Source organism: Cervus canadensis, chromosome 18, assembly GCF_019320065.1.
Source record: "Cervus canadensis isolate Bull #8, Minnesota chromosome 18, ASM1932006v1, whole genome shotgun sequence".
Taxonomy (NCBI): Eukaryota; Metazoa; Chordata; class Mammalia; order Artiodactyla; family Cervidae; genus Cervus; species Cervus canadensis.
Window position 1 is genome coordinate 17,398,243 of NC_057403.1, and position 60,948 is coordinate 17,459,190.

At 52.7% G+C, this 60,948-nt stretch overlaps 3 protein-coding genes across 3 annotated transcripts in view; all 3 read left to right on the forward strand.

Moving 5' to 3' along the window:
• Positions 1 to 16,614, forward strand: part of CEACAM16 (CEA cell adhesion molecule 16, tectorial membrane component) — a 22,241-nt gene extending 5,627 nt beyond the window's left edge. Inside the window, exons 2-8 of the mRNA XM_043437121.1 lie at positions 2,134 to 2,212; positions 4,268 to 4,405; positions 5,664 to 6,008; positions 6,326 to 6,601; positions 7,728 to 8,006; positions 10,133 to 10,459; positions 12,092 to 16,614. Of these exons, the coding sequence (XP_043293056.1) occupies positions 2,134 to 2,212; positions 4,268 to 4,405; positions 5,664 to 6,008; positions 6,326 to 6,601; positions 7,728 to 8,006; positions 10,133 to 10,459; positions 12,092 to 12,102 (1,455 nt within the window). The 3' untranslated portion in view covers positions 12,103 to 16,614. The remainder of the gene's footprint in view (positions 1 to 2,133; positions 2,213 to 4,267; positions 4,406 to 5,663; positions 6,009 to 6,325; positions 6,602 to 7,727; positions 8,007 to 10,132; positions 10,460 to 12,091) is intronic.
• Positions 16,615 to 35,240: 18,626 nt separating this feature from the next.
• On the forward strand, positions 35,241 to 42,456 carry LOC122421250. Its single transcript, XM_043437122.1, has 5 exons — positions 35,241 to 35,366; positions 35,447 to 35,689; positions 36,396 to 36,560; positions 39,359 to 39,450; positions 41,211 to 42,456. Exons 1-5 carry the CDS (start codon positions 35,241 to 35,243, stop codon positions 41,230 to 41,232), a joined length of 648 nt encoding a protein of 215 aa, XP_043293057.1. The 3' UTR covers positions 41,233 to 42,456.
• A 217-nt stretch (positions 42,457 to 42,673) lies between these two features.
• Positions 42,674 to 52,081, forward strand: BCL3 (BCL3 transcription coactivator). Its single transcript, XM_043436734.1, has 9 exons — positions 42,674 to 43,109; positions 44,760 to 44,913; positions 49,152 to 49,260; positions 49,439 to 49,643; positions 49,752 to 49,840; positions 50,001 to 50,078; positions 50,661 to 50,828; positions 51,214 to 51,331; positions 51,447 to 52,081. Exons 1-9 carry the CDS (start codon positions 42,854 to 42,856, stop codon positions 51,632 to 51,634), a joined length of 1,365 nt encoding a protein of 454 aa, XP_043292669.1. The 5' UTR covers positions 42,674 to 42,853; the 3' UTR covers positions 51,635 to 52,081.
• Positions 52,082 to 60,948: the final 8,867 nt, after the last annotated feature.

Here is a 60,948-nt window from a genome sequence, read left to right on the forward strand (position 1 = left end):
CCGAACAACCACCACCACCCTGGACAGCATGTCTAGACTTCTGCAGTCACCCACTGCCTCCCATCACCTTCTGTCACCTCCCACAGTCTGTGCCCCACACGCGGCCAGAGATCCTATTAACACCTAAGTCAGCTCCCATGCCTTCTCTGCTCACATCTCTCCCAGGGCTCCTATCTCAGAGTGAAAGCCAAAGTCCTCCTGTGGCCCACAGGGCCCTGCAGGATCTGCCGTGTTCCCTCTCTGCCCCCTCCGCTCACTGTGCCCCAGCCACACCAGCCTCCCACTCACCAAAACACTGCTGCCTCAGGGCCTTTGCACTTGCTGTTCTGGCTGCCTGGAATGCTTTCCCCCCAGAATCCCCCAGAGTCAATTTTCCCTCATTGAGTCTCTACTCTGATGTCACCTCCTAAAACATCTTCTCTTGACCCTACATAAACCAGTGCAGACACCTCCATCCCCTCTCCTGCTTTCTTCTTCTCCATCACATTATCTCCACCTGATATATTACATCCATTTATTTGTCAGCTGACTATCACCCCAACAAAAGGTAAGCTCTATGGGGCAGGGATTTTTCCAGTCTTATTCTTAGCTGTAACCTAGATCCTAGCACAGTGCCCGGCACCTAGTAGATGCTCAATAAATGTTTGTTGAAAGGTGAATGGATGATGGCCCCTGAGTACCCAATGCCCACCCTGGAGTAGGCACAGCCCTGAGCCCTCCATGCACCTGCTCTCCCTTACCCCCAGAGAAACCCCAGAGAGGTCAGTGTCATGATCACCTACCACCCACTTGCCAGACAGGCAAAGGCCCCTGCCCAGAATGGCCAGGTTTACTTTCTGCCTAGATCTGGGCCTGGCACAGAGTAGGTGCTCAAGAAACCACAGCACTCAATGGGACCAAAAATCCAGGCTCATGTCTGGGAGCACCAGGCGGGGGAGGCTGGGGAGATGGAGCTGGGAGTGAATCAGGAAGTGCAAAGACCACAGAGAGAGGAGGGTCTGTGTGTTGCTGAGGGTGGTAGGGAGCCATGGTGGAGTCTGGACAAAAGCCAGGATCTGTCCTCAAGATTCTCAGAGCCAAAGCCTCTTCTCGCTACTCAGCCAGACGGCAAATCCCCAGAAACCCAGACCTCCCTGGAGACTCCTCTGTGTCATCCGTCCCTGGTGTCCAGTTTCACAAACACTCTCTCAGCCTCTGCTCCATCATCTGATCCTCTGCTGGGGACACAGTGATGCCCACAGCACAGCAGCCCTGGTCCTGCCCTCCCACGACTCAGTCACTTTGAAGAAACAGACCTACCCCCTGACAGTGAAGACCCAAGGTGGTCAGAGCTGGGACTGACTGGGGATGAGGGGTGCACCTCATGAAGTCTGGGAGTCCAGGAGGGCTTCCTGGAGGAGGAGGGGGAGTTGTTGAATAGAAAATGAAATAGAGGAGGGGGAAGCAGGGATGTGCTGGGTGGAGAGAGCACAAGTGAGGCAGAATAACTGGAGCAGAGTTCCCAGAAGGAATGGGTGTTCAAGCAGGCAGGGGCCAGGTCACGCGGGGCCACAGTGACAAGCTGGGCTTTCTCCTGAGGGCACTGAGGAGCCACAGCAGGTTCTGGGCACTGAGAGGGAGCCAAACCAGGGTCAGAGACCAGGGAGGAGTTGGGGAGGGGAAGCCAGATGAGGGGCCAGTGCAGGCTGGGGAGACCTGGACTAAGACAGGAGCCACAGGGAGAGAGACAAAGATGCACAGGGCATTTAAGAAGCAGGCATGATAGAGTGGTATGCGGGGGCGGGGGGGGGAGGAGGGGGAGATTAGAATCAGGGACAAGGCCCCGTCTATGTCCCAGTGACGGTAGACGGTGGCGCCATCTCTGATAAGAGGGTGGGGAGGAGGAGCAGGTCTAGGGGAAGATCTCGAGGTCAGTTTGGGACAGGGTGAGCGAGAGGTGCCCAGAGACATCCGGGGAGGTGGAGGGGGGAAGCATCCTGAATGATATCCTGAGCCCCTGGATGAGGTTCCCAGGGCTCAGGGGAGAGGGCTGGGCTAGGACAGAGAAGGGTGAGTTGAGGTCACAGGAGGGATGGGGGAAGCAGACCATGCCAGGTCACCCACAACTCACCTGGCTGCACCCACCCCTCTCAGCTCACGCTGTCCCCCACGTCAGAGCCCTGCCCTTCCAGGGCAGCTGAGGACACAGTGCTGGAGGAGCAAATCAGGACAGGTGAGCCTCAGGTGTGGCCCCCAGCCCAGAAGCAGGATGCTGGAGCCTCAGAGACACCACGACCCAGACGCCACGGAGATACTGATAACACATTTGTCAAGAACTAAGGTTCTTGACTGGGGAGTGAGGGGTGCTTCCCACCCCCACCCAGTCCCCCCACGGCCTCTACCAAGCATCACCTTCCCAGAGACAGCCCCCTTGCCCCCCGACCACCACCTCTGGCCCCAATTCCAAAATTGCCAGCCCCCTTCCTGGCTTGATTTTTTCCCCATAGCACTTATCTCCATCCGACATGGGATAGATTTTATGTTTGGTTTGTTTATCCCACAAATCTCAGCCCCACAAGGGCAGGGATCCTACCTACTAGCCCCTAGGACCGTGCTTGGCAGACCAACAATGCTGATTAAATATTTGTAGGATGAATGAATGAGCAATTTCTTTTTTAAAAAATATTTTTTATTTGTTTATTTGGCTGGACCAGGTCTCAGTTACAGCATGTGGGATCTAGTTCCCTCACCGGGGATCAAACTTGGGTCCCCTGCATTGGGAGCATGGAGTCTTAGCCCCTGCACCACTAGGGATGTCCCTGAGTGATTTCTTCTTCTTTTTTTTTTTTTACAGTAGATAAAAGTTTTATTAGACTGCAGAATGTTGTTTCATGGAAATTAAGAAAAACATGTTTCACACAAGACATTTTGCCATGAAGTGAAGTGAAGTTGCTCAGTCGTGTCCTACTCTTTGCGACCCCATGGACTGTAGCCTACTAGGCTCCTTGGTCCATGGGATTTTCCAGGCAAGAGTACTGGAGTGGGTTGAGTGATTTCTTCTTGAGCCTCCGCTCTGTGCCAGGCATCATGGCAAGTACTTCACACAAGTTCATTCATTTGATCCTTCCAACAGCCCACGACGTGGGTATTATCATCACTCCCATTTTACAGATGAGGAAACTGAGGCCCAGTGGGCTCCATAACTTGCCTATCGTCATGGAAACTAGGAACAGCGGAACTAGGTCCAATAACACCAACCACCCCTTATGTTTGGGACCCAACTCTGCCAGGCGCTAAGTTCCTGATGCATGGCAACTCACTAACTGCTCAGCAACCCTGACTAGAGTCTACACAGCCCTGGTGTTCAGAGCAGTCAACAGAGACTCGGGAAGAGGCTGCTTCCAGCCCCGCTTCCAGAACGTGTAGAGCCAAGGTCAAGACTGGACTCTCTCTGGCCCCAAAGTGTTCACATATGCCCATTTCACAGGCAGAAAGAACAAGGCTTCAAGGGAAGAAGAGAGAGAATGTGGATTGCTCAGCCCCAAGTAGGAAACCAACAAGAAACACAGCCCCTGGAGCTTCCAGTGGTTAAGATCCCACACTTCCAATGCAGGGGGCCCGGTCAATCCCTGGTCAGAGAACTTGGACAATATGCCGCCACTAAAGATCCTGCCTCCCACAACAAAGATTAAAGATTCCATGTGCCACATCTGAGAACCAGTGCAGTCAAATAAATAAATATGTATAAAAAAACAAACAAAAAATAAAAAACAAACAAAAAACAGAGCCCCAGAGAAAGGATGCAGTCACTAGCCTCCTTCCCTTCTGTGTGGGCTCAGAAACAGCAGAGTTCAGAACCCCCTGCCTGCAGGAAGTTGGGCAAGTCAGAGTCCTTACCCCATGCCTCAGTTTCCCCATCTGCCCGCGGAGGCTCTGACAGTGATCACACCACAGGGCAGCCACTGAGATGAAACCTGAGGGTCACCCACAGCTTTGGGCCTGGGAAAACAGCAGTCACTGTGGATGGGTTTTATCCCTTGGTGTCCCCCACAAGTGGGCCTGCACCATGGGTAAGAACTGCCCTAAAATCTTCCCCTGGCCCTCCTCCCGCCTCCCTGGTGACCTGGTTCCTCTCCTGGTACCAAACCCAGGCCCTCGGCACAAAGAAGGTCAGGCAGCGCCCCAGGAGGCCTGACCAGGTCGTGGCCCCTGGCCCGTGCCTGCCACACCCGCTCTGGTACCCAAACGGGGCCCCAGATCTTCGGTGACTCGATCCCTCCAAATTCAGGTGATCTCCCCCAGCTCCAAATCACCGAACCCTCCCAGGTCCAGCGCCAGACGGAGCCAGACCCCAACCAGGAAGGGCCTCGGAGTGCCAGGCCGCCAACGCCGTTGTCTCCAAGAGCCGGCTTTGGGGTGAAAGATGGTGCTGACCCGAAGCAGATGGCTCCTTCTCAGTGGTGAGCAAGAACAGCACCCCTAGAGCCTTAGCCCCCACGGTCTTAGGGAAGGGGGGGGAGCCTGGGGAGGGAAGGTATGAGCCAGAAACCCAGCAGGTGGGGGCGACAGCTCTGCTTCATGCAGGCACGATTTGCTTCTCCAAGAATCACCAGTGTGGGGCAGGCCGGGGACTGTCACCCAAAAAGATTTTTGAGGTGACTTTGGAGATTTCTAAAACCGGGGTGTAAGGTAGGGTTAGGGAGCCACTGCTGTGCCTCATTCATGCAGCAAACCCCTACTGAGCTACAGAAGCCTTAACTAGTGTGACTTGTAATCAACAGGTCAGCCCCTCCCTCAGGATGTGGTTTGGGCAGTTGCTTTCCTCTTCTCAGCCTCAGTTTCCTCATCTATGAAATGGGTCTAACTCCTGGGGTCATTTGAAGGTCATCCCCAGCAGCATTTGCTACCATCTACTGGGTGTTGTCCTATATGCTTTTTGTGTATTCATAACCACCCCACCCATGACCCCCACTCCATAGACCAGAAGCCTGAGGTTCAGAGAGGTGAAGTCACTGGTCAGGGTCACACAGCCAGAAAGCGACAGGGCTGAGTGCTAGATCCAGAACCCTTGCTCATAGCCAGGCTCCATCAGCATGGAAAGCACCAGAAACTAGGCCAGGCATGTAAGCACTTCTTACGTGAGAACCGCCGCAGCTTCCTGATCCAGGCAGCCACACACAATTCCATCCCAGGCAGACCCGACCAGCTAGTCGGGTTTGGGGCTTATCTCCTGGGTTGAGAACACAAGGGGTGGAGTGGATTAATCACAGCCCTACTTTCTGCTGTGATTGAGCCTGGGGCGGCAAAGGAAGGGCACCCAACCAGGAGCTGGGGTTCCCAGGGGGGCTGGATGAGGCAGCTTAACCTTGTAAGTGGAGGCCTGATGACTCTCATGGCCAGGGAAAACCCTCTGGGTCTCATCCTGGGTCCCACAGGCTGAGTGGGTGCTGTGAGCTTGCTATAGCCAGGCCTATGCTAGATCCTTAGCACAGCCCATCAAATCCGGTCCTCAGATCACAGCCCCCACCCCCCCAGGACTGAGACCCCCTTTAGCACCTGGCAGACAGTTATTGAGCACTTACTATATGCAAGGAACACATGTGCCAGGGGCCCATGTCTCCTCCCCCATCAAATGTGGGGAGCGGTCAAGCCCGCCTCACCCCACCCTTCTGGCTCCTTTTCAGCCGCGTTCCTGAGTGCGGGGGCTGAGATCATTATCACCCCCGAGCCTGCCCAGCCAGCCGAGGGCGACAACGTCACTCTGGCTGTCCAAGGGCTTTCGGGGGAACTGCTGGCCTATAACTGGTATGCGGGGCCCACGCTCAGCCTGTCTTACCTGGTAGCCAGCTACATCGTAAGCACAGGCGATGAGACCCCCGGCCCAGCCCACACGGGGCGGGAGGCTGTGCGCCCCGACGGTGGCCTGGACATCCAGGGTGCCCTGCCTGGGCACTCGGGCACCTACATCCTGCAGACTCTCAACAGGCAATTTCAGACGGAGGTGGGCTACGGACACATGCAGGTCTATGGTGAGACACCCCACAGAGCCCCCTCTACACTAGCTGGGCTTTCCCAGCTCCTTCCCAATCCTTCTTAAAAAAAAAAAAAACTAAAAAGTGTTAAACCCATCAAAAAAAAAAAGAAAAATTCCTAAAATAATGTTAAAATGCTCACCTCCTCCCAGATGGCTTCCAGGATTAAACCTGCCTCTCATCCTGTTCTTTGCCCCTCTGGCTGGGGTTTCAGGGGTACTGCTGGGATCCAGCCATGCCCCCTGCCTGGGGAGGGGGAGACCCTGGGAGCAGGCAGTGCCCGGCCCCCTCCCCCTCTGTCTCTTGCCCCACAGAGATCCTGGCCCAGCCCGTGGTCATGGCCAACCGCACGGCCTTGGTGGAGCGCCGGGACACCCTACACCTGATGTGCAGCAGCCCCAGCCCCGCTGAGGTCCGCTGGTTCTTCAACGGCGACACCTTGCCCATCGCCGTGCGCCTTGGCCTGTCCCCCGACGGCCGGGTGCTGACCCGGCATGGCGTCCGCAGGGAGGAGGCCGGCGCCTACCAGTGTGAGGTCTGGAACCCTGTCAGTGTCAGCCGCAGCGAGCCCGTCAACCTGACCGTGTACTGTGAGTCCTCCCGGCCCAGCCCCCAGCCTCATAGATGGGGAAACTGAGGCCAGGAGAGGGTGCCCGAGGGCACACAGTCAGTCAGTAGGCCAGCTGGGGTTAGAAACCAAAGAGTCCCCTCAAAATGCACTTGACCCATTTCCAAAGGACGAGAAGACCACGTTTGAAATTGAATCATCTTTCCCTTTGAATCAATACCTCCGGGACTGGTTGTTTTCGAAAGGGAGAGGGGACATGAATGGTGGAATGGGAGGGGAAATAAAATTAAAAACATAACCAAAGTATGGAGTCATCCCCAGGGGCAGCAGATACACCATGTGGCATTCAGAGAAAGGGCTTCCCAGGAGGCTCAGTGGTAAAGATGCACCTGCCAATGCAGGAGATGCAGGTTCGATCCCTGGGTCAGGAAAATCCCCTGGAGAAGGGAATGGCAACCCACCCCAGTATTCTTGCCTGGGAAATCCCACAGACAGAGGAGCTTGGGGGGCTACAGTCCATGGGGTCACAAAAGAGTCCAACACGACTGAGCGACTAAACAGCAACAACAACCCAGAGAAAAGAATCACTCAGGTACACGAGGGCTGGCAATGTAGAAAAACTTAGAACCTAGAATCCTACAACCAGGGAATTCTGCGTTTGAGAAGCTCTGGATTCTAGACTCTGAGAACCCCAGAAACTCTAGAGGCAGAGATTCTTAGACTCTAATTCTAAAAACTTAGCGCTGCCCAACCCTATAATCTTAGAAACATAGATTTCTAGACTCTTAGTCTCCTAGAACATAGAAACACCTGCTTTTGGAACCCTAGAATTCTAGATTCTTAGAATGGCTTATTGGAAACCAATCATTTAGATCTTTTTTTCCTTAATGAACCCGTAGATGTCAAAAACATCTTGCAGTGTTGTCTGCTCCAACATCGTCTTTCTACAGAAAAGACAACTGAAATCCCCTTGAGAGGGAAAGTGATTGTCAAGATCTTAGAGCAAGTTAGAGATGCGTGTGGGATTGGCAAAGGCCAGAGCACTTTTTTCCTGCAGGTTTTCCCAGGGGCCCCTCCAGCCGGGCGGGTGCCCACGCCGACGGCCCTCTCCCTCCACTGCCCTGTTTCTCTCCCTCCTGCCCTCACAGTCGGCCCAGAACGCGTGGCCATACTCCAGGACTCCACCGCCCGCACAGGCTGCACCATCAGAGTCGACTTCAACACCTCCCTCACGCTGTGGTGTGTGTCCCGGTCCTGCCCGGAGCCCGAGTACGTGTGGGCCTTCAACGGGCGGGCCTTACGGAACGACCAAGACCACCTGAACATCAGTGGCATGACAGCCGCCCAGGAGGGCACGTACACGTGTATTGCCAAGAACCCCAAGACCCTGCTCTCTGGATCTGCCTCAGTGGTGGTCAAACTCTCCGGTGAGTCTCCCCCGAGCCCGGCCACCACCCCCTCCCCTTGGAGGCCCACTTGGACCCCAGCTTTGGCTGCCCCACCCACCATTCTGCTGCCATGATGGGAAAGGGAGAGATGCTCACCCCATTCATTGGCCAAGGGACCAAGTGGCATTTCAGGTGGACCCTCTTCATCCCCAGGTGACAAAAGGAAGGCAGTCTGTGCCTTATCACACACCACCCCACCCCCGGAAAAAAAAAAATCAACATATCAGACTCTCTTCCTTGAGGGGTGGCAAAGCCAGAAACGGGCCACATGTCCCAAACCGTGCGGCGGTAGAGTGGAAAAACATTCAATGTCCCTTGACATGAAGTGCCCCTGTTTTAAATTCAGTCTGTCACAGCAGCTGCAGGCTGGAACCCCCTCCCTGCCCCAGAAACAGCTGAACCTCCTCGCAGCCAACTCAATTATTCAGTTATCTGGCGCGGATGCTGGTATGCGCATGCGCTCACGCGCGCACAAGCAGCCGCACTCCCGGGGAAATTACAGCCATTCATTGGCAAATGGAAAAACACAGCGAGAGAGGCACTGTCTTGCCTCTGTCCTTAAACAACCTGGCGGTGGGGGTAGCACGGACACAGCTGGTGTTCTCAGAGCCATCAGGATCCTCAGGGGACATCTGCTCATCCCCTGGGGATGGTGGCTTTGAACCTGAGGGCCTCATTCATTCCACCTTGGTTCCTTCCCAAGTGGCCACCACCCCCCGGGGACAGTGGGAACAATCCTTCCCTCCCTCGTGCCTCCCTCCTACTAACAGGCTGGGTCTCATCCAAAGGGTGGAATCTCTTTCACCCAAAGCAGAAATGGCATGCCCAGAGGTAAGTGTTCCTCCTGCCCCACCCTACCGGGGGCCTTGGCAGCTGGTCTTGGTAAGACCCAGGGGGGTGGACCAGATGACCTGAGGCGCTGCCCAGAGCCCTGTCTCTGCAGGTCAAGATGAGGGTGTCCAAGGTGTGCAGGTATGTGCAGGGAGTGGGTACAGCGACCCCAAGGGCCTCCTGAGCTGTCGGCCACCCTGTGGCAAGTACCAAGGGGGGAGACAGAGGAAAGGGAGCCAGCACTCTGGCCCCACCTGGTCTGATGGAGGAGACATGGTCTCTGCCCTCAGAGAGATGGTCTTGAAATAGGGAAGCACGGCCTCCCTATTCAAGAGCTGCCAGTCAGAGAGAAGAAGCAATGCCTCACACGCCACCCGAGCAGTGATGAAGATGACATGACTTCTAATCAGATGGAGGAGACACAGGGGACATTTAAGGAGATTTTGTATTCTGATGGGGGAGACAGGGTCTTAAAGAGACATGGCTTTTTTTTTTTTTTTTTTTTTTTGAGAATTCCTAGTCTGATGGGGGAAACACAGTTTCCACCTTTGAGGGTACTCCCAATCTGATGGGGGAGTACAGGCCCACCACTTTCTAGGAATTTCCAGTGTGATGGGATAGGCATGCCCCCCCCATTCAACTTCTGGGGTCCCCAGCTGACTGGAAAGACCCAGCCCAATAATAAATTGGAATTTCCAATCTGATGGAGGAGACATGGCCTCCCACCCTGTGGAATCTTTCCATCTTAATGGCGAACTATAGCTCCCCCTATTCTGAGGTCTTGCAAGCTCACAGAAAAGACAACACCTGGAGTACATAGCTCCCAACGATCTAATGGGGGAGACACGGCCCCCATAATCTGAGAATTTCCAATCTGATGGGGGGTACGCAGCCCCTGGACTTTTAACAATTTCCAATCTGATGGAGGAGACATGACTCGGCCCCCTAGGGTCTTCCAGTTTAATGGGGAGAGATAGTCCCCCAAGGACTAGAAATTCCTAGTCTAAGGGGAGCGAGACGGCCCCCACGCATGGGGGTCTCCCAAACTGATGAGGGAAAACGCAGCTCCCTGGCGGGCAGGCATTATTGAGACACAAAATCTGCCTCCACTGCCACACAAATCACCACCTCCTTCCTCTGTCTCCCTTCTGGCACCCCGGCACGGGGAGGGTCAGTCAGTTGGGAGAGGCATAGATGAGCTGGCTGGGGGTGGGCGGGGGGCGCTGTGACCCATGCAAGCCCAGCTGACCCAGCCGCCCTCGCTGTCTCCCCAGCTGCCGCGGTCGTCATGACCATCGTTCCGGTGCCGACCCGACCGATGGAGGGCCAGGACGTGACGCTGACTGTCCAGGGCTACCCCAAGGACCTGCTGGTCTACGCCTGGTACCGCGGGCCTGCCTCCGAGCCCAACCGGCTTCTCAGCCAGCTTCCTTCCGGGAACTGGATCGCAGGCCCCGCGCACACAGGCCGGGAGGTGGGCTTCCCCAACTGCTCACTGCTGGTGCAGAAGCTGAACCTCACGGATGCCGGCCGCTACACACTCAAGACCGTCACGCTGCAGGGCAAGACGGAGACGCTGGAAGTGGAGCTGCAGGTGGCCCGTGAGTGCGCAGGAGGGGACGGGGAGGGGTGGCTCTTTTCAGACAAGGGGTCCCAAAAGTGGGGAGGGGGAACTCTGCCTCCTCCAGCTGACTTGGGCCTCCCCAGATGGAGGTCCTGCCTCGTCTGTCAAAACCGATAGACCCGGGGCAGACTGGCTTCCTCCATCGGACTGGGGGCACTCAATGGGACTTCCATGCCTTCTCTCTTCTGTAAGAAGCACACCAGACCAAAGGTTTCAAAATACAGGGTGTAGACTGAGGATAAGGTGCCCTTTTTCCTGGGACATAAAATACAGGAGACACTGCCGCTACCCTCGGGCTGCACTTCTCCCATCAGACGAGCGGTATAGAGTGAGGGTGGATCCGTGCCTCCCTCTTCAGACTGTCATCTTAGACAATGCGGATCGTGTTTCATGCTTTGTGTTACAATAAGAGAACAGAATTTCTACCCTCAGAGGGTACATTTCTTTTTCAAGGTGAAATAAGGACGATCTTCTCCATCGGGATGGAGACCCCTAGATAGTGGGAATTGTGTTTCCTCTGCAGACCGGAAATTCCAAGTGGTCAGGAATAATGTCTCTTCCATCAGACTGGGAATTTCCAGATGTTGGGGACCATAACTCCCAGTCAGACTGGGAGCTCCCGGAAGTCAGGAAAAATATCTCCTCCATCAGACTGGGAGCTTCCAGATGTTGGGGACCGTGTCTCCCCATCAGACTTGGAGCTCCCAGAGGAAGGACCATGTCTCCTCCATCAGACTGGGAGTTCCCAGAGGAAGGACCTTGTCTCCTCCATCAGACTGGGAGCTCCCAGGGGTAGGGACCATGTCTCCTCCATCAGACTGGGAGTTCCCAGAGGAAGGACCTTGTCTCCTCCATCAGACTGGGAGCTCCCAGGGGTAGGGACCATGTCTCCTCCATCAGACTGGGAGTTCCCAGAGGAAGGACCATGTCTCCTCCATCAGACTGGGAGCTCCCAGAGGAAGGACCTTGTCTCCTCCATCAGACTGGGAGCTCCCAAGGATAGGGACCATGTCTCCTCCATCAGACTGGGAGCTCCCAGGGGTAGGGACCATGTCTCCTCCATCAGACCGGGAGCTCCTAGAGGCAGGGACCATGTCTCTCCCATCAGACCGAGCATCCTCAGAGATCTGAGAGGCCATGTGCCTGGAGCCTTGCCTCCCACATCAGACCTGGCAGTCTCAGAAGACATGTCCCTGAGTCAAGGACTCTGACCGCCCTCCCTAAGAATTGAAGTGCCCAGGATCAAGGACCCAATCACTTCCAGACACCCCTAGCACCCTCCTTCATCCACTCACTCATCAAAACCTAGTTTTCTGGGTCAGTGTTGGGGGGAGAATGCTGGTCCATGACAGCAGGTCACCCCTTGATGGAACTTCGGAACTCCTTTTCACCCTGTCTCTCTTCTCACAGTCAACCTTCCTTCCTCGCACAAGGACCAACGCCACACCTTCCTGAATCTGAACCTGGCGCAGGCTGAGCATGGGGCGGGTGGGGCCGCCGGGAGGCCAGGGTCGGGCAGGGGCGCAGGAGGAATGGGGGCACCGGGGACCTGGTCCCCCGCCTCCCCTGATGGCTTCCTCCACCCCTGTGCCCCGTCCTTCCCCCACAGTCCTGGAGTAGCACTGTGGACCTGGAGACCTCCAGAGAGATGAGCTCTTCACGTCACTCTCCTTGTCTCCTCCCCTGGAGCAGAGGACCACTCACTTCCAGCAAGGATGCCGGACCATGGTCCTCTGGTCTCTGCTTTCACCCTAGAGTTAGAGCCAACATGGCCCTACTCCTTCACCGAGCTGTCGGAGAGCCACAGAGGCTATAAACGTCCTGGTTAACAACGCCTGTGTCAGCCTCTCCTTCCACTGCTGCCACCCTTGTCATTCCTGGTGGCCACACTTGCTTCCCTTCCCACCCAAGATGATCTCGGTCTGGCTACATGCATGCACAAGGATGCCCAAAACGCAGGGCTCCAAGCCCCCACTGCTTCATGTCACAGCCTCAGGCCCTTCCCACGACGCCCCAGGTTATTTCTGAGGGTCCTGCTTTCCAGTGGCTGAAAGAGTGCCTCTCCTGTGGCTGTGGGACATGCCACCAGCCCCCCACACTGCACCTCCCTCCATAACCTGGAGTCTGACGCAAAGCTATTTGTGCACAGGACAAGGAATGACCAAATTTCTTAACAAGAGTTCCAGCACCTTCTGGCCTACATCGATTTAATCAAAGATGCCCTTTTGCGCCCTCCACTGTCCTGGGATTCCCCCACCCCCACTCCATGTATCTCTCAAGCATCACCTGCAGAATCCTAAAAATATCTCCCTCCTCCTCTACACACACCAGAAAAGCCCCTATGAATAAATGAATGGAAACGGGGCAGGGGTGGGGTTGAGGGGTGGAGAGCAGGGGAGAGTGGGAACCAGAGGGCGAGTGTCTTCTGACCCCTCTCACTAGGGTCTGAGCCACAAGCCCCACCCAGCTAAGATGACCCACTATAGTGAGACCTGGTATTAAACAGAAGTGTGACAGCAGACTCCAGGCTCAGGGTGGAAAGAGAGGTTTGGGCAGGGATGGAAAAACTCAGTAGAGCGATTTCTCAGAAACTTTCAAGACAGAGCCTTTCTGGGGATGGCCATGTTGAACTGAGATGGTGAGTGGTGAAAGGCACCCAGAATGAGGGTTCTGAAATCTGGGCTAGAGTCCTTCATTTGCTATGGATTCACTAGACCCTCTATTTGTCCACCAGTAAAAAGGTGTGGACTTAACAATACTGAAGTGGATTGCCATTTTCTTCTCCAGGAGAATCTTCCCACCCAGGGATCAAACCCAGGTCTCCTGCATTACAGGCAGATTCTTTACCATCTGAACCACCAGGGAAGACCTAGGATAGACTAGAGTTTTCCAAACCTTTAATTAGCCTCAGGGCCCTTTCTTCAAATGCAAGCTTACATGGTATATCAATATATTATTTTTTAAATATTTTTAATATATTAATTTAAATCACAATGCAATAAAAGCAGATATCAATTCAAAAGCTATAGCCCTCTTCTCCCACCACCACCAACTTTCTACACACTGTTGAAAAAAAAAATTCTTACATTTAAATAATAATTGGATTATAGAGGCAATTAAAATGCAAAACACCAACCAAAATCAAATGACAGTGAAAATATTATGTATAGAAACTGTGGGATATGATCAAAGCCACACTTGGGGCAGGATGATAGCCTTAAAATGCTTAAATATATTGAGAGTACCAAAAAGAGAAGATTTTGAAATTGAGCAAAATAAGGTTACCACTCAAGAAACTAGAAAAAGCCCATGAAATAAACCAAAGAAAAAATGTAAGAAATTAAGAAAGGTAAAAGCAGAAATGGATGAAATATAAAATCAAACAGAGCTAGTCAATAAAACCTAAAGCTGGTTCGTTGAAAATACCAGAGAAATGGACAAACTTTTTGCAAGTATGATAAGAGACAGAGAAGAAGACTATTATATAAAAGAGAAACTGTTCTGACTGAAGTAGAGCAGATTAAACGCTCAATAAATATATATAACGAGGGAAGAGTATGTGGATACTTCCCCAGCGGCCACTTCTCTTTGCTCTTTTATGACGGAGGCCCTGTCTCCCATAAAGGAAGCTGAAAATGCCAGATACTCACTTTCCCAGACTGCCTTGCAGTTTCAGGTGGTCATGTGACCGATTCTGGCCAATGAAGGAAGAAGAGAACTAAAAGTTCTGTCCAGTGACTCTCCCTACCCAAGTGGGCACTAAGGGAATTCCATGGAGTTGAAAGCTACTGGCTAAACCAATGTTCTCCAATATGAGGTTTCCAGGCAATGGCACAGCTAGGAAGTGAGGATGGGCTTTAGCCCATACTCTTAACCCCAACAACACTATCCAGACCCAAAATGGGAAATAGCGTCTGTATTCACCCCATACCTCCAAGTTCACATAAGAGTCAGTGACATATGTATCAGTGAGAACTTTTCTTCAGTGTCTAGTAAAAGAGATTGGACATAACACAAACAACAAAGACAACACTAGAATACAAGATAAAAGAGAAACTGACACGTTTGGGAGTGGCTTACATAGATAGATTATTTCTCTCACACATAAAAGGTGACCATAAGCAGAGCTGGGGTGATGGCTCCACAGTGTCATTAGAAACACAGCTCTTTCTGTCTTTCTGCTCCATCATTTTTAGCTTGGGGCTTTCATTCTCTTGATCACCTCATGGTCCAAGATGGCTGCTGGAGCCACAGCTGCCTCATCCACATTCCAGGCAGGAAGCAGAAAGAAGGGAACAAAAAGTAAAAGCAGCTCCATGCCTGATTATGGACTGTGTCCCCCCCCACCTGCCCATTTTTTTCCTTTGTGGCCACACTGCGTAGCATGGGAAACTTTCCTGACCAGGGATCAAATCCATGCCTTCTGCAGAAGAAGCACAGAGTCTTAGCCACTGGACCACTACGGAAGTCCTAAACGGTTCCCTTTTTAAGGAACCTTCCCCAAAGTCCCATCCTACAACTTCCACTTACATCTGATTGACCAGCTTTTAGTCATGTGGCCATCCTAGCTGCAAAGGAGGCTGGGACATGTAGTCTTTTCCCTGGGTATATCACTGCTCCAAAGAACGTCAGGAACTTCAGAACCTCACTGCTGTCAAAGACAGTAAAAAATGGATCCCAGGTGGGCAGCTGGCAGGCTCCGCCATGACAGACCTTGGAACTCCTACTTTCCAAGCTGGACGAAATGGCCTTTCTCACCTAAGCCCAAAGGGAAGGAGCCCCAGATATAGTAGCCAGGATTTGGGGAAGACTGGGGTGGTGTTCTGCCAGGGCTTGCTTTGTGCAGTAGAGAATGAGGCCAGCAGGAGGGGTGAAGGAGGGGAGGGGCTGGCAGCTCAGTTTTCTAGGTCAAGGTGGATCCCATATCCTCAGGGTGTGGAGGCTCAGATGTCCCCAGGGCTAAGTCTCCTGTCCCCCTAGGCTTATCCGGGCTTCTGGACCAGGCAGTCCAATCCCCCTCTTTAACAGTCCAGGAAAGAAAAATAGCAGCAAAGCTTCCCAGATGGCTCAATGGTAAAGAACTTGCCTGCCAATAAAGGAAACCACAGGAGACATGGGTTCTATCCCTGGGTCGGGAAGATCCCCTGGAGGAGGGCATGGCTACCCACTCCAGTATTCTTGCCTGGAGAATTCCACGGACAGAGGAGCCTGGTGTGCTACAGTCCATGGGGGTCACAAAGAGTCAGAAACACCCTGGCAAGTAAATTATGCTGACCCTGTGCAGTCCCGTGGTTGACGACTCTGCCCTCCCACTGCAAGGGCCCTGGGAGTGGGGATCAATAATAATAGCTCCTAGTATCTCAAACATTGATTTTGTCCTTTTGTGTCTCTGTCTCCATGAATTCCTACAAGAACCCTGAGTAATTACTGGCAGTTCCTCCACTTTACAGATGAGGAAATTGAGACCCGGAGAGCCAAAAACCTCGCTCCAGGTCCCATAGTTTCCATGGCTCCTGGAAGGAAGCTAGCTGAGTTTCCGTCACTCCTCGGCAGGGCTGGCCAGGCCAGGGCACAGGCTTGGAGCCCAGACAGAACTGAGAGCAGCCACTTGAGCTGAAGGACTCCAGGCAAAGTGACTTTTCTCACTTACAAAACAGAGATAATAATAGTCTCCACCTCTGAGGACTGTTGAAAAGATTAAATGAGTCAATATAAGGAAAGAATTTAGTTACCTAAGTGCTTGATGAATGCTTTTTAACTCACTCAGGTGGTAGTTTGGGCAACATGCAGATGGAAAAGCCAAAAATAACCATTTTTCTGTCATGTCTTCTTCCTGGGGCCTTAATTAAGCCTATGTCACAAGTTCCCCCGTGACAAACCTAGGCAGTGTATTAAAAAACAGAGACATCACTTTGCCAACAAAGGTCCATATAGTCAAAGCTATGGTTTTTCCAGTAGTCATGTACAAATGTGAGAGTTGGATCATAAAGAAGTTGGATCATGAGTGACAAAAAATTACTGCTTTCGAATTGTGGTGCTGGAGAAGACTCCTGAGAGTCCCTTGGACAGTAAGGAGATCCAACCTGTCCATCCTAAAGGAAATCAACCCTGAATATTTATTGAAAGGCTGAAGCTGAAGCTCCAATACTTTGGCCACTTGATTGGAATACAGTGGCCACCTCTTTGGAAAAGACCCAGATGCTGAGAAAGATTGAAGGAGAAAGGAGAAGGGGGCGACAGAGGATGAGATGAGATGGTTAGATAGCATCACCTACTCAGTGGACATGAATCCACTCAATGGACATGAATCTGAGCAAACTCCGGGAGACAGCAGAGGCCAGGGGAGCCTGGTGTGCCACAGTCCACAGGCTTACAAAAAGTCGGACACAGCTTAGTGACCGCAAAACAACACAGGTTCCCCTCATTTTATGGAATACAGGATGTTCTTGGAAAACTGTAATCATCTGAAAATAGTTTATGAGAAAAATAACACATGTGTACAATAAGAATCCTGATGCCAAAAGGTTTGTTGTTGTTGTTGTTTTTTTTAATTTAAAAATAAAAAATAATGAGGAATCCCCTGACAGTCCAGTGGTTAGGACTCGGCGCGTTCATTGCCGGGGCCCCAGCATTCCATTCCTGGTTGGGGAACTAAGACCCCACAAGCCATGTGGTGCAGCCAACAACAAAAAAAAAAAAACAAAAAACAAACAGAAAATCTAAAAATATCAAACTAATCCCAACGCTGCTCATCACAGGTGCGGGCGACTGTGACCTCAACACAGATCCTCTGGCTTGCGCCTCACCGCCTCCCTTTGAAATGGAGCTCTATTTCTCCAGTCTCCTAGCTCTTTATTAAAAATACACCTTCCGGGTCTCCCCCTGGGCCCAGGAAATCTGTGTGTCTCCAAGGAAGGGAGCTGGAAACTGGATTTTTGTTTTTAATAAATAGCCTGGGTGATTTTTTTCAGCTGCAAAGTTGGGGGACCCAGATGCAAGGACTGTCTGACCAACAAAAAAAGGAAAATAAGGCACAAAGAGTAGGAGGCAACTGATCCGAAGTCAGTGAGCCAGGAAGGGGCAGGGCCAGGGGTTGGCCCAGGATCACATAGCAGGTTTTCAGACTGGAGGCTGAGACTGGGGCCTCCTCTGCCCCAGGGGCCCTCATAACTGCTCCCCTTCTCCCCCCACCCCACCACCCACCTCCTCCCCACAAAGCCCAGAGGGTGCTGGGGTCCTCTTGGACCCTCGGATTCCATTAGCCGTGGGTGGGAGCCGAGCCGGAAATCCAGTGCAGTCTCTGCCTCTCTCAGCCCCCTCCCTCCCTGCTCCCCCAAGATGCCTTTTCTCAAGTAACCTTTCTGACTTGGGGCGGGGAGGGGAGGGGGTGGCAATGACCTTGACGCCAAAGCACACAATGGCCCAGTCAGGCTCTGGAGCCCTGCCAGGCAGAGGAAGGAAGCCTGCCCTGTTTTTCTCCCCTGGGCTGGAATGTTGATTCAGGAGAGAGAGAGAGAGGGGGGGGGGGGGAGGGTGAGAGAGAGAGGGAGAAGGAGGGGGAAACATGGGGGAGAGGAGAAAGGGAGATGAGGATGGAATAGGAAGGAGGACGTGGGCAGGAGAACAGTGCTGAAAGAGGTGGGTGCCTGGCACCAGGGTGCCAAGCCTGGACTTCGGGAACCAAGCGGGGAGTCTGGTCAGCACACAGTGCTCAGGGTTCAGAGGGCTCATCCCAGCCCCTCGAGGTCGCGCAGGACCAGGGCAGCCAAAGGGCCGCACTCGCATGCTCACTGCAGACACAGGGGCCATCGGGAGCAGGTCTCAGGTGCCCCAGAGGCAAGGTCACCTTTCTGAATCGTCTCCCCTGCTGCATCGTGGTCTGTCCCCGCCTCCGCTTTTCTCCTCTCACTCCACTCTGGCCACATGACCTCCTGGTTATTGTTTGAGCAAACCATGCAACTCCTGCCTCAGGGTCTTTGCACTGGCCTTTCCCTCTGCCAGGAACATTCTCACCATGGATTCTTGACTCACTCTATTCAGGCCTCTGCTCAAATGTCGTCTCTTTAGAAGGAGATCCCCCCAACACCCAAGGCCATCTAGCTTTGTTCTTCAGAGCCGTTATGACACATACACCCACTACTTCATACCTTCATATTATAGTTTTTGCTTTTTTTTTTTGGCCACACCAAAGGGCTTTTGGGATCTCAGTCTCCCAGCAGTGAAAGCCCTGAATCCTAACCACTAGACCCCCAGGGAACTCCACATTCTATATTTCTTTCTTCACTTGTTCATTATCTGTCTTTTCCACCAGACTGTGAGCTCCATGAGGCAGGAATTTCCCTTCTTTTGATTATCACCTTAAATCAGTTCTTGGCAGAAAGTAGGTGCTCAATAAATAGTAGTAATAATGATAAGAAGACTTTCTCTACCAGATAACAAAATACACAGTAGAGTTATTGTATCAGCTATCTACTTACTGTGTAACGAATTACCCCAACACTCAGCAGCTTTATTATCTCAGTTTCTGCCAGTCAAGAATTCAAGAGTCAGGACTTCCTTGGCAGCCCAGGGGTTAAGACTCTGTGCTTTCACTGCAGGGGGCGAGTGTTCGATCCTTGGTCAGAGGCCTAAGATCCTGCATGCTGATTGCTGCAGCCAAAAAAAAAAAAAAGGGAATCCAAAGTGGCTTTGCCAGGTGGTCCCGACTCAAGGTCTCTGGTGAGGGTACAGCTAAGAGGATGGCTGGGTCACAGTCATCTGAAGGCTTGACTGTGACTGGTTGAGAACCCACTTCCTGGCTCATTCACATGACCATTGGCAGGAGACCTCACTCCCTTGCCCCATGGCCCTCTCTGCAGAAGGCTCATGACAAGGCAGCTGGATTTTCGCAAAGCAAGTGACTCCACGGGAGAACAAGGGAGAAGCCACAGAGCCTTCACGACTCGGTCTCAGAAGTCACACGCCACCATCTCTGCCATGCTCTACCCACTAGCAGAAAGTCACTACTTCCAGTCACATTCAAGGGGAGGGGAATTCCTCTCCACCTTTCAATGGGAAGATTGTCAAAGAAGTTGTGGACATATTCTTAAACCACCGCAGATATAATAAGATGTAATAAGTAAAACAGTGTGGAATGAGGAAAAAAACAACTGAGAGACAATGAATGCTGGAAGGTGTCTGAGTCAGTTCACACTGCCGTAACAAAACACCACAGACGGGGTGGCTTAGACAACAAATGTTTCTTTCTCACAGTTCAAGAGGCTGGGAAGTCCAAAATCAAGGGGCCAGCAAGGCAGATTTTAGCCTGAGGACTCTTCTTACGGCTTGCAGGCAAGTCCCCCTCATCCTGCGCTCTCCTGGCCTCTTCTATGTGGGCTCACAGAGACAGAGAGAGCAAGCTCTCTGGGGTCTCTTCTTCTCAGGACACTAATCCTATCAGCTCAGGGCCCCACCCTTAATTACTTCCTGATAGGCCCCATTTCCAAACACAGGCACATTGGAGGTTAGGGCTTCCACATATGAATCCAGGTGGGGAGACACAAACATTCAGTTCATAATAAGTGGCAACATCGGACTTCCCTGGCAGTCCAGTGGTTAAGACCGTGTGCTTCCAATGCAGGAGGGGCAGGTTGGATCCCTGGTTGGGGAAGTAAGATTCCACATGCTGTGTGGCTCGGCCAAAAAGATAAAAAGCAAACAATAAAACATAATAAGGGGTGAAACGGGGGCAGAATCAATGTCTGCATTCCCCAATTCCAAGAACAGTGCCAGGCAAATACTTGGTATTCAATAAATACTCGATAAGTTTAGTAAATGAATGAATGGATGAATTTGACCAATATCTGTTGCCTATGTACTCTTGAGAGTCCCATGGACAGCAATGTGATCAAAATAGTCAGTCCTAAAGGCAATCAACCCTGAATATTCATTGAAAAGACTGATGCTGAAGCTGAAGCTACAATATTTTGGTCACATGATGTGAAAAGCCGACTCACTGGAAAAGACCCTGATGCTGGGAAAGATTGAAGGCAAAGGGAGAAGGAGGTGGCAGAGGATGAGATGGGGAGATAGCATCACCGACTCAATGGACATGAATTTGAGCAAACTCCGGGAGACAGTGAAGGACAAGGGAGGCTGGCAGGCTGCAGTCCATGGGGTCGCAAAGACTGAGCAACTGAACAATGACAACAGTGTACCCTCAGCAGGTCCCATGCGAGGTCACAAGAGCACATTCTGAGGGAGACAGCCTGACCTCACAAAGCTTACAGCCCAGAGCAGGGGACTGGTGTTACGAGGTCATTACAAAGTCATGACCAAGGGTCATGAAGCCCTGATGGGAAAAGGGTGGTTTCTGAGAGAGAAACACCAGAGCGTGTAATTTAGGTGGAGGCTCCAAAGCAACCTCCCTGGGATGATCATCTCAGTGTGTATCAGTTGCCTGTGGCTGCCGTATAACAAACTGTCACCAACTCAGTGGCTTTAATCAGCAGAAATGTATTCTCTTACAGTTCTGGAGATCGGAAGTCCGAAATGAGTTTTACAGAGATCAAATCAAGGGGGTCACAGGGCTGGTTCCTTCTGGAGGCTCCAGGGGAAAAAAAAAAAATCCATTCCTTGCCTCTTCCAGCTTCTGGCAGCTGCCAGCCTCACTGGGCTGTGGCTGCATCACTCCCATCATCATCTCACCATCTCTTCTGGGGTCAGATCTCTCTCTCTGCCTCCTTCTTACAAGGATGCTTGTGATTACACTGAGGGCCCACCAAGATCATGCAGGATCGTCTCTCCAGCTCGCGATCCTGAACTTCATCGCCTCTGCCAAGTCCCTTTTGTCACACAAGGTACCATTCTCAAGTCAGATTCAGACCTGGACCTCTTTGCGTGCTAAGTCATGTCCAACTCTTTGCAACTCCATGAACTGTAACCCACAAGGCTGCTCTGTCCATGGAATTCTCCAGGCAAGAATACTGGAGTGGGTTGTCATTTCCTCCTCCAGGGGATCTTCCCAACCCAGGAATCGAACCCAGGTCTCCCGCATTGCAGGCGGATTCTTTACTGCCTGAGCCACGAGGGTAGCAAATTTCTTTGGGGAGCATTACTCAGCCTTTCACAAGGTCGGAGGAGCTGGGTGAAAAGTTGGCAGAGAAAGCATTTCAAACCAAGGGCCAGGAGGAAGGAAAGCCAGTGTGGCAGGGACTTCCCTGGTGGTCCAGTGGCTAAGACTCTGCACTCCCAAGGCTGGGAGCCCGGGTTCCATCCCTGATCAGGGCACTACATCCCATGTGCCATGACTAAGGGCTTACTTCCCCCAACTAAAAGATCCTGCCTGCCGCACCTAAGACCCAGCACAGCCAAATAAATAAAAATTTTAAGTGTGGCAGGAGTGGATTCAATACAGGGAGAGTGGAGAAGGTGAGGCCAAGGGGGAACAGGGAAGGCGCAGGGCCTTCTCGGTTGCAGGGAGGACCTTGAGAGAGATGGGAGCCCCAGGAGGCTCTGAGCAGAGGCTGGACGGAAGTTGACAGCATTTGCAGATGGACTGGAGGGAAGAGAGGAGTCAAGGGGTCTCTCAGCCTTCCTCTGAGCAGGCACGGGAGGAGGGGGTACCATGCATGAGGCTGGAAGGCTGCAGGCAGAGTGGGATCTGAGGTTGGAATGAAGACATGTGACATTTCAGAGGCCAGTGATCGGGCAGATGGCCTGGATGGACCCCAAGGCACACAGGTTCCGAGAGGGAAGTTGGCACAAGTTGTGGACTGTGGTTTTCACCCACCTCGAGGGGCCCCTTATCCTCTCCCCCAACTTCCCCTCACGCCCGGGTGGAGCCAGCCTTGTTTGTTTCCCTCCCGTCATCCGTTTTATGATGGGGAAGGCTGGTTTTCCCCTAACCCAGCAGACACCTCTCCCCTCTGCCTGTCCCTGACCCTCCCGCCTTGGGAAGCCCCGTGCTGGCCTCCTGAAATGTCCCAGCAGGATGGGGCCCCTGCCACCCATGCAGCCAGCCAGATGGGCCCCAAAAGGGGAAGTGGGTCACCCACAGTCACCCGCACGCGGCCAGCTCAGGACCCAGGGTCTCGTCTTCTTGATGTCCCACCACAGTCCTGGGAGGCTGGGGGAGGAAGCGACCATCCTTTTCACATTTCTCACGAGAAAACTGGGGCTCCAGGAGAGGCCTGAGCTCACGCGAAATGCTCCGCCAATGGGGAAGCTGGGATTGAAACCCAGGTCCCGACAGAAGGATGTCTTTGTTGTAAGCACTGCAGACAAGGCGATGGGTGAACAGAACCCAGTCCTGTCCTCCCAGGACCCCAGTAGGAGCAACATAGCTGTCACCAACAGTGACAACCCAGCTTTGGTCAGGGCTGAGTTGGACAGGGCCCAGGAGTCTGGGTTGGAGATGCCTGAGCCAGCTGAAGAGTCAGGGAGGACTTCCTGGAGGAGGGGATGGCTCGCTGAGACCTAGACGATGAGTGGGAGGGAGTTAATACATGCAAATATTCCACTCAGAGGGAACAGCATATGCGAAGGCCCAGGATTAAGAGGAGAAACCTGGGGACTTCTAAATCTAACCTTGTACCTCCTCCGATTAAACTCTCCTGTGGCTGCTGGCAAACTCTTTAGCCTGGCATCCATTCATTCTTTCTTTCATTCATTCAAACTAACATTCCCTAAAGTTTACAGCTAGTGTCAAGACCTTTGGGGACACAGCCCTCCCCATGGGACTGTGACCCTGACTTGGAGAGGAGGTCAGAGAGGGACTCCTGGGGGAGGAGACATCTCCTCCAAGACCTGAGGGAGAAAAACAAGAGATGCTGGGAAGGGGACTTCCCTGGTGGTCCAAGGAAGTGGCTAAGCCTCTGAGCTCCCAGTGCAGGGGACCTAGGTTCCATCCCCTTTCAAGGAACTAGATCCCACAGGCTACAACTAAGACCTGGCGCAGCTAAACAAATTAATAGTAAAAGAGATGCTGGGAAAAAGGCAGGGAAGGGCGTTCCAGGTAGAGGGAACAGCCTATGCGAAGGCCTGAAGGTTAGTTCTGAGTATGACACGCTCCCAAAACTACTCACGTTCAGCTGAGGCACAGGGCGGTTTGGGAGAGGTTAGAGAGGCCAGCCTCGCAGCCCCGTGTGTGTGGACTTCCTTCCAGGGCACTGGGGAGCGGTGGGAAAATTGTGTGCCGGGGAGAGACAGGAGTAGGCTGATAAGTCAGAGAGACACCACCCCCCCACCACTGGAGGATGAGCGCGATGAAGCGGCAGAATCACAGCTGGGTTTCTTTGGAGGTGGGAGGGCGGGGAGGATTTGAACCTAGCTTCTGAAGGAGGGGGTCCCATTCTGGGGGTCTCCATCTCTGGATGGGAGGCTTGGTCCGCAGCAGCCGCTAGGTGGCGCTTGGACACCACCATCACCACCAGCCGGTTCTGCGCTCACGAAAGGGCATCCGGCCCAGAGTCCTGCAGCACCAAACCTGGGTCGGTGCAAACCCCACAGGCCCTTTGCTTCGGTGTCCCGTGGTCCTGGCCCCTCCAGAGCTGGGGCTTGCTCACGGTGGCATTTTAAGCATTTAGGTGCTGCTCGGACTCGGAGGGCTCAGCAAAGAGGTGGCCGAGCGGCAGCAGATTTTATCTGTCATCACATTGGAAACTCAGACTGGAGGGTCTTGTTTCCTGCTTCGGGGTCGTGGTGTGTGTGTTGGGGATCGGGGGAGCGGTATTCTTACCTCCTTCATCAGACTGGGGCTACCAGTCTCCTCCCTCAGATTAGAAACTCATTTCACACATCAGAATGAACCTTCCTTACCTTCCCCCAACAGACTGGAAATCCTGTTCTCCATCCAGGGAACTGGGCCTTATCTTCCCTGTCCTACTTGGGAAATCCTGTCTCCCTCCTCAGACTTGATAAGAGCACTTTATTGTCCCCATCGGGCTGGAACTTCTGGTGTCTCCCTCCACCCCTTCCACGCGCCCACCCCCACCCCACTCGGCCGCCGGAGGGGAAGATTCACCAGCCGGTTGCCGGTCCTTCCTCTGTCCGTTGAAGGAGCCACGCCCATTTTACCGAGGGGTAAACTGAGGCCCAAAGCCGCGAGGCTGCACGGCCAGGTGGAACTGCAGATGCTCGCCTTGCCCTTTTGCCCCCTTCTCTGCGCCTGCCCTTTGCCCTCCGCGCCCTGGGTAACTCCCCTGGCACCGGGAGTAGGGGAATTTCGCCCGCAGGCCTCCACACCGCTTGCCCGCCTTTTATTGGCACTGGGCGGAGGCTGGGGTAAAGTCCAGAGCTGGGCTTGGGGCTCAGGGTGTGGAAGGAGGGAGGGGTGGCGACCTAACCCGCCTGAGGCCACTCCTGGAGGGGAGCCCTGCAGGTGGGGAATGGGCAGGACCGCATCCTGGTCTCGCAGAGGGAAACAGGGTGTGGGTTCGAATCTCCCCACTTCTGGTTCCCCACTGTGTGGCTTTGGAGTGGAAACTCTGCAGGCTCTCCAAACATCAGTTTCCCCAGCTATGAAAAGAGGATGCTCCTCTGGGTGATTGTAAAGACTCTCTGAGTTGCTACATGAGAAACACTTGGCTCAGTGGCTGATGGTGACCCTGGAAGTCAACATGGACCCCCACCATCTCCCGTCCCCAGGGGTCTACCTCCTAAATCTCTCCAGTTGACCCTCTCCACTCCTCTTGCACCTACCCTCCCAACCCAAGCCACCTGCTGTCTTGAGGCACATAGCTGGTCCCCCTGCACAGAGGGGTCTTTCCAAAACTCAAACTTGGGAATTCCCTGGCGGTCCAGTGGTTAGAGTGCCGAGCTTCAAATGCAGGGGACAAGGGTTGGATCCCTGGTCAGGGAACTAAGATCCCATAAGCTCCACAGTTTGGCCAAAAAAAAAACCAAAAGATTCAATCCTGACTACTGCTCAGAACCTACTATGGCTCCCCAGTGCCCTCGGAAGCAAGCCTGAGGGCTACACCTCAGTTCCAGGCCCCCTGACTGCTGCTTGCCTCCACCCTCCTTTCCGTTTTTCTAAAAGATCTAGTGCTCTCCTCCATCAGACACTTCCCCAGCTGCTTCAGGTCTCAGCTGAAACATCAGGGCCCCAAGTATGGTTTCCCCTGATCTCCACGAAACAGGCCTGATCCTCTCCTTCCTCCCCTTCCTGTTCCCCATACCTCCCCACACAGCCCCTTTCACAGGGAAATGAGACACACTGGAGTGTCCACCTTCAAAATAGCCTCTGAATTCCGCCGCTTCTCTCCATGGCAACTGCTCCACCCGCCATCCCATCACCTGTGGCCTGGACCACTGAGTCTCCTCCTCCCTCCTGGGCTCCCTGCCTCTGTCCTTGGCCATCATGCAGCCAGAGTTGTTTAGTCACCTCAGTCGTGTCCGACTCTTTGTGGCCCCGTGGACTGTAGTCCGCCAGGCTTCTCTGTCTGTGGCATTAGCCCAGGCAAGAATACTGTAGTGGGTGGCCATTTCCTACTCCAGGGGATCTTCCTGACCGAGGGATTGAACCTGCATCTCGTGCATTGCAGGAGGATTCTTCGCCACTGAATCACCACAGCCAGGGGGACCCTGTTCAATCCTAAATCAGATCACATCCCTCCCTGGGGGCCTGGCTCAGAACCCTCTCATGGCTCCCATCGCCCTGCAAATAACAGCCAAAGTCTCTATAGTGACCCGGAAAACCCAGTCTGTTCAAGCCTCCTTCCACCCCTCGTCTTCCTAATCTCATTTCCATCCTTCCCCCCTACTCCCTCTATTCCAGCCACTGGCCTCAAAGAGCCAGCACAATCCACCTCAGGGCCTTTGCACCTGCTCTCCCCTCAGCCTGGAACTCTCTTCCTCCCAGATGTCCATACGGCTCCCTTCTCTCCCCTCATTCAGGTCTTTGCCCAAATGTCACTCCTTACAGGGGCCTCTCAACTCACTGCGAAACAGTATTTTCTAATTACTTAGAACTTTTAAAGCAGTCTCCTTAATGCTGTTTGGGTGAAAGGGGAAATAAGAACTACAATTACAGATGATTTAGAAAAAGATGATGAGAGCATAACATTTCACACCTCACGATGAAAGCAAAGCTGTACTCCTGGAAAAACATTTACATCCATGAATGCGGAAGTCTAATCGGGTGGTTAGAATGAATTACTCTAGTGTCTGGGCTTCCCTGGTGGCTCAGTGGTAAAGAATCCGCCTGCCAGTGCAGGAGACATGGGTTTGATCCCTGGGTCAGGAAGGTCCCCTGGAGAAGGAAATGGCAATCCTCTCCAGTATTCTTGCCTGGGAAATCCTATGGATAGAGGAGCCTGGCGGGCTACAGTCCATGGGATCACAAAGAGTCATATCATGACTTAGTGACCAAACAATAAATAGGGGCCTCTGGATTTTAAAAACAAAACAAAACAAAACACTTTAGGACTTCCCTGGTGGTCCAGTCGTTGGGAATCCACCTGCCAACACAGGGGACGCAGGTTCAATCCTTAGTCTGGAAAGATTCCTCATACTAAGGGGTAGCTAAGCCTGTGGGCCACAACTCGAGAAAGCTCTGGAGCAGCAATGAAGACCCAACGCAGCCAAAAATAAATAAATGAATGTTTAAAATAAATATAGGGGGAGAATGGATACATGTGTATGTACAGCTGTGTCCCTTTCCCGTACACCTGAAACCATTGCAACCTTGTTAATAGACTATACTCCTATATGAAATAAGAAGTTTAAAAATTAAATAAATTAATTATTTGTTTAAAATTTATTTAAATAAATTATTAATTAAATTAAATTTAAATTAATTAAATTAAAATTTATTTATTTTAAAAATTTAAACCAGGGGATAACAGAGGATGAGACGGTTGGATGGCATCACTGACTCGATGGATGTGAGTTTGAGCAAGCTCCGGGAGTTGGTGATGGACAGGAAAGCCGGGTGTGCTGCAGTCCATGGGGTTGCAAAGAGTTGCACATAATTGAGCGACTGCACTGAACTGAAACCACTCTCCACCTCTCCCTCCCCCCACCCATTTTTTTTTTTAGTTCTTTATTTATTTATGGCTGCCTGGGTCTTCGCTGCTGTGCACAGGCTTTCTCTAGCTGCAGTAAGCCAGGGCTGTGTTCATTGTGGTACACAGGCTTCTCATCGCGGTGGCTTCTCTTGCTGTGGAGCACGGGCTCTAGGTGGGAGGGCTTCAGTAGTTGCAGGGTGCAGGCTCAGTAGTTGCAGCATGCCCCACGGGCTTAGATGCTCCTCGGCTCGTGGGATCCTCCTAGAGCAGGGATGCAACCCGTGTCCCCTGCATTGGCAGGTGGATGCCCATCTGCCTGGGGAATCCTTGACGGCTTCATTTTTCTCCCCAGCAAATACTTGACACTCTCTATATTCTCCTTGCCCTATTGACAGTCTGTCTTGAGAACTAGACTCTGACTCCCCAGGGGCCAGACCTTATTGGTTTACCACCAGAGCAAGGCCTGAAATACCTGTCAGTGAAGTGTGTGGATTGCACGCCTGTTTTGAACCTGTAAGACATTCACAAGTTTCCAAATCCAAAAGACAGGAAATGGAAGTGAGAAGCAACCTACCCACCACAGTGACCTATCGACCTGACCTGACCCACCCCAGTGCTGTTCCCCCATTCCAGTGTCTTGTCCAGAGATAGTCTATGCATGGATGAAAAAATGTGTACACATATTTCTTCCCCCTCCTTTCTTTCCACAAAGGGCATACACTCTTATCCTGTTTTGCAGCTTCCTCCTAGCAATACATCTAGGAGATCACACCACATCAGTTTCCAATTGCTTCCTCATTCTTTTTTTTTTTTTTCTCTTTAAGCAACTGCATGCATGATGACCAAGGGGGAAAGAGTTTTTGTCGCAATCACAGTTCTCCAGGATCAGTGGTGGCTGAGAACTCAGCGCCATGTCACAGACCCCTGGACTCACATTGTGGTTCTGCAATCAAGATCTCCCACATGCTTCTGGTGGGCATGCAAACCAGAGTGGCCACTTTGGAAAACAATTTGCCAATCTCCCCAGAGGTTAAATATACACTTCTCATATGACCCAGCCCTTTCATTCCTGGGCGTTTACCCAAGAGAAATGAAAACCTCTGGACACACACGCACACACACGCACACGCAGGCACACACACAATGCATACACGCACACTCACACACACACACACACACAACCTGTATGTGCATGTCTCTTGCAGCTCTCTTCTGAATCGCCAACAGTTGGAAAACAGCCCAGATGTTTCTTCAGCTGGGAGATGGAAAAGCAAAACTGTGGTTCCTCCCCACGTGGCAAGAAAAATGCAACACACTTCGGATTCAACAACCTGAATGAATGGCAGATGCGTTCAGCTGAGTGAAAGAAGTGAGACTCAGAAGGCTCTATTATTCCATTCAGAAGACATTCTGAAAAAGGCCACTCGGTAGTGACAGAAAGAGCTGTGGGTTGTGGGGGTGGAGTGGGGGAAGGGTGTGACCACAGAGGGCCAGCAGGAGGGGATTTTGGGGGGGTAATGGAAACCATCTGCATTTTGATTCTGGGCGACTACTGCATGCGTGGCACAAAGCTTATGGAGCAGCACAAAGAAAAGAGTAAATTTTACTGTATGCAAATATTTTCATGAGTTTTACTAAAAGGGTACCTAATGTAGGAGCCCATGTATATGATGTTCTAGAACAGCAAAACTGCAGGAATAAAAAACCAGTGGGTGCCAGGGTTGGAGGTGAGGGGAGGGGTTGACTGCAAAGGGGCACCGGGGTAGTTTCGGGATGATGGAACTTGATGGTATCTTGATTGTGATTCGATGATATGACTATAAACTTTTATCAAAAGTCATACCTTGTACACATTTAAAATGAGCACCTTCTATTGTATCGTATTGTATTATAGATTACATTTCAATACAATTGGGTTTGGGGAGGGTTTAATTATAATTTAATCTCAAGTGGTAGGGGTGGTTTAGTCACTAAGCCGTGCCCGACTCTTGCAACCCCATGGACTGTAGCCCGCCAGGCTCCTCTGTCCGTGGGATTTCCCAGGCAGGAATACTGGAGTGGGTTGCCATTTCCTCCTCCAGGGGATCTTCCTGACCCAGGGATTGAACCCGTGTCTCCTGCATTGCAGGCAATTCTTTACCACTGAGCCACCAGGGGAAGCCCCAATAAAGTTGGTCTTAAATATCCTATCTCAGGACTTCCTTGGTGGTTGGGTGGCTAAGACTCCGTGCTCCCAAGGCAGGGGGACCTGGGTTCGATCTCTTGTCAGGGAACTAGATCCCACATGCCACAGCTAAGAGTTCACATGCCACAAGTAAAGATCTCGCATCTGCAATGAAGATGGAAGATCCCATGTGCAGCAACTAAGACCCAGCATGGCCAAATAAGTAAATATTTTTTTAAATTAAAAAATAAATGTTTGTTTAAAAAAAAAAATCTTATCTCCCCTTGCCCTTCCCTGACGGTGTGACCTTAGGCAAAGCCCCTAACCTCTCTGTGCCTCCAGTGAAGGAGGAAAGATTTGGGGAAGAGGCGGTTGCTGAGGTCTCGGGTCTCATCATGGGTACCTAGGTACACCAGTACCCACAAGAGACGTTTACAGACAAAGCAGAGAGGCTTTATGAGGATTTAGGGTGAAACTGGGGTCAGACAGCTGAGCTACTGACAATAGCTCCTGTGTCTTGGAAGGACAGGTCCTGGACTGAGCACTGTCAGGCCTTTCCTGAGTCCCTTTGAACCACCAGGCACTCCTTGTTGACCTAGAAAAGCAAGGAGAAGCATCCCTGGGTCCCAGAGGGATGGCGTCAGGGATGCACAATTCAGAGCATTGTAAGAGAGCCTTTTTCAGTAGTCAGATGGAACTGTCGGATCAGTTCCCTGCGGTCTCAGCTGTTGGGGGCAGAGTTTGGGTATGTACAGCCCCCGGCTTGCTCTCACTGGCTCACACGTAGGGGAGACTGAGCTATATCAGCGATATCCCAGAAGGGCTGGGGGCTCAGGCTGGGGAATCCAGAGGGGGCATGACCCAGCCTAACGAGAGTAATCAGGAAGGGCTTCCTGGAGGACAAGCTGCCAGAGCTGAGCCCCAATATGCTGACTTAACATCTACTGAGCGCCCTGGTTTGGATCTCGGTGGAAGAGACTATTTTTGAGGCTGAAGTGAAAGGGATGTGTGTGGGCAGAAGGGTGGGGGCAGATGCTGCTGCTAAAAGCAGGGGTGTGGGTGGGGGCAGAACAGTGGGAGATAAGACAGGAGCGAGGTGGTACCTGGTTCAAGGCCTCCCTGGCAGGAGCCTGGACTTTCTCCCTCTCAGGCCCCGGGTAGGAGCAGCTTTCTCAAGATCCATCCATGTGTGCAGGGAGACGGAGATGGGAAGAAGCTGGCAGGGGCCGGGGGAAGTGATGGGGATGAGGGGACTGTTGGAGTCACGTGGAGAAGCGCGTACACGTGTTAGCAAAAGGTGAGGTGAACCCGGCTGCTCACCACTCAAAAGCCAACAAACAGGCCAGATTGGTGGAAAGGAGAGTTTGCTTTATTTCAGATGCCGGCAGCTGGTGGGGGTGGGGGTGGGGGTGGGGGCAGACATCTGTCCAAAGGCTGACTACCCCCCACTCCTGGCAACCAGCAGGGCAAGAGTTTTTATAGACAGAAGTGGCCGGGGAACAGGGCTACTGGCAGAAACAGTACAGTCAGCTCTGACAGTCATCTTCACAATGGTCATCAGTGGTCTGACCAGCATCATCTCGATTGTTCTAGAGACAGTTAATCTTCAGTTCCAGGGTCCCTTTGTTCTCATTTCTTTGAGGCCATTTCTCAGAATTGTGGCAGCTCATGTCCTGGGTACAGTCTGGTAATCATGTAGTTAATGTCTTCACCCTGGTATTTTGCTATCTATAAGACAACTCACAGGATATGTCTCAGAATATTTAGCTATAGCCCTTAAGAAAGAAGTAAAGGTCCTTGACTCTGCTTAATGACTACATTATTATTATTTGGTCTCCTTTGACTGTTTTCCTTTGTTTCTTCATTTCTCGTATCTCTGATTAAACTTATTCTTTGACTAAAGTTTTCCACAGACAGAAGGCAGGCAGAGGACGTAGGGCAGGAAGGGAAGGGCCATAATGTCCTGCTCGATTTCACAGGTAGAGTGAGAAGGCAGAGTTCTTTTCTCTTAGGTCCCACCCAAGACCCTTCCAAGAGCTAGAAGGTCTCTGCTAATGGAGCTTTGTTATTTTTAAAGCATTAACACAATGATGCTTTAAAGGTGCATTGCCAAAGATGCATGTTTCTCATTCTTGAGTTCCTCAGACTCTCTGATCTGATCATTCTTCGTTTCTTAAATTCTGTTCATCTTGGCTCCTAAAGTCCCACACTGGCAAATATCTTTGATCATTGGAGGCTCAGATTTGTTCATTCAGTAAACATTTATTGAGCCTCTGTCCTGTGTGAGAGCCAAGAATACAGAAAAGAACAAAATAGATGAAATGATGCAAAGAGCCGACTCATTAGGAAAAAACCCTGATGCTGGGAAAGATTGAAGGCAGGAGGAGAAGGGGACAACAGAGGATGAGATGGTTGGGTGACATCACCGACTCAACAGACATGCGTTTGAGCAAATTTCGGGAGATGGTGAGCGACAGGGAAGCATGACGTGCTGCAGTCCACGGGGTCACAGAGAGTTGGACACAACTGAGTGACTGAACAACAAGATGAAATCCCTGCCCTAGGGGAAACCACATTTATTGATGGCTAAGGTACCAGGATCAATTCTAGGTGTCCACATGTAACTCCTTTAATCCTGCCCCCAACCTTATGAGTTAGAGACTTGAGTAATCCCCATTACCAAATTCAACATTCAAAAAACAAAGATTATGGCATGTGGTTCCATCACTTCATGGCAAATAGATGGGGAAACAGTGGAAACAGTGATTATTTGGGGGGGGGGGTGCTCCAAAATCACTGCAGATGGTGAGTGCAGCTATGAAATTAAAAGACGCTTGCTCCTTGGAAGAAAAGTTATGATCAACCTAGACAGCATATTAAAAAGCAGAGACATTACTTTGCCAACAAAGGTTGGTCTAGTCAAAGCTACAGTTTTTCCAGTAGTCATGTATGGATGTGAGAGTTGGACTATAAAGAAAGCTGAGCGTCGAAGAATTGATGCTTTTGAACTGTGATGTTGGAGAAGACTCTTGAGAGTCCCTTGGGCTGCAAAGAGATCAAACCAGTCAATACTAAAGGAAATCAGTCCTGGGCGTTCATTGGAAGGATTGATGTTGAAGCTGAAACTCCAATACTTTGGCCACCTGATGGGAAGAACTGACTCCTTGGAAAAGACCCTGATTCTGGGAAAGATTGAAGGGAGGAGGAGAAGGGGACGACAGAGGATGAGATGGATGGATGGCATCACCGACTAGATGGACATGAGTTTGAGCAATCTCCAGGAGTTGGTGGTGGACAGGGAAGCCTGGAGTGCTGCAGTCCATGGGGTCGCAAAGAGCCGGACACAATTGAGCAACTGAATTGAACTGACAAATGAGGAAACAGAGGCACAGGATTCTGGAATGCCTTGCTCCTAAAAGTCTCAGTCAGTCAGTTCAGTTGCTCAATCATGTCTGGGACTCAAGAATTCTTTGCTCCTAAGATTCTGAGGTCCCATAGTTGTTGGTGCTGTTGTTTAATGAAGTCTAGTTAATTTCTGATGTGTGTTCATTTCTGCTATACAGCAGAATGATTCATTTATACATATATATTTTCTTTTTCATATTCTTTTCCATTATGGTTTATCTCAGTATCTAGAGTTTTTTGTCCTAAAGAGTCTGTTGTCCTTCAATTCAAGTGAACAGTGGACTCAATCTCATTGTGGAGTGAGAAATTGCAAATTAGAAATACCATGAGATTCACACATGTACACACACATACACACACACCAGGATGACTCATATTTTCAAAGCCTGACCAGATTCAGTGCTGACAAGGTTGTGGGGGAAGGAGAACCCACAGCAGACACCGAGATGGGAGTAAAAATTGGAGCAAACTGTCTGGCGGTATCTCCCACATCCGGACATCCGCATATCCTGTGTCCCAACAATTCCATTCTTGGGTTACGGGGAGAAATGTGTGTGCTCATGGGCTCTAGGAGATGTACACACCATTGTCAAAAGAAGACAGAACCTGGAGACCACTCACATGCCCATCAACAGGCAAATGGTTTTGTAAATTTTCATGCAAGAGAGTGATCCACAGTCATGGAAATGAAAGAAATCCAACAGATGTAAGAATATGCATGAACCTCACAGACATTCCTCACCAAGAGCTTCCTAGGTGGCTCAGTGGTAAAGAATCCGCCTGCTGGGCTTCCCTTGTGACTCAGCTGGTAAAGAATCTGCCCGCAATTTGGGAGACCTGGGTTCGATCCCTGGGTTGGGAAGATCCCCTGGAGATGAGAAAGGCTACCCACTGCAGAATTCTTGCCTGGGAAATTCCAGGGACAGAGGAGTCTGGTGGGCTACAATCCATGGGGTCACAAAGAGTCGGACACAACTGAGCACACACACACAGAGACATAAGATTGAGTGCAAGAAGCCAGGCCCAAGAGACTACACTCAAAGATTCTCTTTATTAAAAATTCAAGGGACTTGCCTGACATCCCAGTGGTTAAGACTCTGCATGGGTTTGAACCCTGAGTAGGGAACTAAGATCCCACATGCCTAGTGGTGTAGCAAAAAAAAAAAAAAAAATTCAAAACTGGGTGGGGGAAATAAATCAAGAATTTGAAATTAACACATGCACACTACAATATATATAAATAACCAACAAGGACCTACTGTATAGCACAGGAAACTATACTCAACATGTTATAAAGATCTACAGGGGAAAAGAATCTGTAAAAGAATGAATACATATATATGTATATGTGTACATATATATATGCATAACTGAATCACTTTGCCCGTATACCTGAAATTAACACAGCATTGTAAATCAACTATCGTGTGTTCAGGTTGTCAGACTCTTAGCAACCCCATGGACTATATAGCCCAGCAGGCTCCTCTGCCCATGGCAAGAATTCTGGAGCCAGTTGCCACTTCCTACTCCAGGGGAACTTCCCGACCCAGGGATGGAACCCACATCTCTTGCATCTCCTGTCTTGGCAGGTGGATTCTTTACCACTAGTATCACCCCCCAACCCCGTGGCAAAAAAAAAAAAAAAAAAATTAAATAACAAAAAAAGAAATGAAAAAAAGAAATACAGTTGTCATTTATAAATTGACCTCACATTCTAAGCCTCACTAAATTACTATTTATGGTGGCTTTTCATAGGTATGGAACGTCCAGTGTCACATGGCTTATGTGAATAAAGACAGTGTCAGTCCTTCAGGATAAATAAACAAAAGTATAAATTAATCAATTAAAAACTGTAATGATCAGGTGTGTATTTATAGGTAGTAAACGGAAAATAATAACAGCACCAAAGAATGAGTTACCTTGAGAAAAGAGAGAGTTGCGATTAGGAAGAAGCCTTGGAGGAACTAGCAGAATCATTTCTGAACCTAACTGTCCGTTTAAGAGTTGGCGAAACGGAGCATCATCTGTCATGCGATTCTCTACATTATGTTAATATTTCATAATTTGAAGATTCATATTCTTTTTCATCCCATGATTCCACAATCTCTCCGTTTCTCCTGTGACTTGGTTCTCCAAGGGGGCAAGATTTCTGAGCCCGGTGGAGGAGGTGGGGGGGAGGGGTGGCGCGGCAGGAGACCGCGATGGGAAGCCACAAGAAGAGAATCTGGGATCTGAAACACAAGATACCCTTTGACTTTCCCAGCAGTGAGCGACGGTTCTGGGACCGTGTGACCACAGGAGGCCCGAAGGGACAAGTTCAGAGGTGGGTAGGCCGCAAGCCAACCCCACCCCCACCTCCCGCGGAGCCTGGCAGTTAAGACGTCCCGGGTACCCCACTTCTCACCAGCCAGCCCAGAGCCAGGGCTCCAGGGGCGCAACCCTTCGAGGACGCCTGGCGCCACCCCCAGGCTTTCTGATGTGGAAACTGAGCCTGCTTAGGGCCGCGCAGCCGCGAGGCTGCGATACAGCCAGCGACCCGATTCTTCGGGGCGGGGTAGCGGAGACACGCCCGCCCGGTCCTCACTCTCGTGGGAAAGTGCGCCAGGGCAGGGGCGGCCCCGACTGGGACGGGTGGATGCAGACAGGGAAGGTGAGTCCGGCTTGCCCCCCGCTCAAATGAGGAAGGGAGGGTCTGGCCTGACCTGCTTTCCCAGGAGCCTGGGGGACTTTCGCATCTGTGTTTCTAAGCCCCGGTGGCTGCAGGGGAGGTTGTGGCCTCGGGCTGGGGAGGCACCGACTTCCAGGGAAAAGGCCAGCTTTTCAGGGAAGGTGCTGTCCCTTCGTCTGAGGTGGCCTCTGTGCTCTGCCCTGGGGAGGTGGGCTCGAGAAGCGGGGGTGGGGGGGCTCCCAGTTCATTAGGGGAGGGTCGCCTCCTCTGGGGAAGGGTCTAAACTGATGGGGGAGGCCGACACCCCATTTTCTCCTGGGTAATTTGTAGCTTGTACTTCAATACTGGAGGAGGGCATGGCAATCCACTCCAGTATTCTTGCCTGGACAATCCCATGGACAAGGAGCCTAGCGGGCTACAACCCGTAGCGTTGCACAGTCGGACATGACTGAAGCGACTTAGCACCCACACACTTCAATACTGGGGACAAGATTCAGTCTCATTAAGTGTTCCCAGTAAGATGGCTGGTTCAAGCGACACCACTCAGTGAGCTAGTCTGATGGAGGAGGGCAGGACCGGGAGGACCAGGAGACCAGGCTCAGAGGGCAAAGCACTTGGCAGGGGCCACAGGGTTGGAAACTGGCAGAGTAGGAGGTAGACCCAGATTCGATTCTCTCACTCCTTACAGGTGAGGATGACGTCAGCAACTGTGCCAAAGGCCCTAGGGAAATTCACTGGATCCACTCAGCCATCATGTTATCACCACCATGATGACTCAGAGGGGGATACTGACACCCAGAGAGATCAGATGCCACTCCAAAGCCACTCAGGCAGAGCTGATACTCACACTCAGGTCATCTTAACTCCAAAACCCATTGTCGAGACAGGGTCCCCCAGAAAGCAGATACTTAGAGTTGCTGTCGTTGTTGTTCAGTCACTAAGTTGTGTCCAACTCTTTGCGACCCCATGGACTGCAGCACACCAGGCTTCCCTGTCCTTCACCATTTCCCGGAGTCTGCTCAAACTCACCTCCACTGAGTCAGTGATGCCATCCAACCATCTCAACCCCTGTCGCCCCCTTCTCCTCCTGCCCTCAATCTTTCCCAGCATCAGGGTCTTTTCCAATGAGTCAGCTCTTCGCATCAGGTGGCCTAGAGTTAGGAGGGCAAAAGATTTATGGAGAGCAGCATGTGGGAAAGGGGGCGTGGGGAAAGCAGGATTGGGTAGGGGGACCATCGGGCCAGGATGCCAGCCCCAGGGGCAGCTCAGGAAGCAGACTGCCAATGAGGAATCCCACAGTAGACAGAAAATGGCCAGACCCTCTGACCCCACCTGGCTCTGTCAATGGCTGGAATCCCCAACTGGCAAGCTGAGGCAGACCCTCAAGGAGCCAAGTGTCAGCCACCTACACGCCTGGCAGCTGGACCATTAGTCCTTTCTTCAAAGGGCATCCAAGCAGTGTGCCTCTGTGGCAGCCCTCCCATACCCTATATTAATAATAGCAATCGTTTGAAAATAACAGCTTCCATTTACTGAGAACTTACTCCACGCCAGCCTACGCCAACATGTGTTAATGCCTTTGACCCTCGTTACAATCCTGTGAGACGTGCACTGGTTTTGCCCCATGTTATAGATGAGGAAACTGAGGTTCAGAGAGAGTGAGTCACTTTTCAGGGTCACACAGCTGCTAAGTGGCAGAGCTGAGGTTTGAAGATCCTCAGTTAAAGCGTGAGCCTCTTTTAATTACAGATAAGGACACTAAGGCCCAGCAGCACACCTCCTGTTAGTCCACCATCACCTCACTGCCTTACACCTGACCTTCCCAGAACCCCACTTCCACGCCTCATCCCCGCAGGGCAGATGCTGATATCCACAAACCCCTCCTACCGCATCTCCCCTGTCTGGTCAATGCAGTGAATTGGGGGGCGGGGAGAAGCTGTCCAGTCTCCAAACTCGCCTGGGGAGAATGTTGCAATCTTCTGACTCAGCGGCCTGCCTGCAGACCCAGCAGGAGGGAGAAAGGGGAAGATTAAGTCTTGGCCCAAGCCCCAAATGGGCTATGCAGCCTGGTGCCAGGGATTCCAGCAGTTGCCAAGGCCCCAGGGTGGGGAGGAAGCAAGAGGTGCAGGCCGGCCTCCAGGAAGCTGGCCTGCATTCACCCCTGGGGGTGGGGTGGAGCCCGGGAGCTGTCTGCTGACCCAGGACGGACTTGCAGCTCAAAACTGTGTGACTGGGAGGCTATGTGACCTTGGGCAAGTCCCTTCCCATCCCAGCTCAGCACCTCTGTTTCCCTCTTGTCTGCAAAATTCACTTGCTCTTCTCAAGCCTCTCTTAAATCTAACTCAGTCCTGCTGCAAGGCCATCTTCTCTCCATCTGCTCCACCCTCCCTGGCCCGCAGAAGAGCACTGGAGAAAGAGGGCAGACTCAGGATTGTGACCTTGCCTCTCCTGTGCCCTAGTTTCCCCATCTAAACGATTCCTTCCCAGGAAGTGGCTAGGATGACAGCAGAGAGGGGAGGCCGACGGTCTCTGGGACTAGTGAGCATCCCTTCCAGGTCCATGGTGCCGCAATCAAGATGCTGGTGTCACAGAGACCTGGTTTAAAATCGTGCCTTCCCCACCCATCTCTCATCATGTTCCCCTAGGCAGTGACTTCACTGCTCTGTGTCCCTTTCCTTCCCTTTAAAACAGAGATTTTTCACTGAATTTTCCTTACCGGTGTTAAGAGAATGAAGTTAGCCTGTTCCTAAGTGGGAGCTCGGGCAGAGCGAATGGGCCCACCTTGTCTCATCTCTGGGTGGAAAGCATGACAAGAAAGGCCTGGCCTGGGGACTTCCCTGGTGGTCCAGTGGCTAAGACTCCAAGACTCGGAACTCCCAGTGCCAGGGACCCAGGGTTTGATCCCTGGCTGGGGATCAAGATTCCGCAGGCCACAACTGAGACGTCACATGCTGCATCTATTAACAGGAGCCCACATGACACAATGAAGATCAAAGATCCTGGGAGGCACACACTAAGACCCGGTGCAGTCCAATAAATTAATTCATTTAAAAATTACAAATAGTTAAAGGCCTGGCCTGGTGGTGAAGGCAGACAACCTGAAGCACGGATACCATTCATTCATTCAGTCAGCCATTCACTCTGCATACCTGATGTCAATCTGCTCAGAAATCCTGGGAGGCAGAAGCTGTCATCATTACCAACCATAAAGTCACAAGGAAGGCCCAGAGGGGAAAAGCCACCTATCCAAGCTAACACGCAGCAGAACTAGGGCTCAAACCCAGCATGTTGAATCAATGAAACGGGTCCTGCCATTGAAAATTTGGGTTAATGGATTAATAAGAATTGGTATTATTCCTACGCCAGGTTATAACGGGAAGAATGGTTATAATGGGAAGAATAATAATAGCAGCTACATTGTATCAAGCACTTTCTACAGTTCAGGACCTACAGAATGGAAGCATGTTTTCTTGATTTAGTCTGTTTTATAAATGAGGAAGCTGAGACTCCATAAGGTTCAGTAACTGCTGCAAGTCACAAAGCTCATGAAAGCCAGAGACAGGACTCCTCAGTCAGAAGCAAAGAGGACAAAGGCCAGGAATTAAGCCAATAGGAACTTAGGGTCTGACCAGCCCAATCTTCTCCTTTTAGGAGAAACGGAGGCTCCCAAGGGCAGGAAAGCTGGCCCAGAATCACAGCCTTCTAGCTGTAGGACTTCACTTCCTTCTTGGGATTGTGAGCAGGTATCATCGTGGCCCTTCCTTCCCCAGGGAGGTTTGAGGAAGGACAAGGGGAGGAGAAGCAGTAGGAGGCAGTGTGACCAGGTACAAAGGTTGGCCTGTGTGGGGAAAGTGGTTAGACACAAAGCAGAACTTCCCGGCCTCCTCTGGGAAGTTTCTGGGACTCATCCAGGGGCCACCCCTGCAGGTGGGAGGGGCCCTCCAGAGCTCACGGCCCAGAGAGGGGAGACCCTAGTCCTCCCCGACAAGGGTTCAGGGAGCAAGGGGGGAAAGGAAGGGGGAGCCGTCCTGGTTCCGCATCCTCCATTCCCGACACAGGAGGGAGGCGGCTGTGGGAGCTGGGACTTTCCTGAGCAGCAGAAGATTCTGGGAAATTAGAGACAGCTGCGGGGCGGGGCCGACTCCAGGCCTCCCTTCTCTTCCCTCCCCTCAGTCCCTGCTGGTTCCCCAAGCATGCCTCCCTCTGCCCCAAGGAGGCCCTCCTCCAACTGATCCCCCTCCCTCAGACCATGGCCGCCACCCTGAGACTCTCAGATCTTCTCCCTCAGAAGTTGCCTCCATGCTCACAGCCTCTTCAAATCTCCTCTTCCCTCAAACCCTTCTTCCCCCACCCTCCACTTTCTCCTCCTCTCTCAGAGCCACTGGCCTCACTGAGTTCTTCTCTCTCTCCCTCAGACCCTCACCTCCCCCTTCAGACCCTCACCTCCCCCCTCAGACCACCTACTTCCCTCTTGGACCTGTCTTCCTCCTTCAGATCCTCCTCCCGCAGACTTTTATCCCTCCTCCACCCTCAGATTCAGAAGCAGCAGCACCCTCTCTTTCAGCCCCTCCAAGCCCCCTCTGGGCCAAAAGCAGACACCCCTTCCCCAGTCCCATCTGGGCCCAGAGTCATTGCTCCACCTGCAGCAAGGGAGCCGGGGCATGGGAGGACCTTGGGCATCCTTCCAACCCTACCTCCTAGGGTCATCACCTTGACAAGCCTTGCTTCTCCGAGGCTCAGCTGCTCTCTGTACAGCAGGGCAGTGCTCTACACCCCATCCCTCCCCTGTGCTGGAGAGTCACCAGAGGTGAGGGCTGAGTGGGTGGGAACCCCAGACTTCACAACCTAATTCCTTCACCTCTTCCCCTGTAGCCCCCACAACTCTGGGGGCAGGGGTTGACTTCAGCCTTATTTTCCAGAAGAACAAACTGAGGCTCAAGAGAAACGACCTAGGGTCCACTGTCAACAAGGGGTGGAAGTGGGACTTGAACCCAGGTCTTGCCCCCCAGACGCTCTCCCTTTACAGGGCACCAAGGGGGAGACCCAGAGAGGCAGAAAGGAGAGACGCAGGGAAGAGGGTGAGGCTTCTGTCTGCCCACAGCTGCTCCTGACATCCTGAATGATCCACTGGGGTGGAGTCCCAGTCTTGGGCAAAGTCCCTTCCTGAGAACCGGGGGCCTTACACCCATTTTCAGGGTCCCAGGATGGGGAGACTGAGACGCAGGGAAGAGGGTGAGGCTTCTGTCTGCCCACAGCTGCTCCTGACATCCTGAACGATCCACTGGGGTGGAGTCCCAGTCTTGGGCAAAGTCCCTTCCTGAGAACCGGGGGCCTTACACCCATTTTCAGGGTCCCAGGATGGGGAGACTGAGACGCAGGGAAGAGGGTGAGGCTTCTGTCTGCCCACAGCTGCTCCTGACATCCTGAACGATCCACTGGGGTGGAGTCCCAGTCTTGGGCAAAGTCCCTTCCTGAGAACCGGGGGCCTTACACCCATTTTCAGGGTCCCAGGATGGGGAGACTGAGACGCAGAGATGGAGAGACAAGGCGACAAGGCGGGACGGAGACCAGGGAAGGAGATGCAGAGACGGGGGGAGACGCACAAAACCAGGAAGACCCTGCGTGCCGCCTGGACAGACCCGGGGTGCAGCGCCCATTCCCTTGCCCCTTTAGGTCCCCCCAAGTCTTCCGCTCCGCCTCCCGTAAGTCAGTGACCGGGACTCAACCCCAGCGACAGCCCCGCCTCCAGGGAAATCCGGGAAAGCCCCGAGCGGCCGGGGCCCCTCCTCGGGGCGGGGAGAAGGGCGGCAGGGGCGGGGTCAGGGGAGAGGCCCGCCTCCGTCCTGCCCTCCCCCGGGCCCCGCCGCCCCCAGCTCCAGCCTGCCTCTGAGTCATGCCCCCAACCAGCCTGGCCTGTTCCCCACCCACCAACCCCGCCCGGGATGGGAGGGGGACGCGGGGGCAGAAGGGAAGCCCGCCGGCCCCCCGTCTTCTGGACCCGGGCTTGGCCGCTGTGGCTCTGATCTTGTGACCCTACGGCTCTAGCTGTTTCCCCGTCTCCCTCTTACTTGGCCTCTCACGACCTCTGGACCCCTTTCGCCACATCTGTTTCTCTGGGTATCGAGGATTTCGGGGGCACCCACCCTGTGCCCGGAGGCTCGGGCTGGGTCATGGGACCCCGCGAGGAGAGACGCGCTCACGGTTTTCTCTGTGCACTCCCCACCGAACATTTCCCGCCCCCTGCCCCCCGCCCCCAGCGAAGTTCACACCCCAGACCGAGCAGGCACATGGAGGAGGCCGAGACGGCGGCAGGGCAGGCAGAGGGATGATTAGCGCCCGGGCGCCCGCCGAGGGTACTCCCTGCCCTGGGTGCGTCTTCTCGCTCCCACGAAGGAGGAAACGACTCAGAGAAGGGAAGTGCCTGGTCAAGGTCACCCGGCGAGGAAGTGGGAGTCTGGAATCGAACCCACGTCCTGGCAACCCCAAGGGCCTCAGGGAGCTGCCTCCCTAGGGCGGGGGGCGGGGGGGTCGGGGGAAGAGGAAGAGGCTGAGAAGCAGACAGCGCTCGAGGGACAGACACACGGAAAGGGATGCCCAGAGACGATGGAGACAGAGACAGAGAGATAGGGAGACATCCGACCAGACCCGCGAGTCAGTCACAGTTCCAGACTGAGATACAGAGAGACAGACCTACAGCCAGAGAGAGACAGACACACAGACACACGGACACACAGACGGAGACGCAGCCTGAGGCCCGCAGCCGCAGGGGTGGGGACCCCGCAACCCTGCGACCCCGCCTCCTTCCCAACCCCTGCCCGCCCCCGCCCCACGCCGAGGCCCAGCCGCCCGGGGCGCCGCGGGGCCCGGAGGGGGCGGGAGCGGGGCGCGGCGCGGGCGGGGCGATCGGGGGGCGGCACCGCGGGACGGCGGGAGCGACGGCGGGTCCAGGAAACCCCTGGGGCGGACGGGTGGCCCCGGGGGGGCCGGGGGCGGGGAGGCGGGCGGCCGGCACCGCCCGGCCCGACAAAAGTCCCTTCAGTTCAGCCGGCGGCAGGGGAAGTCCCGGCGCTCGGTGCAACCACCCTCCCGTGCCGCCGAGCCCAGCCGCGCTCCGGCCGCCACTCGGCCGCCGTCCTCGGCGGCCCCATGCCCCGATGCCCCGCGGGGACCATGGACGAGGGGCCCGTGGACCTGCGCACCCGGCCCAAGGCCACCGGACCCCCGGGCGCCGCGCTGCCGCTCCGCAAGCGCCCTCTCCGCGCGCCCTCCCAGGAGCCTGCCGCCCCGCGCGGCGCTGTGGGCCCCGTCGTCCCCCCGGATCCCCTCCGCGGTGGCTCCGACACACCGGCTGTGCCCGCGCCCCCTCACGGCCTGGCGCGGCCAGAGGCAATTTACTACCAGGGTGAGTGGCTTCCGCGAGTCATGGCCGGGCGGGGGGCAGGCAATGCAGAGGGTCACCACCGGAGTCAGGCGGCAGAGCTCCAACCTTAACACAGGGGGGCCTCGGGGAGCCGAGGGACAGAAGTCAAGGTCCCAAGGACACAGAGAGGGGGTTCCTGGGGAGTTGCGGGCAGAGCCTAAGGTCCCAGGGGTGCAGATATGGGAGCTTCAGGGAGCCAGCACCTTGGGACACAGATACCGGAGCTCTAGGAAGCTGGGGGTCAAAGTCCTGAGATCTGAGACCCACCTATAGGGAGCCAGGAGACAGTGCCCAGCAGCCCAGATATCGTGTCTCAGGGAGTCAAGTCCCAGGAACACAGAGTTATAAACTCTTAAAAACCCAGATATATAGGGTTATAAGGGATCAGCAGCTGGACCCAAGAAGCTGGGGGTTTGGGGACACTTGAACTTTATGTGGGGTCAAAGGGAGTGAGGGGAACAGAGACTGGGGTTCTAAGGAGACATGTTAAGGATCCCCATTTGTCAAAATCGCGGGACCCCAGATGTCAGGAGAAGTTGGGAAGAGAGTGGGAGTACTGAGCACCCCAATATCTGGGATCACAAAAACCCAAGGAAACCGATCCCAATACCAGGGGTCCTAGGAGTCAGCAGGACAGAGATCTGGGCTTCTAAGCACCCACTTCTGTGTGCTTGCAAGTGATCAGTGTCTCGTTGGTGTCATGAGGTCAGGAGGCCTTAGGGGGGCTTTGGGGACTGAGGATTCTAAGAACTGGGGGGCAGGACTGGGGGGTGGGGGGTTCTGGGCCTCAAGGATTTAGGGCCAGGGAGGATTTGGGGGTCTCTGGGCAGAAGGCCTGAGGGCACCAAGGCCTGGTATTGAACATACAAGGACCAGGAAACTTGGGGTTTCAGGAATGGAGCCCCCAAGGACCAGGAGATGACAGAGAACAGGCACTATTCTTCCCATCCTGTCTCCGTCCCTGATATCCAGGAGGGGGCAGCCTCTCCCACAGCTGTGCCCACTTCACAATCTCCAAGTGACCCCCAGAGCTGCAGGGACCCCAGGCCTTGGGCCTCCAGAATTTTGCCCAGTTTCTGCACCTTTCATCCCCTCAGGGTACAGCTTCAAGCCCTCCATCAGGAGGCCTGTCACTGCCGGCTCCCCTTTCACATTCCCCCATGAAAACCTGAGCCTCAGCTTTCCCCATCTGAGTGATGGGTAGATGTGGATTTGCCAACTACCTTGGTGCCTTCCAGCAGTTTGATCTGTGCCGGATTCTGGCACTACTCCCTCTCCCCAAACTCTGTACACATTCATCCCACCCCCTACACCTGGTGCTTCATCCACCCTTACCTTCCTCAGCCACAAATTCACTCAGCAAACTGGCCCTGAGGTCCCCATGCTGGGCGATAGTGCAGAATCTTCGCCTAGTAGAAGATGAGGGTTCAGACAGAAGTAAAGATAAGTGACAATGTCCAGGGCTGGGGAGGGGAGAGAGGAGGGACGTGGTAGAGGAGTTTGTCTTGGGTCTTGAAGGCTCAGGAGGAGATGCAAAAGGGACCAAGGGAAAAGGGAGCGAAGGCCTGGAGCTGGGGGGCAGGTTGATGATCTGTGGGGTCTTGGCCTCATGCATGTCCTTTCTCTTCCCAGGACCTTTACTCTCCCTGTACCCCACCCCGACCATGGGCTCCCCCTTTCCTCTGCTGAACTTGCCTACACCTCTGTACCCCATGGTGTGCTCCATGGAACACCCCCTGTCAGCTGACATCGCCATGGCCACGCGAGCTGATGAGGATGGAGACACGTGAGTGACAGTCCCCCATTCATGGAGGGGAGTAGAGGGTGGGGAGGCCAACCCTCCACCCACCTCACCTACCCATTGCAACACAGGGGCACTCAGCCAGCATGAGCTTTCAAGTTACCTGCACTGAGTTAGAATCCTGTCTCCCCTGTCTGTGTGACTTTGAGGAAGCCCCTTTCCCTCTCTGAGCCTCAGTTTCCCCTTCTGAAAAATGGGCACCCTGAGAATCCTTACCTCCCAGGACTGTTTTTGAAGCAGTGGGCTTTAAAGTTTTTACCAAAAGCCAAAAATGAGAAAGACATTTTACGGATTGACTTATTATATGAATTATACATGGTAAGCTCCTTGCACAGAGCCTTGTAGATTGAAAGTGCTCAATCTGTATTAATTAATGTTATTATTATCATTATAACCTTTTGCTAAGCACACACACATATATAAACTTGAAATAAAAATTGCACAGAACAAAACAGCACTCAGGCTTACAACATGGGAGCTACTTTGGGGTTTTCTATTCTAGTCATGTTGCTGTTTCCTGGTCATAGCCCACTAAATTAATTTGACAATTCTTTAAGTTGATTTCACACATCTCATGGTTTTATCATCTACTGTTTGAAGGACAGGCTTCTGAGCTTCATGAAGCCACCGAGAAATCCTGCATGGGAGCATTTAGCCCAGGCCTAGCACTCAAAAAAACACTTGACCACCGTGGTTATGGTAATTCTACCAACCTCGGATGGAATCTCAGCTGGTCCCTTTCTCATACCTCTCTACCTCAGTTTCCCCTGTACAAACAAGAACCACAAGATGAAGGTCTCTATGAGGCAGAAAAGAAATGATTTCAATAAAGCAATTATCTAGGAATGGGCTTGGGGACTCTGGAAACCACAGGGGGAGATGCAAGGAAAGTGGGGGGTCTCCACCACTGGCCCCTGGGTGACTTCACATCCCCAAGCCTGTTTCCCTGTCTGGAAATCAAGCCTCATGATCACAGTGGGGATTCAATGCAGTGAGGTACAGGACTTACAGTGCATAGGGCCAGGGACACAGTTGGTGCTCAGTACATGGGAGCGGATTTTGTTGGAACAGAGCTCCCAGGGTGGTTGTGGACTATCCTTGCGAACCCAAGCAGGACAAAGTGTCTGAGATATAAATGTATCTTTATATATATGTATATATAAAGATATATATATTTATACACAAAGGCCTTGGTAAAACTAGTTCCTGCTGCCTCTGGGTACCTGTGGGGTCATCTGTGAAATAGATTCAATTTGTCTCTGTCCCCAGGGGTGATTTGTTTGCAGCCTCTGAAAGCCGGGTGCAGAAGACCTGGCACACCAGTCTCCAGCCCCACGCCCCAGCCTCCCTCCCCGCCCTCCCCCCTCTCCCCCAAAGCAAACACTTCTGCCTCAGCTGCCTGGTGGGGGAAATCCCTTCCCGCAGAACTTGACCGCAGCCCAGCTGCTCTGCCTTCCCCACGTCAGCACCCGTCACTCACTCGCAGCCTCCCCCTCCTGGCGCTCCCTCTAACCTTAACCCCTTCCGCTGGGGCCGAGGCTTTACCGGAATGGGCAGCGGGCCGGGCGGGGGCGGGGGCGGGGGGACACGCTAGGTCCGGGTCCCCAAAGGGGCAATGCTACGGTTGGGAGGCTGGACTTCGAGGTATTCAGGGCAGTAAGATCTCAGGGCATTTGCAATCACCACCCCCACTCCCACCCCCGCCAAAGGTCTGGCAGTGGGGAGCTGGAAGTCTGAGTTTCCACGGGGGGTGGGGGGTGGACGCGTTCTGAGTCCCGGAGGGCAGAGGTTGGGGTACTAGATGCCTTGACCGCTGAGCGGGTGAGGCGCCGGGCGGCAGGGCAGCCTGGGGAGCCTAGCACTTGGCGCGATGGGGGCAGTCCGTACCCGCCAAGAGTTAGGGCATCGTATGCCAGAGTCGCAGGATGCAGCATGCCAGGGTGTGGGGGACAGGGAGGCAGCTGGAGTCTGAACCCTACGAGATGGAGTTCTAGCGGGGTCCCCTGGCTGGAGCAATTGGGGTCCTTCCTTACCCCCAAGGTAACTAGAGCTCTTTGGGTCGGGCTCCCCTCTCCGCCTCATTCGAGGATGGAAGTTGGGGTGCCGGGGTGGCCGGGGTAGATCCCCGAAGGGCCAGGCTTCCCTCCCCCGGGAGCAGGAAGCGGAGCCCCGCCCAGCAGACCTGTTACTGGAAGTCCGAGGGCTGGGCCGCCCCTCCCGTCCCCACTTCCTCCAGCCCCGCCCCACCCCCTGCGGCCCGCGCGTTTATGGGAACTCAGGCCTGGACGGTTTCTCTGAAATCATTTTCTCCCTCTGCCCTCGCTTAACCCCGCCCGCCCCGAAGGGGACCCAGGCGGGGCGTCCTGAGAGAGGCGGGGAGGGGACGGAGCCCTTTCCCGGGGGCCCCTGGCCCAGGTCCGACCCCTTCCCCGAGATTTCTTTTTTAAATGTGGCTCTCCCGGTTCAAGATCCGGGTTCAGCGTTTCACCTGCAGAATCTCTTCCTGAGGGCTGGGAGCTATTGCGGGCGATACTTTACCGAGGAGAAACCAGAGGCTGGAAAGGCCCACGTGACTTTGCCCACGCCTCAGGGCAAGAGAGATTTGCAACCCAATTTGCAACCCTGGCTCAGCCCCCGCAAAGCCCTCCGGGGCGGCAGAACTTCTCTGCCTCCAGCACCTAGGAGGTGGATTCAATTCCGCCGTGGGGAGGACCGCCGTTCACCTCTCTTAGCCTGGCCCAGGTTCGTCAGCAGGCAGCGGCGGGTGAGGTTGTGGGGCCTGTGTAACTTCAGCCAGCCTTATGGACTCAGCGCCAGCGCCCCCAACCCCCTACAGTCATCTCAGATTGTCCTCAGCTCTGAATGGCTCTTCCAGCTTTGGGGGCCCTGAGAAGCTGGCAGGAAGGAGGTTTATTGGAAAGGGTTCTTCAGCTCAGTGCCCGCGGGGAGGGAGAAAGCAGGACTGGGCAGAGGGAGAATTCAAGCTGCTCTGTAGTTTCAGCCGGGCCTCAGGGATCCTACAGGGAATATGGCAGCTTTAGGGGCCTTTCAGAGTTGGGGCCAGAAGGCTGGACCTTCTATGCCCACACGAACCAGTCAGCGGATGCCATTGGGTGGCGTCTACCCACCCCCATGACCTGGGCAAGCAGCCCTTTCCAGCGGAGGGTAATTCCCAGAGAGAGCCGAGATTTGACAACCTTCCCAGAAGCTGAGGAAATGGAGTCCTTCAGTCCTAAAGAGGGGATCTGGGTTGCGCAGTCCGGCTTCCCAAGCAATGACTCCCATCCCAGTTTGTCCCACCTGTGCCATCATTTCCCTTCTGGGCAAAAATTGCCCCATGTCCCTACTCTTGGGCTGGAGGCTGAACATGATCTCCAGTCACCACAGATGGAGACCATCCAGTTCATCCCCACCCATTTTACAGATGAGAAAACTGTGGCCTGGAACGGGGTGAGCACATGGTCCCCAGCTTCAAGGAGGGTCAGGGATCCTTGAGAGGGCCTCGTCTATTCAGGGCGTTTGTGGAGCACTTTCTCAGCACCAACCACTGTCGTAGGCACTGGGAAAATGCTTTACCTGGTAGAGTTGACATTCTATCGAGGGAGATTCAGACAGGAAACAAAGTGTACGATGTTAGGTGATGATGTGGAGGGAAATAAAGCGTGGGGGTGGGGGTGGGGGGGAGCCGCAGCCGTACCATTTTAGCAGAGGCCCCAGTGAGGGGAGTTAGCCCCGAAGATATGGGGGCGGGGGAGATACTGTTCCTGGCAGAGGGAACAGCCAGTGCAAATGCCTAGGAGGCAAGCATGCTTGGTATGTTTGAGGAAGAGCAAAGAGGCTAGTGGCCAGAGTGAACTGAGATGACATCAAAAGGAATCAAAGAGGGAAAGACAAGATCACCTGAGGCCTGTGAGCCATGGTGGGGACCTTGAGAATTCTGTGCAGAAAAGGGGCATGATTTGACTCAGGTTCTAAAGGGTCTCTCTAGCTGCTATGTTGGGGGGCAGACAGCAGGGCAGTGTGCAGGTAGAGAGGCCAGTGTAGAGGGGACACTCCAAGAGGGAGACGATGGTGCCTGAACCAGGATGGAGGGAATGGGGGTGGGGAGCAGTGGTTGGATACCCGAGTGACTTCTAAAGCATCCTGTGCATTTTGGAGTTAGCACTGCTAAGAGTTCAGGGGTGAGAGGTGACCACTCTCTCATGCCTGATTCTCACCCCCAGGCCACTCCACATTGCTGTGGTACAGGGCAATCTGCCAGCCGTGCATCGCCTTGTCAACCTCTTCCAGCACGGCGGCCGGGAACTGGATATCTACAACAACCTCCGGCAGGTGAGGCTGGGGACCTGAGTCCTAGGTGAAGAAGAGCTAGGGGCCCTGATGCTTGAATCTGAGGGAGTACGTGCTCAGATTTCTGGTTCAGACTACTGCTGGGGGTCAGGACTCTGAGAGAGGCAGGACTGGGTCACAGGGCAGGAAACAGGAGTCCTTCACAGTCTCTGTTCCCCAGACACCACTACACCTGGCTGTGATCACCACCTTGCCGTCTGTGGTCCGGCTCCTGGTGATGGCCGGTGCCAGCCCCATGGCACTGGACCGCCACGGTCAGACGGCAGCCCACCTGGCGTGCGAGCACCGCAGCCCCGCCTGCCTGCGGGCCCTGCTGGACAGCGCGGCCGGGGGTACCATGGACCTAGAGGCCCGCAATTATGATGGTGAGCACCTACCCGGGCGCTGGGTGGGGGCTGTCTGGTAGGACCTGGAGTCCTTCTGAGGCTGCAAAGCCCCAGGCCTACGTTTAACTGAGTCTCCTGCTCTTTCAGGGCTCACCGCCCTGCACGTGGCCGTGAACACCGAGTGCCAAGAAGCGGTGCTGCTCTTGTTGGAGCACGGCGCGGACATCGACGCGGTGGTGAGCGAGCTTGGGCCGGGGTGGGGTGGGATGGGGGCGCCTGGAGGCGGGGCTCGAAGTACCTAAGGAAACTGAGATGCTGGACCCAGCGGTTGGGATGCGGGCCTCTGGCTGCTTGGGCAGAGCAAGGGGATGCTCAAAACCTTCCTTCCTTGCGCAGGACATTAAGAGCGGCCGCTCCCCACTCATCCACGCCGTGGAAAACAACAGCCTGAGCATGGTCCAGCTGCTGCTGCAGGTGGGTACGGCCCCTTCCCGTGGCCTCTCGCCCACCCGCTCCTCTGGCCCTGACCGCCTGTCGCTCCATCCCTGCCACCGACCCCTCCTCCTTCCAGTTCTGGCACTGCGCTTGCTATGCTTCCAACCCCGACCCTTCCTCCTAGGCCTCCTTCCGCCAACCCTAGGACTTCATTCCTTCAGACTATGAACCAGTACCCGGTCATCTCGGATTCCTTCCTCTAAACCCCCAAAACGTTCCAGGCCCCGCCCAGCTAGAGTCTCACTGACCCTTGTCTTCCGGCTTTGGCCCAGTCCCGGCGCTGTCTTTCCGCCCTGACTCCGTCTGCAATCGGGCCCAGACCCCTGAACCCTTCCCTTCTCTGACCCCGCCCCCTCTGCTTTGGCCGGGGCTGCTGAGTCCGTCGCCAACTGATTCTATGTCGTTCCCCTGCCCCTGTTTCCAGTTTCCACCCTTCTCTGACGGTCCCTGGGTCTGTCCCCGCCCCAGCTTGTGACCCCGCCCCTCATGCTGGCCCCGCCCCCTGGGTCCCGCCCCCATCCCCTCTGGCCGGGGTCCTGACCCGCGCCTCCCCGCCCGCAGCACGGCGCCAACGTGAACGCGCAGATGTACTCTGGCAGCTCGGCGCTGCACTCGGCGTCCGGCCGCGGGCTCCTCCCGCTCGTGCGCACGCTGGTCCGCAGCGGCGCAGACAGCGGCCTCAAGAACTGCCACAACGACACGCCGCTCATGGTGGCGCGTAGCCGCCGGGTGAGTGCGCTCGCAGGTGGCGGCAGGGGGTTACAGGAGTTGCGGGAGTTGGGGGTGGGGGTGGGGGCTGGATGGAGAGGGGTCTGTGCCCCAGTGCCGGTCTGCAGGGCTGGGACAGATGAGTGACACGTGTGTGCAAGGGATGCGGCAGTGTGCGTGTGCGCCTAAGTGCCAGGGTGTGAGCCGGTGCAGCCTGACGCGTGGGTGTGAGTTCTAGGCAGAGGAGAGACTGAGGCCTAAAGAAAGGGAGTCACTTGCCCTCTTGCACGTCGTGAGAGAGAGGCGAGGCTCCCTGCGCTAGGAGACTCGGGAACCGGGAGAAATGGAGAGAGGCAGGGCTGTGTGGGCAGGGCTGGCCCGGAGGTGATCATGCAGTGTCTCACAGGTCATCGACATCCTGAGAGGCAAGGCCACACGGCCTGCTCCGGCATCCCAGCCGGAGCCTTCCCCGGACCGGAGCGCCACCACCTCCCCTGAGAGCAGCAGCCGCCTCAGCTCCAATGGTGAGAAGCCAGCCCCCCAGCTCCCGGAACCCAGGAGTTGGGACCCCCAACCTCCTCCTCCCTGGATCTAGCCTCTGGCCACCCTCACCCCCTCCTGTCTCTTCTCTTCACGCAGGTCTTCTGTCAGCATCACCACCCTCCTCGCCCTCCCAGTCTCCCCCCAAGGACCCTTCTGGATTCCCCATGGCTCCCCCCAGTTTCTTCCTTCCTCCCTCATCTCCACCGACCTTCCTGCCCTATGCCGGGGTCCTCCGAGCCCCTGGCCGGCCAGTGCCCCCCTCCCCAGCTCCAGGAGGTAGCTGAGAGGAATGGGGGGGCAGATCTTGGACTCATGAGGAGGGACCTCACTGCCCTGTGGGGTCAGCCCTCCTGGAAACTGTGAAGATCTCACTCTGCCCCCCCCCCAATCTTCTGGATCAGGATTTGCACAGAGGCGCATATATTTACCTATAACCCCCCCTCTTCTCAGCACGGATATTCCTCCATCTCAGCCCCGCCCCCAATCCAGGACTCTTACCCCCATTTTTCTCAGGCATCCTGGTCTCTCAGTCTTTCGTCTGGAACTGACCCCAAACGTTCATTTCCTTCTCCTCTCCCAGAGCTGGTGGAACCAAGGAACAGCTCTCTCTTCTGCACTCCACCCACTTCAGTGAGGAGGGAGAGATGGGCTGACACCAGGCACTGATATCCATGTAAATTATTAGGCGTTTTGGTTGGATTTCTTTTGTAATAAACTATTTTTGTACCATATCCCTGGCTTTGCTGGGTCTCTCACATGAGGAGGTTGGGAGAAGTGTGTGTGTGTGTATGCGCACGCGCACACACCTGGATACCATAGCCAGCTGACTCAATGTGAGTCTCAGACTGACAGTGACAGGTGTGGGCGATGCTGGGACTTCCGGGATGTTGTAGACATTGCATTGTTGTGTCACTGTGTCATTGTTTCTGGAGGGTGATGTGAAGTGTGATATCTTTCCAGAGGACCCTATTGGATTCCATAGTAACCTTGGGGGTGTGTGTGTGTGTGTGTGTCTGAAGGACTCTGCGGTTTGTGTGGCCCTGTGGTACCACAGCTGACTGTGTTGACCTGTTGTGAACTGTTAATTCCAGTTGTCTCTGGGTCTCCATGCATGAGTGTTCTTAATACTGAGACCTACAGTTATTGTGTGATTGTTTCTGTGTGACCACTTTGCTTCATATATCACATTTATTCAGTGGCTACAGGGCCCCCCCTGTAGCCCCCCCAACATACATATATATATGTATATATATATATATACATATGTGTATATATATACATATATGGGCTTCCCAGGTGGCACTAGTGATTAAAGAATCTGCCCTGCCAGTGCAGGGGCCATAAGAGATACAGGTTGGATCAGGAAGATCTGGAGGCAAGCGTGGCAATCCACTCCAGTATTCTTGCTAGAGAATCCCATAGACAGGAGCCTGGCGGGTTACAATCCATAGGGTCACAGAGTTGGACACTACTGAAGCAACTTAGCACATGTACATACACACACATATACATATATACATGTGTGTGTATCATTATACACACACACACACACACACACACATAAATAGACCTCACTGTGGGGCATGTGGGATCCTAATTCCCCGACCAGGGATTGAAACTTCGCCCACTGCAATGGAAGGCAGATTCTTAACCACTGGCTCCCCCACCCCGGGAAGTCCCCAGATATATTTTTGACTCTGTGGACACCTTTCTTATGTATCAGTCACGGTTTGCATTCATTCCCTGTTGCCACTGTAACAAAGCACCACAAATTCAGTACCTTAAAACAGCACGACTTCATCCTCCTACAGTTCTGGAGGTCAGCAGTCCAAAATCAGTCTCACCAAGTCAAAGTGCCAGGAGAGCTGCTTCCCTCTGGAAGCCAGAGAGGAGACTCTGTCCCCTTGCATTATCCAGCCCGCAGAGGCTGCCTGCATTCCTTGGCTCATGGCCTCTTCCTTGTATCAGAGCAATTTCTGTCTTCCATCTGCACATCTACTCTGATCTCCTGTCTCCCTCTTATGAGGTCCCTCTGGTTCCCCTGGGTTCACACAGATAATCCAGGATAATCTCCCTTCTCGAGACCATTAACTTCCTCACATCTGCCAAATCCTTTTTGCCATATAAAGGAACAGTCACAGATTTCCAGGGGTAAGGATGTAGATATCATTGGGAGTCTGTATTCAGCCAACTCCTTGGCTTCAGTCAGAGAAACAACATTACTAGCAAAAGGTATATAGATAAGAGATTCATTAAAGGGATTTGCTTGGGGACTTCCTTGGTGGTCCAGTGGTTATGACTCTGCACTCCCAATGCAGGTGGCCTGGGTTCAATCCTTGGTCAGGGAACTAGATCCCACATGCCACAACTAAGAGTTTGCATGCTGCAGCTAAAGATCCCACAGGCTGCAGCCAAATAAGCTAACATATAAATAATAAATAAATTTATTCTCTAACAGTTCTGGAGGCCAGAAGTTCAAAATCAAGGTGTCAACAGGCCACACTCCCTCCAAAGCCTCTTGGAGAGAATCCATCCTTATCTCTTCCAGCTTCCAGTGGCAGCTGGCATTCCTTGGCTTGTGGCCGCATCACTCCCATCTCTACCTCCCTCTTCATGTGGCCACCTTCTCTGTGTATCTGTGTCTTCTCTTCTGTCTCTTATAAAGGCCATTTTCATTGGGCTTAGGACCCACCCAGACCCCATTCAGCATGATCTAATTCTTGACATCCTAACCTGAAGTGCATCTGCAAAGACCCTTTTTCCAAATAAGGTCACATTCACAATTTCTGGGGCATTTGGAATGTTTCCTTGTGGGAGGCCACCATTCAACCCAGGACTTCTCAGGTGGTGCTAGTGGTAAAGAATCTGCCTGCCAATGCGGGAGATACAGAACATTCCTCTGGAGAAGGAAATGGCAACCCACCCCAGTATTCTTGCCTGGAGAATCCCATGGATAGAGGAGCCTGGTGGGCTGCAGTCCGTGGGGTTGCAAAGAGATGCAACTGAGTGCACACACACACACACACACACATGCATGGCTCAACCCACTGCATAGGGTGACTTTTGGGCGCTGTAAGCAGCTGCATGTGAGAACTTCCCTTGTGATAATCCCACCACATGAGCAAGGTCATGTGCAACGACTGGTCTCTCCAGCAGACAGTGAGCTCTGGGAGGGCAGTGGACACTCTTGCTGCCTGACCCACGGCAGCCAGCACACTCCCTGGCATGGAGCAGACCCCTGAGAAATGACGGTAGAATGCACTACGGCGTCTGTGATTCTTCATGGCAGTGTCTGATCCCTTGTCCCACTGTGTGGCCAACGTGGGGGCAAATATTAGCAGCAACGTATTGACCATGTGTGCTAAGTCGCTTCAGTCACGTCTGACTCTTTGCGATCCAGTGGACTGTAGCCTGCCAGGCTTCTCTGCCCATGGGATTCTCCAGGCATGAACACTGGAGAGGGTTGCCATTCCCTCCTCCAGGGGATCCTCCTAACCCAGGGATTGAACCCCTGTCTCTTATGTCTCCTGCACTGGCAGGGGGGGTTCTTTACCGTGAGCACCACCTGGGAAGTCCCGCATTGACCATAATGGTGCCCGTATTCCAGATGGGAAAACTGAGACTCAGAGAGAGCAAGCTGCCTGTCCAACGTCAGGGTTGCTGCCTCCTAAACCCACGTCCATAGTCCCTGGGCCCTCGTGACTCACAAGAAGGTGGTGTGTGGTTGTGTCTATTATTTGAAGTGTGTGCATAGGCACCTGTGTGTGTGGAAAGGGCGTAGGAGAGCAGGTGTGTGTGATTGAGAGCACAGGCCCTGGAGTCAGAACCGGGTTTGAGTGCTGCCCTTCTGCTCCCTAGCTGTGTGATCTGGACTGGGTGACTTTCACAGCCCTGAGCCTCCACGTCCTCAACTGTAAAATAGGAACAATGCCGACCTCTCAGGGTCAATGGGTTGATGAGTGTTTGATGCGAGTTAGAGGTACCAGCCCTATCATTGGCCTGGAATGTGTGTGTCAGCATCTCCTTGTATCTGTGGGTCCAGACGGTGGGTGATGTGCCTCTTTGTGTGTGAGAAACTATCTCCGGGTTCAAAAGCTGAACTCGGCCCCTGACCTTGGCAAGCTACTTCTCTAAAACAAAGGATCTGGCTTCTCCACGGATGGAAATCCCCACTCGGCCTCCTGACCTTGGGACTGGGCACGTGTCCTTCCACACCCAGCCCCCTTCCCCTGAAGAAAGGCAGACTCCTAGGAGGTGGAGAGGAGGGTCATAGAGAGGGTCTCCAGCCCCCCTACACCAGCCCTCCCAGAATTAAGCATGCCCCCCTCCACCAGTGCCACCAAGACCATTCTCATCTGTGAAAGTCCTTGCATCCTTGAGCCAGAAGTCATACTTCCGAAGCATTTCTCCACGAGTCCCAGTCCTGTTGCAAAGTTTCACTTGTAATCACCACCCTGGGTAAACCCACACGCTCAGTCAGAGAATATCACTTCCAAGTGCATGCATTGTTGTTTCTGTGTGCTTTTGCTCACTCACTCGGCTGTGTCTGACTTTTTGCAGCCCCATGGACTGTAACTGCCAGGCTCCTCTGTCCATGGGATTTCCCAGGCAAGAATACTGGAGTGGGTTGCCATTTCCTTCTCCAGCGGATCTTCTGGACCCAGCAATGGAACCCTCGTCTCCTGCATTGGCAGGTGGATTCTGTACCACCAGCGCCACCTGGGAAGCTCCAAGTGCATGCAAGAAATCTTCCAAATCTTAAATATGGGTGCTGTTCCCCCCAAACGCTTTTAAGAGCATTAGAACTAAACAGAGTGCATCAGCTGGTTGATAAGGATTTGATGAGTGTGTAGGTGTGAGCTCCAGGCATGTGCACAGACCCTCAGGTCAGCCACACCCCCATTTTACAGAAAGGGAGACTGAGGCCCAGAAAGGGGAGACTCTGACTTGGTGCAGCGACGAGTCTGGGATTCCATGATTTACCTTCACCAAGCGACGGAATTCATCAAGACTGCAGCCACCAATACCGTGTACCTTCTGATATGATGCACAGAGGACACAGCATGATTTTTATAATAGTCCTGCCATCAGAATCTGATCACAAGGAAATGTCAGACAAGTCCAATCCTAGACAGTGTTACAAGAGAACTAACAAGTGGCCTGCAACTGATCAAAAACGTCAACTTCATGAAACACAAAGATAGGCTGAATGATTGTACCAGACTGAAGGACACTAAAAAAGACATCAAAACTAAGTGCATGAACTTCCCTGCCGGTCCAGTGGCTAAGATTTCACCTTCCAGTGCAGCAGGTGTGGGCTCCATCCCTGGGGGTGGAGCTGGGATCCCACATGGCATGTGGCCAAAAACTCAAAACATAAAATAGAAGCAATATTGTAACAAATTCAATAAAGACTTTAAAAATAGTCCACATTTAAAAAAAAAAACTAAATGCAACTTGTGATCTCAGATTGAATACTGGACTGAAAAAAATAGCTTGCTATGAAGGATAGTTTGGCAACAACTGGCGATTTGAATATAAACTGTGTTGTTAGGTGTCAGTATTGGATCACTGTTAAATGTCCTGCTTTTGATAACCGTACAGTGACTGTGTAAGAGAATGACCTTAGATTCGAAGCAGAGATATAAAATCTGAAATTTACTCTCAAACTGTTCGAGGAAGGGGGGAGAGCAAATAATAAAGCAAACTGGCAAATCGACAACTGGTGAATCTGGGTGAAGGGTATACAAGACGTCTTTGTCCTATTGTTGCGACTTTTCTGTAAGTTTTAAATCATTTCAAAACAGAGAAGAAAGTCTGCAAATTAAAAGTCATGGTTTTAAGGTTCCACGTTTCTAAGAGGATAAGTCTGTGCACGCATCTGTGCTAAGACCTCGGGGAGTCGGAAAAGTGAACTTGCTGCTTCAGACTGCTTTGGGGTGTGACCTGGGCTTTAGGGTGTGTTTAAGGTCTAGGGATGTGGTCAAGGCCCTGGGGGCGTGGCCAAAGTTTCAGGCGTGGCCAGAATGAGGGGCCGGCCATATCCTTGGGTGTGGACGATTCTCAGAGGTGTGGCCAGAGTCTACCAATAGGGCTTGAGAAACTCAGTTCCCAAGGGAGGAGGTAAATCTGTGCATAGAGCGCTCTCTTGTGGCTACCCTGGGGTGTGGCCTCCACTTTTAAAAACTGTTCAGTCGCTCAGTTGTGTCCGACTCCGTGAGACCCCATGGTCTGCAGCACGCCAAGGCCTCCCTGTCCATCACCATCTCCCGGAGCTTACTCAAACTCGTGTCCATCGAGTCGGTGATGCCATAGAACCATCTCGTCCTCTGTCGTCCCCTTCTCCTGCCTTCAATCTTTCCCAGCATCAGGGTCTTTTCAAGTAAGTCAGTTCTTCACATCAGGTGGCCAAAGTATTGGAGCTTCAGCTTCAGCATTAGTCCTTCCAATGAATATTCAGGACTGATTTCCTTTGGGATGAACTGGCTGGATCTCCCTGCAGTCGAAGGGACTCTCAAAGAGTCTTCTCAAAACCACAGTTCAAAAGCATCAATTCTTCAGTGCTCAGCTTTCTTTATGGTGCAACTCTCACATCCATACATGACTACTGGAAAAACCATAGCCTTGACTAGACGGACCTTTGTTGGCAAAGTAATGTCCATGCTTTTTAATATGCTGCCTAGGTTGGTCGTAACTTTTCTTTCAAAGAGCAAGTGTCTTTTAATTTCATGGATGCACTCACCATCTGCAGTGATTTTGGAGCTCAAGAAAATAAAGTCTGTCACTGTTTCCACTGTTTCCCCATCTATTTGCCATGAAGTGATGGGACTGGATGCCATGATCTTAGTTTTCTGAATGTTGAGTTTTAAGCCAACTTTCCCACTCTCTTCTTTCACTTTCATCAAGAGATTCTTTAGTTCTTCTTCGCTTTCTGCCATAAGGGTGGTATGATCTGCATATCTGAGGTTATCAGTATTTCTCCTGGCAATCTTGATTCCAGCTTGTGCTTCATCCATCCCAGCGTTTCTTATGATGTACTCTGCATATAATTTAAATAAGCAGGGTGAAAATATACAGCCTTGATGTACTCCTTTCCCTATTTGGAACCAGTCTGTTGTTCCATGTCAAGTTCTAACTGTTGCTGCCTGACCTGCATACAGATTTCTCAAGAGGCAGGTCAGGTGGTCTGGTATTCCCATCTCTTTCAGAATTTTCCACAGTTTGTTGTGGTCCACCCAATCTAAGGCTTTAGCGTAGTCAATAAAGCAGAAATAGATGTTTTTCTGGAAGTCTCTTGCTTTTTCGATGATCCAGCAGATGTTGGCAATTTGATCTGTGGTTCCTCTGCCTTTTCTAAATCCAGCTTGAACATCTGGAAGTTCACAGTTCACAAACTGTTGAAGCCTGGCTTGGGGAATTTTGAGCATTACTTTGCTAGCATGTGAGATGAGTGCAATTGTGCGGTAGTTTGAGCATGCTTTGGAATTGCCTTTCTTTGGGATTGGAATGAAAACTGACCTTTTCCAGTCCTGTGGCCACTGCTAAGTTTTCCAAATTTGCTGGTGTATTAAATGCAGCACTTTCACAGCATCATCTTTTAGGATTTGAAATAGCTCAACTGGAATTCCATCATCTCCACTAGCTTTGTCCGTAGTGATGCTTCCTAAGGCCCACTTGACTTTGCATTCCAGAATGTCTGGCTCTAGGTTGGTGATCACACCATCGTGATTATCTGGGTCGTGAAGATCTTTTTTGTATAGTTCTTCTGTGTATTCTTGCCACCTCTTTTTAATATCTTCTGCTTCCGTTAGGTCCATACCATTTCTGTCCTTTATTGTGCCCATCTTTGCATGAAATCACTCCCTATTTCCCTCTAACTCCCTTCCTTTAGCCCCAGGCAATCCATAATATACTTTCTGTCTCTATAGATTTGCCTATTCAGGACATTTTATATAAATCAAATCATATAATATGTGGTCTTTTATGACTGGCTTCTTTTACTTTAGCATAATGTTTCTGAGGTTCACCCATTCCTTTTAATGGTCAAATAATATTCCATTGTATAGGAGGATTGTACTTAATTTACCCATTTATCCATTTTCATCTGACAGACATTTAAGTTGTTTCCACAAATCTTTGCATGGATACATTTTTTATAATTTTATTTCTTTATTTTTGGCTACTTTGGGTCTTCATTGCTATGTGGGCCTTCTCTAGTTGTGGCAAGTGAGGGAGTGGGTAGTCTCTCGTTGCAGTGGACAGGCTTCTCCTTGCAGTGACTTCTCACGTTGTGGAACAGGGGCTCTAAGCTGTGCGGACTTCAGTAGTTGCAGCTTGAGAGCTCAGTAGTTGTGGCTCCCAGGTTCTGGAGCACAGGCTCAATAGCTGTGGTGCACGGGCTTTCTTGCTCCAGGGCATGTGGGATCTTCCCAGATCAAGGATCGAACCTGTGTCCCCTGCATTGGCAGGCAGATTCTTTACCACTGAGCCACCAGGGAAGCTCCTGGATGTATGTTTTTAATTCTCTACGATAGGTTGAGATAGGCATGGAACTCCTGGATCATATGATGACACTGTTGAACATTTTGAAGAGTGACCAAACTATTTTCTGCAGCAGCTACAACATTGTTCATCCTCACTAGCAGTACCTGAGGCTTCCGGTTTCTTCACAGCCTCTCCAATACTTGTTTTTGTCTGTCTTTGGAGGAGGGAGAGCGTCACAGCTTGTGGGATCTTAGTCCCCAGACCAACGATGGAACCTATGCCCCCTGCATTGGAAGCAGAGTCTTAATCCCTGGACCACCAGGGAAATCCTAGTGTCTGTATTTTTTATTACAGCCTTCCTGGCAGGTGTGAAGTAGGATCTCCTTGTGGTTTCAATTTTCCTTTCCCTAACTGATCATGTCTTTTCAGTATCTTTTCTTATCATCACTTAGTTTGTATCCGCTTTGCAGCTACATGAACTCTTAACCAGTTTGCCGTATGTGATCCAGATATTTTTAAAGCATTAACAGTATCCTCAGAGTCCATCTTTTCCCTTTGCTGTGTCTTACATTTAATGTTCAATGTTACCACTCATGGTTTCATACTATTATCACAAACAATGCATTCCCCAGGTAATATAGTGTACTGGCTTTGCAATTTTTCTTACTTGGCATAAAAAAGGGGGGAATGGCCACCCACTCCAGTATTCTTGCCTGAAAAATCCCACAGAGGCACCTGGAGGGCTAGTCCATGGGGTCACAAAAAGAGTGGGACATGACTGAGCACACACACGTAAATAATATTGTGTTATACTAACTCCTCTGCCCTGGCTTTTTTTTTTTTTTTTTTCTAAAGTCATTGTATTAGTTTCCTGTTGCTGCTGTAACAAAGGACGACAAACTAAGTGGCTTAAAACAACACATTTCTCTCACCATCTGGGGACCAGAAGTCCCAAATCAATGTGCTGGCAGAGCCCTGCTCTCTCTGAAGGCTCTAGGGGAGTGTCCTTCCTTGCCTTTTCCTAGCTTCTGGCTTCTGCCAGCAATCCTCGGTTTATATATGCATCACTCCAACCTCTGCCTCCATCGTCACTTGGCTTTCTCCCAGTCAGTAT

What these genes read in the sequence shown, in the direction of transcription:
- LOC122421250 (XM_043437122.1), top strand. Translation starts at nt 35,241, where the DNA reads ATGGGAAGCCACAAGAAGAGAATCTGGGATCTGAAACACAAGATACCC. An exon ending in GGTGGATGCAGACAGGGAAG is followed by an intron (nt 35,690 to 36,395) that starts GTGAGTCCGGCT and finishes CACTCCTTACAG; the next exon opens with GTGAGGATGACGTCAGCAAC. An exon ending in GAGCTGATACTCACACTCAG is followed by an intron (nt 36,561 to 39,358) that starts GTCATCTTAACT and finishes TTCTCCTTTTAG; the next exon opens with GAGAAACGGAGGCTCCCAAG.
- BCL3 (XM_043436734.1), top strand. Translation starts at nt 42,854, where the DNA reads ATGCCCCGATGCCCCGCGGGGACCATGGACGAGGGGCCCGTGGACCTG. An exon ending in AGAGGCAATTTACTACCAGG is followed by an intron (nt 43,110 to 44,759) that starts GTGAGTGGCTTC and finishes TTCTCTTCCCAG; the next exon opens with GACCTTTACTCTCCCTGTAC. An exon ending in TCTACAACAACCTCCGGCAG is followed by an intron (nt 49,261 to 49,438) that starts GTGAGGCTGGGG and finishes TCTGTTCCCCAG; the next exon opens with ACACCACTACACCTGGCTGT.